At 32.5% G+C, this 72,089-nt stretch overlaps 5 protein-coding genes across 8 annotated transcripts in view; 4 read left to right on the plus strand and 1 right to left on the minus strand.

Annotated features, from left to right (window-relative positions):
* The first annotated feature begins 2,028 nt into the window (after positions 1–2,028).
* LOC136976920 (polycystin-1-like protein 2) lies at positions 2,029–21,227 on the plus strand. Its single transcript, XM_067272294.1, has 40 exons — positions 2,029–2,075; positions 7,948–7,972; positions 8,464–8,649; positions 8,712–9,022; positions 9,094–9,289; positions 9,374–9,546; positions 9,834–10,509; positions 10,595–10,774; positions 10,868–11,088; positions 11,349–11,496; positions 11,675–11,766; positions 11,829–12,540; positions 12,669–12,853; positions 12,927–13,113; positions 13,174–13,342; positions 13,431–13,618; positions 13,694–13,963; positions 14,044–14,195; positions 14,275–14,449; positions 14,528–14,568; positions 14,653–14,781; positions 14,846–14,968; positions 15,044–15,152; positions 15,235–15,308; positions 15,384–15,514; positions 15,596–15,719; positions 15,809–15,985; positions 16,145–16,364; positions 16,438–16,676; positions 16,742–16,966; positions 17,049–17,150; positions 17,221–17,336; positions 17,415–17,580; positions 17,665–17,943; positions 18,014–18,140; positions 18,208–18,527; positions 18,601–18,721; positions 18,852–19,105; positions 19,173–19,344; positions 19,437–21,227. The coding sequence occupies exons 1-40, from the start codon at positions 2,043–2,045 to the stop codon at positions 20,903–20,905; spliced, it is 8,997 nt and encodes a 2,998-aa protein (XP_067128395.1). The 5' UTR covers positions 2,029–2,042; the 3' UTR covers positions 20,906–21,227.
* Positions 21,228–21,888: 661 nt separating this feature from the next.
* Positions 21,889–23,672, plus strand: LOC136976977 (myophilin-like). Its single transcript, XM_067272377.1, has 4 exons — positions 21,889–22,031; positions 22,485–22,594; positions 23,142–23,349; positions 23,428–23,672. The coding sequence occupies exons 1-4, from the start codon at positions 21,984–21,986 to the stop codon at positions 23,599–23,601; spliced, it is 540 nt and encodes a 179-aa protein (XP_067128478.1). The 5' UTR covers positions 21,889–21,983; the 3' UTR covers positions 23,602–23,672.
* Positions 23,673–26,230: 2,558 nt separating this feature from the next.
* LOC136976922 (extracellular serine/threonine protein CG31145-like) lies at positions 26,231–42,455 on the plus strand. 2 transcript variants are annotated; one of them, XM_067272295.1, is made up of 9 exons: positions 26,231–26,347; positions 32,811–33,329; positions 34,948–35,069; positions 35,156–35,234; positions 38,194–38,286; positions 38,356–38,468; positions 38,539–38,829; positions 41,808–41,889; positions 42,028–42,455. In XM_067272295.1, the coding sequence occupies exons 2-9, from the start codon at positions 32,989–32,991 to the stop codon at positions 42,308–42,310; spliced, it is 1,404 nt and encodes a 467-aa protein (XP_067128396.1). In that variant the 5' UTR covers positions 26,231–26,347; positions 32,811–32,988; the 3' UTR covers positions 42,311–42,455. The 2 variants fall into 2 exon arrangements, with proteins under 2 accessions (XP_067128396.1, XP_067128397.1); XM_067272296.1 differs by having other exon boundaries at positions 32,815–33,329.
* Positions 42,456–47,901: 5,446 nt separating this feature from the next.
* Positions 47,902–60,145, plus strand: LOC136976936 (amiloride-sensitive sodium channel subunit gamma-like). Of its 3 annotated transcripts, XM_067272328.1 has the most exons (12): positions 47,903–48,393; positions 50,266–50,425; positions 51,456–51,643; positions 53,223–53,329; positions 54,571–54,734; positions 54,824–54,910; positions 55,070–55,184; positions 56,153–56,225; positions 58,200–58,257; positions 58,963–58,985; positions 59,785–59,869; positions 59,932–60,145. In XM_067272328.1, exons 1-12 carry the CDS (start codon positions 48,032–48,034, stop codon positions 60,085–60,087), a joined length of 1,578 nt encoding a protein of 525 aa, XP_067128429.1. In that variant the 5' UTR covers positions 47,903–48,031; the 3' UTR covers positions 60,088–60,145. The 3 variants fall into 3 exon arrangements, 2 of the variants coding, with proteins under 2 accessions (XP_067128429.1, XP_067128430.1); XR_010881003.1 differs by lacking the exon at positions 58,963–58,985 and having other exon boundaries at positions 47,902–48,393; positions 59,932–60,069; XM_067272329.1 differs by lacking the exons at positions 58,963–58,985; positions 59,785–59,869 and having other exon boundaries at positions 47,905–48,393.
* Positions 60,146–62,628: 2,483 nt separating this feature from the next.
* Positions 62,629–72,089, minus strand: part of mre11 (double strand break repair nuclease mre11) — a 12,041-nt gene continuing 2,580 nt past the window's right edge. The window contains 4 exon segments of the mRNA XM_067272369.1: positions 62,629–63,503; positions 65,593–66,426; positions 66,429–66,545; positions 70,854–70,970. Of these exon segments, the coding sequence (XP_067128470.1) occupies positions 62,629–63,503; positions 65,593–66,426; positions 66,429–66,545; positions 70,854–70,956 (1,929 nt within the window). The 5' untranslated portion in view covers positions 70,957–70,970.

Consider the following 72,089-nt stretch of genomic DNA (forward strand, 5'->3'; position numbering starts at 1 on the left):
TCATTTAAGTTGAATGACCTCATTAGCCTATATGTCGGGTTCACCCGTGACCAAGAATTGTTCTTTATTCATTATTCCAAAGACGTTATTTATTTATAAAGTTACCCTGTCTTCAATTTCCTTGTTTCTGTATTCAGAATCATACCAGAACTTAACAGTTGATACTTATAAACATTTAACTTTATAACTGGGTCGTTCCCGAGGGGTTGTTTCTGTGTATAAACGCATTTTTAAATAAAAAAATTATTTCTTAATATTAATATTTTATTTTTATATATTGTTAAAGCCAACACTACTAAATGTGTTAGAAATTATTGTGCATATTTTAATAACAAACAGAAAAGAATAGAAAAATATTACAATTTTCCTCGGGCTTTTTTATAACAAGTGCGTGATACAAATGCTAATTAGTTCTTATATAAATGTTCCTACCCTCGAAATTATTGATTTACCACTAAACTAAGTTTTAAATATTTTTATTAATTAATTATCTTTAATTAAGAATTGAGCCCAAAAGATAAGGATTAATTAAAATGATGCTGTATCATCGCAGCATCCAAAAGATAAGGAGGATGAAGTCGCTTAGGTTTTAAAATATTAATGTAGAAATAATATAATTCTTAGAAAATTTGGTTTAAGTTAAATGTGGAATAATTTAAAAGTTATTTTCAAATTTTATATAAAAACTCTAGCCCAGTTTTACATAAAATTTCACAAATATAATTCTAATTAAGATACATAAAGAAAATCGTGCCTTAATTACAATTAAAGTACAGTTTTATACGAATGGCAAATAAAATCTAATTAAAGCGAATTAATTAAGCACTTAATGAATGAAACTTAACGTAGTTGAAGGGCAGACAGCGTGGAATGCATTTGTTTTACTGAATTCTCCTTTAAAATAAAGAATTTTATAAATAAAAAAGAATTAAAATAAATGATAATATTCTATTCTAAACCAGTTACAAGGTGTTGCAGTCGTTATTAATTATAGTAGATAAGCCCTAATAAATCAATAGATAACATCTACTTCATTAATCTTTTTGTACAGTGATAAAAAAATAATAAGGTAAAAAAAATATTAAATAAAAAATAAACACAAAGATATTATTTATTTAAACAATAAGCAGACAGCAGAAGCACGAATCTGATTAAACTTACCACACTTCTATATCCAAATTAAGTGTTTTTTTTATTACATAAATTTGCTTAGCAAATGCAACACTTTGTTAATAATAAATACATAAAAGGAAGTAACGAAAGTCTAATTAATAACGTTTAAAATGTAATAAATAAAATTGTAATTAATTATTTTTTAAAAATAAAAATCGGCCATTTTGTAAAGTTACACTTGAATTTTTAAAGCGATTTATCTAGCTGTCAACGTGGGCATTTTTTATTCTTATACCGATTAGGGCCTGATTTAGGCAACGTTGTAGCTTCGGGCTGCGATATATAAAGATGTTTTCTACTCTCACAGGATGATAATAAGTTTAAAAGCACCAGGCCTTAAGCTGTAGCCTCGCAAAGTGAGGCCCTAAAGTGGAAATTTGTGCCAAGGTTTGTACAGTACCTTTCATAGTTATAACAGGATCAGATTTATACTATTCGTGACCCTAATTTGCCATATATAAGGACCCTTTTCTCTGTTAAATACTAAGTTTAAAAGCACGAGACCCTAACTGTAATTTGCTTAGTTTATATATAAATTCGGCCTTGTAAGATGTCGATAAATTTGTAGAATTTATATATCAATAATATTTTATTATTTTATATATATTAAAGGGTGACATTGAAAGTTCTTCGATGCATATAAAACTATTATTTATTCATAAATTCGATACCAAAATTAGCTAAAAGAACTGAAGCAAAGCGAGCGAATCTAATACCTTTATCTAGAAATTACCTTAATTGTACACAATAAGTTACCATAGTAACTAAAGTGATTTAAGTACTTGTCACATTTCGGGAAAGGCCCACACCCTCAACAATCATACCACAGTTAGAACCATGCAGAATAAGTACTTTCAAAATTTGGAAGTATGGACATAAAAAGTATAAGCCACATCTTGTTGGTGAGTTTTCTTAATTAAAAAAGATTATTTTATTTATTATTTTAATTAAATTTTAACTCAAACAATCGGATTTTTCTGGTTAAAGAGAGAAGGTGTTTGTTTCGAGATAATGCTTTTGTATCTTGATTTTCGTCTAAAAAATTCACTGTTCTGTCGGTGAAAAATCTAATTATTTGACCTTTTTTCTCGGTTATAAAACGTGAAAATTTGTAATTTTTTCAGTGTTTAAGCCGTGTTATACGCTGCTAACAATGCGTTTATGTGTGATGCACATCCAAAAAAAATTCACTGTTCTGCTTGAAATTGCTTTATTAGATCTACACCCGTTTAATGGAAACGTATTGTAACAATTGAGATCATAGATATTCAGTTCTGCTAACAATATGTATTATTTTTTCTTAGTATTTGTTAGCAAATACAAGTTAATTTCTTAGAATTGTATGTCCCTATTGTTAAATAAAAGAACCCTCCCTCTAAAAAAAGTAAATGCGTGTCCTATTGGTTATTTTAACTAAAAAATTGGAAATACAATTGGTTCTTCAATAAAGGACACAATTTCTAAAGTAGATTAGGCGAATTTTCGTGCAAGAATTATACTCCCACTTCCGACTTTTGCCTTGTTATCATATCATTTTACTTGACACTAATTTAACTAAAGGGGGAGGGAATATAACAGATGATAAAGGGGGAGAAATTATGTTGAATCAATTTTTTAATATTATACAGGGCTTTTTGAATACCTCCTTTGATTTTTTTAGGCGATTCTTTCTACAGTTCTCTAATTACGGGTTTGTAAGAGGATTTTGAAGTTTTTGCAAGTAAAATTTCAATTTTTTAGAAGGAATTTTCGTTTCATTTAAACATAAATTTGCCTTAAGATATACCATTCTATCTCAAGGAAAGTGAATTTAAATGTAGTTTTATTCAAAATACAACGTTAAATGTAATTAATTTTTAGATTTTATGAGTTTTAAAGTCATTAAATATTCTAAAAATGACCGAGAATTAGAATTTTATTTAATAAATTCACCTTAAATACTGACTACAAGCACGTGTTAAAGTATAAAAATACGAATAAATAAAAAAAATTAAGTTAAAAAAAAACTATGAAAAATATATAATTTAACGTAAAAATAATATATTTATTTAAAATTATGTTGAAAAACTTGAAAAAATCGAATACAGTTCGAATGCATTTATAATACTTTTCAATGTAAAAATATGCTTTCATGGATTTAGATTTAGACCGAAATTTAAAAAATATATATTTAATTTCTAAAAAATTCTGATTAAAGTAATGTTTTGGGTTTAAATTTTAAGATTTAGACAGGATAAATATTTAATTCGAATAAAAATTCGAAAAACTTAAAGAAAAAGAAACCCCTGAACTTGGCGTGTATGAATACAAATTTTACAGTGAAGAAATTCTCAATATATCATTAAAAACATTGAATATGTATATAACATCCATGCATAAATCTTTTTTGTTATTTATTTCTCAATAGGACATCAAAGACACTTTGATAGACAGTGTCTTAGCCAATTACGTAGATTACACGTTGACTACACTTCCTGTCTTTATCGTAAGCAACCAATGATTTTGAATGACAGACTTATTATCCTCTTCATCCTTTCGTGTCAGCATCTCGTCCTTATCTGATTACACATCCCTTCTTCTATTCGTATTTATTTAACCTCTTCTTTTCCCCCTTTCGTTTAATACAGTTGCAATTGCCTAATTCGATAATTTACTAAATTAAGTTATTATTTTGATAGACGAATATATATATATATATATATGTATTTTTTAAAGGTCTGTGAGGTGTGTGTGTGTGTGTGTTCTTGATATTTTTATTATAAACTTGTACTGGTCTATTATTGAAGGGGAAACATTGTTTGACCATCGTCTGAGATCTTAGATTTCGGTCTGTTAGAAAAGAAACAGAAAAAAATTACTACTGACGTCTTATTTCCCTCCTCCCAGCTTGAAGATTACAGAGGAAGTGTGCAGCTTCTATGTAGTGTTTATGTCTACCTTAGTATTGTTTCCCTCTCAAACACCTGACAGTTTGCTTCATTAATGGCTCTAGATAATATCGAGTAATGAGGGAAAAAAACCGTGATTTTCTGTTGGAAAAACAAGCAGTGGCTACACATGCGTGATGCACCCCCAACTAGTAGATCGCGATCTACTAGTTGGTTGTTCGGGATACTTTTAATGCGTTTAAAATAAACTAAAAACGTGTATTTAATACTCTGTGGTCTACTTTAATGGAGCGCAATCGATCGGTTGAAGAATTCTATAGTGTGAGCGAGTTAATTTATATAGATAATTCGTTAAAATTTAATAAATTTATTACAGCGTATCCCTCTGATTTGCGCATAGCATGACAGAGCGCATGAACGAACCACGCTATAAAACTAGGAGCACCGTAATTGGTTTTTATTTATGAACCTTCGGGCATTTCTTTTTCCTCGTCTCTTCAAATGATTAGGTGTCCTATTCGCTGGTTTTTCAGTGCGAAATTTTGTATGTTCACGTGTCAATTTGCCACGCCATCTCAATTATATCCTGCTATCTCTAGCCGCGAGATAAGTGTGCAAATGTGGCGGTTCCTCTACGTTTTGTAATGATGTCGGGCATCTTCGAGCCATGCCCTCACGTTCTACCATTAAATAATGCCTAATAGATTCACCGTTAGGTAATGCCACTTTAATTAATGCCCAATAGATCCACCGTTAGGTAATGCCAAGTGGCATTTGCAATAATTAATGCCCGATGGTACTACCTTTAAGTGGTACCTCCTCTGCCGATGCCCGGGTTCTGACGCGTCAGAACTCAACAGAAATAAGGAATTTATACTAATTTTAAATTAGATCATTTAAAAAATAAGACTACTGTTCGAAAAAAAACAGGGAAAAACTAGTGTCACGGCTAGCATCCATATTCAATAAGCCAGCCCTTGGCGTAAGGATAACAGACGAAGCAGCTGATATAATTTATTATTAAGTAAGTCGTTTTAATTGATACAATAGCTTCAATTATATAAATGAAGTTAAACAATAGTTCATTGTTTTTGCGTTAATTAAGCTGGAAAATGATTTTCGCCCCTCTTTAATGTGGCCATCTGCTGGATTATTTAATAAACTCTTTGTAAGTAATTAGTCGAAATTCATTTGAAAATTTACTTTCTTCTTCGATTGAATTCCTTGGCTTTTCACGTCCATTCGTTGTTTTTTACACAGAATCTTTATGAAAAATTTGAATTTCAATTTTATATATTTTAATAATAAAATTTTCGAAATTTTAGGTATTTCAAGAGCAATTGTTCGTTCGAATTTCAGAGCAAATGTCTTTATATAGATATCGATTCACTTTTAGAGAACATTCTGTATTGCCTCTTACAGTATAATGACTACAGACTACTTTTTATAGGTTATAAAGCAGATATTAAGAGCAAGGAGTGATATCGCATATAAACCAATTAATAGGCTATAAAATAAATCTTACATCAAATAAACTATGCATTATAACTTAACCTTTGCAAGAAACTCATTTGTATGGGTGTACTCTTTCTAAAATATACCCACACCTATATCATTTTTTATACGTACAAATTATTTTATTAGTTACAATCAGATTGTGTGTAAGGAGAAAAAACTTATAAATTTTGTAACAGCCGAGAGAAAATGATAAATGAGAAACAATTTAGATGAATTAATTGAGACTAATTAGCAAAATTCTCTCTCCATTGTTACTACAGTAGCTACAGGGCAGTTTCGTATAGTACCTAGAGGTTTAGAAAACTAAATTAATAGAAGAGTTTCGAGCGTAGTGACTAGCGTAACGTCTTAATATATAAACCAGAGACGTTTCTCGAAGAAATTTAAGAAATTAGCTTAAAAAAAAGGTCATAAATGAGATGAGAAGAGAAAATGATCCCAAGCTTACGCCCCATTATGGGTGTGGATAGAAATACCAGAAGTGGGGTGTTCCGGGATAGAAATCTCCCTACGTTCTCTGTTACCTTGTTGTAACGGGTGGGAACCATGACAATTTGGGAAATTCCCTTGTCTCCTCCGCCCTTCCAATCTTATGGGTTGTCAACCTCTGTAAGATATCTTCTCTCACTCTAGATAATCTACAAACAATAGCAAAACTATTGTGGATATGTTTAATTCATGACCATCCTCGAATCAATCTGCAACGCGATAAAAGAGCATTGTCTGTGTTTTTAGTGACGTAAAAAAACAACCCCTTCTAGAATATCTGAAACCAATTAATGAACCATATTCTCGAGGTATTTAGATCTATGGTAAGGGGGTAGATCCGTATCTATACCAACTCGATACTAACTTTTACTCGATAAATACATTAAAGTAACTTTAACGACGACAGTTATAATTCATCTCGTATCTGGAATTTATAAATAGAAATAGCAGACGAGTTAAAGATAAGAATATAAAAACTGGTGAAAGTCGAGCATGACAGAAGCTATGGAAACAAAACTTACGTTGACAGTATTGTTTAATTCATAAGTTGTCGCCATGTTTTTTCCCTTATTTTTCCTCCTGGTACTGCTAAAGAAAGAGTACCGTGGTATGAATGTTAAATTTGCGGATGCGGATGCATTAGTAGTCAGGTGATGCCACACTGTTACATTTAAATTATTACTATTTTATCTTCAATACTTACAATAAACTGATTGCTACTAACAGATTTCGTGCTATAAAAGTAACAAAAACCCGTCTTCGAGACCTACTTTTGTGTTATAGTATTTAATTAATTAATAATATCGTATTCATTTAATCTCTACACAAATTTCTTATGGATTGATTTTTTCCCCTTCAAAAATACCCCTCCCAAAAAGGCAAATATATTAAGTTTTTTACGTTTTTTAATAGAAATATAAAATATAATAGTCGATAAAATGTATTTTATACACTTTAAATGTAAATTTTTCAAAGAAAACAAGGTTATTTCCGTGTAAAAAATCCTATTTTGAACTTATTGAATAAATACCTAAATAAAAAATTCAAGGTTTTCTTCCAAACATACTGTTGTTGCTTACATAATCACGTTTATTGCAAATGAATATTAATTTTTTTTCGGTATTATTTACGATAAATTTATGGATAATGTTTAAATTATTTTTTATAATCAGTAAAACGTCTTTAGGAAATGATAAGATAAAGACAAGGATATTAAAAGATAATGAATAAAGATGTGTTAAGGATTATAAACTTTTATCGTAAATTATATTTTTTAAGACAAAATAAATTGAAAATTTAGTTTATTGATGCAAATATTATAAAATTATACAGTAATTTGAACAATTTATATAAAATAATTTATAAATTTTTAGAGGGAGAAGATGCCGAAGTACTTACTAAAGTGATGATGATGCTGTACCCCGGCATCCTCTCTCCAAAACTAACTCTATAGAAAATTAATTAATTATTCAACAAAATATTTTAAATAATAACCGTTAATCGTCTTAATTTATAATTAAATTAGTTTTAAATTAATTAATATAAAATCCCATCCTCGATACAAGTATATACGCTCGTTTTACGGCTTTGTTTTACGCTTTGTTACGCTTAATATTAATTTTTATATATAAAATTAACGTATAATTTATTCGTTTTGCATTTTTATATTAGAATTCATTTAATTTTATAGTTCAATAAAAAATTAATTTACTTATAATTTATACTTATTTAACATACCGATTCAGTAACACGCTTTATAATCAAAATTATATAATTACGCGATAAAATTAATTAAATATATTAAATTTATAATAATAATAAGTTAATTAAGTATTTATTTTTACAAAAATAAAATGAATCTTTTTTATATTTAATATAGGCTATAATCTGCTTACAAAGAGCAGGTAAGTGATAGAACACGATTAACAAATATCACCACGTCTTAGACGACGATTTTATTATTAATTTAAGGAGCTTAATAACAATTTTATAAATTAATCAAACTTTTATTTATATTATTTATATTATTAATTATTTTATTATATAATTTCTGCAACAGTTTTTTCTGAGATAAGTTTAAAAGTTGATCCGAATTAAGACATTAAAATAGGCCTAATTATGTCATTTTCTAAAGTCGCTTTCTCTAGTTTTATACTTTTTTTTAAGCCCATTTATTTTTTTATAGTTTAGAGAATTGCGTGTCGAATTCAATAAGATTTAAATCTATTAGAAATGTCTAGTTTTTTTGAAATATTTTTTTGGTGGAAATCTTTCGAGCGATGTCCTCTGTGATAATTTCCCAGCTTAAGGCACTTTAACATCTAAATGGCCGTATTTTTTAAGGAAGAATTCTTACAAATCTATTTAAAAAATGATTTTATAAAATCATTTACAGAATCTTTAAACGAAGGCGATTGTTTGAACGAAGCATCGTTGGAACTTTTCCATTCTTCACCTGGAGGATACGATCCCAATAAAAAACTCGATCCTTGGAATTGCAAAACAAGATGCGGAGATTTATGGCTTCCTTATACGGGAATTTTACGGGAAAAATACTGTTTATGCTCGAAAAATAAAGAAGGTAAGATCAATTTTTACGTACATTCTCATTAAAATTCTGGTTAATTTCTGTTTATTTATTAGTGGAATCGATGGAAACACTGGACGAAGAAGATTGTAAGAAATCGGATTTGGCAATTTCCTATTATAAGTCGATTGTCATCGTTCCTGTAACCGGGCTTACCGTCGAAGCATCGGAAAAAAGAATTAAAAGTTCTTTACCCGTCGATTTTACTGTCAATATAGAAACCGGCGAGAACGTCGAGTATACCGCAACATTCGGCGATGGAAATTTTATGAGTTTTACGGACGATACGAGTACTTTCACCCATTACTTTTATCATCCCGGAATTTTTAAGGTTACGGTATCGGCAAAACCACGCGGTGCACCCGAGGTATCTCGATCCTTTCGTGTATAATTACCTAATAACTTTCGCTATTATATTAATGCCCGTAATTGTTATAGACGTATCGTGTGGCAGCTAGCACCGTTGTGACAGTGATCTCTGATATATCGGAAAATGGAGTTACGTTTCTATGTCCTACTGTTGTCAAACCTAAAGAGATATTTGCGTGCAATCTGACTGTTACGACCGGTGTTAAGATGTCTTTAAAACAGGAATATGGAGATAAAACTAAACCCTTGGCATCCGGTTTGCCAGGTAAGTCTAGTCCCGATACTCGCCAGAAGGATATTTACGATTATTCGACGGAAAAATGAATAATTGCCTCTTATTCTTTTGCAGATACTAAGACTCAGAAAATAGGAATTGATATACCTAGAAACGTAACACCGGATATGGTAACGAAGAAAAGTAATGAGAAATTAATTATAATACCCGATTCTCAGATATATTTGGACGGTTTGGTCCATTCTTTACAATTATTTGGCACGGAAGAAGGTCCTATTTCACTTCTGGTAAGGAAAAATATAACGATCGGTTATCTTCCACAAGGGTACTTAAAGATTAAAGTTTTAGTTTAAAAAATTGATGGCAAATTGCTCATTTCTTGACGTATTTGCATAAATTACAAGCCAAGTCTTCTTTGTGTGGTCTTGTTTAACTTGGGGAAATCAACAATTTACTTAAGGAAAAAATATTTTTAAAAGATGAATGAGGACGAATAAACCATTTTTCAATATGCTGGCAACCTATAATTTTCTTATAAATTGCTCCTTCAATGATATACCTGTATTTCTTTTAGGTACTTAGAAGAAAATGCCAAAACAAAGAATGTTCATCAGCATATATCGAATGCCAAAAGGAAAATGTATATTGCCCGCATCGACACACGTGTCTGTCACCCGTTAAAGATACTTCTTGCCCTCAACTAAGATCGCTTTTTGAGTTCCCTTTTTCCATCGTCCATAAAATACCCATTAACATCAAAGCCGGACATAATTATCTTCCTATCGAGGGTGAATATAAAGTCGAAACCGGCGACATCTTAGGGGTTTACTTAAGAAGGGGTCAGGTTGCCTATCGTCGCACTTTAGGCAACGAACAAGACGATTTCGGGGGTTCAAAACTGTCGAAATCGTCCGGAATTAAAGACACCAACGTCAAATCCACCGGGTTAAAGTATTACTTGCAAGCAGCCATCAGCGTGCCTCTACAATTGTCCTTACAACATCGTTACAGACAGACTAATGTTTTTGAATATTCTATCGAAGTTAATAACGAATTTACGTCTACTCCTATAACTAGAAAATGTACCGTTAACGTACAGAGAGCAATTTTGGGTATTAAACTCACCGTCACACCACCAGATACCGCCACAGGACAAATGGTCAAGTTTGAATTAGTCGTTAACGGAGGCACCAACGTCAACGTCATCTGGGACTTCGGAGACGAAAAAATCAGAAAGGAATACGTCGACGGTGAGGATTTTCGCCAAATAAACACGTAATTATAAAGTAATAACGGTAACAAATACTAAAAATATATGTATTTTTTAAAATGTAGACACGGCTACGAAAGGTAAACTCACCAAAGAGCACGTGTATCGAGAACCGGGGGTGTACAAAATTAAAGTTCGTGCCTTCAACTTGCACGGAGAATTTAACGATTCTCACAGACTTATCGCACAGAATCCCGTCTTACCTGTTTGGGAAATAAGTACAAATTCTCCTCAACTCTTACCTGGTAAATTTTTGCATTTCCCATTCCGATTTGCACGATTAATTCGTAAAATCCAATAAATAAAGCACTCAAAATACACTCTCGATGCTTTCTCAGCTACGATATCCATTTATCTCGATTATCCGAAAACGGAGAAGCTACCGACCAATTCCAGCGCCGTATTTAAATTCGGAGATAAAGGCACTTTAAAGTGGGATATACCGAAGGAAGGAGAGGGAATTTCCGAAATCTTTCAACACGCCTACAAAAAACCCGGCATATACAAAGTATCCGTCAAAATATTTAATTTGGTCACTTCGAAAGTCTTGACCACTGAGGTATGTTTCCATTTTTTGAATACTTAGTGAATTAATTACTCTTATACTAAAACTTCTGCGGCAATGCTCCCGTTTCAATACTTCACCATAAAAGTAACACTTTTCTAGTGTTTCTTACTATCACCTCGGCACCCTTTTTTGGCTTACTAACGATATCTGGCACCCTTTTATTGAACTTTTCTAACGTCCTCTTAGAAGCGATAGAAGAGGTTTCCTTTCCTTCACACCAATTCATTACTCTTCCAACACGTGTATTGTAGGTAGAAGTGGCAGACTACATCACGGGTCTATCAGTTAAAGCATTTCATATTCCACACGGTGGTAAAAGATTCCTGCCAGGCTTTGGACTTAAACAAGATAAATTTCCAGTCGATCGTAATGTTACGTTATTCATGGGAGTTAAAACGGGTAATTATTCTTTTGTATATCTTTGAAACCTTGTAATTTTCTCAGCACGACCGAGTTGGTGTTATCGTGCTTCTACTACACCTATATCGTTCTCGGGCCTGCCCGTTATAGTGTCTCCATCTAGCGTGACAAATCACAAACTATTGTAATCGAATTCAACTTGATAATATTAATACAGGTGACGTTGAATTATATATTATCGAACTCTTGGAGGATGGGACTATCTTGAAAAACGATTCGGAGAGCTCTTTTACTTACGACTTCCAACAGGTTAGTCGATTTATTTCTTAAATTTATACATAGAAGCGTTATTAATAAATTCTTTTCCGCAGCCCGGACATTACAACCTGTCGATTTTTGCTTACAATCACGTGCACAAAAATGCCCCTCCTATTAAAATCCATTTGCACATGATGGAACCCGTCTTGGGTTTGGACATCACGGATCATTACAACCTGACAGACGAAGAGGAAGATAAGTTTTTTGAGATCAATTTCGAACAATTGGGTACAGACACCTGCCTGGTTATCGATTACGGTGACGGGAGCATCTTACACGCTTTCGGAGCCCCCGTTACTTGTTTTATTAATTATACTCGTAACGATATTTTATGGGAAGAGGGAAAATTAAGTACACCTCACTTCGTCAAGCATCACTATCGTACCAGGGGAGAATATTACGTATTGTTGAAAGCGTTCAACGACGTTTCGGAGACGAATGCCACCTTGGTGTTTACTATAGTGGATTTGTCTTGCAAACCTCCAATTTTGGACATCCGCAATAGGGCCAGTAAAGCTAATCTTGCCCTCGAAAATTATCGTTCGATCCCTGTCGTTCTGTACTCGTATACAACCGTCAGGTGCAACGTTACGACAGAGGCATTCAGAATGTGGAGGGTTTGGAGAGTCAACGAAACAACCGGAATGGAGATAGAACAAATAGACATTTCTATGCTGGATTCGTGTAGAAAGTCCATGCTCTTTATCAAGCCCTTCTTCCTGGAATCTGGATATTATAGATTCGTTTTTCAGGTTAATATGACAGGTAAGATGCGTGCTTATACTATAGTTACCAGTAATTAGTTTACGTGATATTTCGTATAATAATACGTCAAAAAGAAATTCTGACAACGTTTAATTAACGTCAACGAACGAAATAATTATGATCTTCAGGACCGAGTGACTATCCTATGATGCCATTTCGTCGATCCATAGACACGTACGTCAACGTCGTACCCTCTCCCGTAATAGTTCAAATGTCGGACGGGGCACAGACCAGGGTCACCAGAGGTTGGGGTCAGAAACTTCGCCTCGATCCAGGAAATTATTCCGTCGACCCAGACGACGTTGACAATAAGGTAGGGAGGTTAATAACTGTCATTCGTTCGTCCCAAGTTATTTACAGTTAAAACTGACGACCGACTTTTATAGAATTTTACTATAACGTGGTACTGTAGAAGAGTGCCACACGAGGTATTGAACCGAAGCATGGCGGACGAATTTAACATATCTAATCCCATATACGATCGAAATTCGTTGTATATCGTGCCACCAACCGACGACGGAAAGCCGGGAATCGAAGAGGAAGATCAAGGGGGATGCTTCGGAAAAGGCCCAGGTCGGTTAAGATAATTACGCGTTTATAAATTAGGTTCATGCTATAAATATCCTATTTCAGGTAGGATTAACGTAACGGATAGTTACTTGGAATGGGACACCACAGTATTTCGTAAAACCAACATTACTTACGAGATCGTAGTTAAAGTCGAGTTACCGGATAGAGACGCATCCTGGGGAGGAATACAAATAGTTCTCTTAGAACACGTGCCACCCGCGATTGCCGTCAGGTATGGAGATTTTATGATACGAGTCTAGACAACTTCACCTTTTCCTATGCAATTACACGTCATTTTTTTCCGGTAAATTTTTCTGAAGATGTCAAACGGAAAAATTATGCTATCCGCACGATCCAATCGGGCAGAAGATTAATCCCGTTCGAGTAGGATTAATAGGATTATGCACAGAAAATTGTGAAGGACAATTGACTTATCAATGGGAGTTATACGGGGTTGAGGACGAAGGAAACGAAACGTATTTAGAAGATGCGGCTAGATTTTTAGTCGGTGAGTAGAATATTTTGGTGGTACTTAAGATAATTTTTAGCGTAGAAAACGGCGTAAAATTTGGATTATTTTTAGGCGCCAACGAACAGAAAATGGCTCTGTCCGAAGAATTTTTTAAAGAATATTACCCGGCTTTTGGAGATTTCATAGCAAAGTTAGCGGTAGAGAACGAAGCCAACCAGAAAGGAGAATCTGATTTGTTTCTACATATCAATAAACCGCCCGAAAACGGAAATTGTACCTTATATCCAGAAGAAGGCAAAGCACTTTTAGATACATTTACTGCTATATGTTTGGGCTGGATCGATCCAGAAGGCTCAGAAGTAGATTATTACGCCTACTGGAGTAAGTCTATTGATAATTTACCGTATTAGATACTGTATATATACCCAAATTTATATAATTTTCACCAAATAATCTTTCAGCGATGGATCTTCAATCTGGGGTGGTTTTATATTTAAGCTACGGGCCCGACGAAGCTGCAGAATTGGTGTTACCTTACGGATCATTTCAACTAGGTGTTGATATTAAAGATAAAGAAGGGGCCCTCACTAAACTTAACATAACCACACTCGCTGTATGTTCACCCATTGTGTTTTTACGAGAAATCGTAGTTATAATTCGAATATTTTATTAATTACTCGCACTTTTTATAGTTGTCACCACCAACAAAACAAGAATACGAGCAATTTATGGCGACTAAACAATTAGAATACGTAGAAGCATCGGGCGATCAAGCTAAAATGAATCAAGTTTCTCAAGCCGTATCGTCTTTGATGAACATTCGATTGCCTAGCGATCAACCCGATAGTTCTGAGAACGAAATACCAGGTGAGAATTCTAAAAAACATGGCCCAAATTCTTTAAAAAACAATTTAAACACCCATATCTAAATTACTTTCTGTGTAGACGAGCCAGATGGCGACAAGGAACTGGAAGAAAAGACTCAGGTAAGTTGAAAATCTTGGAAAAAAAACACTTCCTAATTACGAATTGAAGTGGTAAAATGTGAACCTCGTATCAATTTTAAACAGGCTCGACTTAAAATGGTACGATCCGTAGACTCTGTGATGAATATGGATACGTTAAGTGGGTTAGAACAGGTAGGAAGTGCACTCACAGCCATAGCGGGTAACGGTGATGCGCTGGACAACGACGGAAAAGTAAGTTTAATTTATGGAAAATTTGAACGTTTGACGTGTCTATAACCGAGGAAACTTTTTCTAGAATGCAATTATAAGATTGTTAAACAGGACGGTCGAATTGGCATCCGATCTGAAAGTGGAAGCTCCTCAACAACTATTAGACTTCTGTATGTACGCTGTCGGGACTATGGGTGGAATTGTAGCAGTAAGTATTCCATATCTTCCTTTAAAATTTAAAAAAGTATCTTAAAATATACATAAAACATGACTTTTCTATCAGAGAATGTCACAGCAGTTAGTCGAAGGAGTGGTGATGCCGAGTGATCGTACCAAAGCATTAGATATAGAGTATGACATACAAGCACCATTATACGGAGAGGAAGAAAAAGGTAACTTAATAACGTTTTATCTTTAAGAAATTCAGTAAATATCAATAATATAAATCTAAGAAATGTTAAATAAATCTTTTAGAAAGCTTATTTGATGGCAAAATACCATTCCAAGAGGCTCTAGCCAAAGTGATCATCGAGCAAGAAAGAGTGGCCGTGAGTCTCGATAAGATAAAACGATAAAATATCTACAGATATTTAGAAAATACTTTAAAATAATTCCCTTTATAGGCTGAAGGGCAGATAAAGCAGATAGTCGATTTAACGATCCAATTGGTTCTGACAATATTAAGAAACATAGTGGTTGGTGAAGAACCGTTAGAATTTATCGCTCCTAGTGGATTAGGATTGACAATATCTATGTAAATATTTAACGAATTGTCTAAGTAACTATGCCATCAATTGTTTTGGATGTATTTAATATAAGGTACTATTTTTAATAGGTTTAAGGGCGGAACTCTCTCAAATATGTCCATTCAACACGGAGATGCTACTTATATTTTCCCTGAAGTTTGTGATATTTTGAGCCAATACGAATGTTCGGGAAACGAAACACTGGGTGTTATGGCACGTATTACGTAATTTATCTTCTTATTTCCGAGCTTAAATTGTATGAAAATAAATATTATTACTAATGACTAATTCGAATACTTTAGGCTGTTTCTTGGCCAGCCATTCTTCAATCGTTCGGCGATAGTGTCGATTTATTATCCAAAGATACTCAAACCCTGCAGTTACTGATGCTAAACGAAACTTTACACCTCATGTCCATCAAAAATACTACAGGATTGTTCGGAATAATTATTCCTAGAAAATCTGGAAAGGACGATAACGTAAGTTCTACAGCTTCTCAACTGGTGGGTCACGACCTTCAGAGAGGTCGAGAACCGATTTCCCGGAGATTAACACGTAAAACGAGTCGAGAAACAATGTTTCCAGTCACAAAACGTGTGATTTTATATATACATTTCCCGTCTTTTGTCATTCTTTAGCCCCTACCGGAGCCTACGTACGTGTTACCAACGATGAAATGGTACGAGCAGATGGTCTATCATCAGTTTTTTGTAGAGAAGGCCGATTCTGCGGTAAATATCGAAATTCATCCAACAGAACCCGACTCGTCACTTACGGTATTCATTAAACACCGAGAAAAACCGCTTTTAAATTATTACGACTTGATGATACCTTTGGAAACTGTGAGAAACGTCAACGGTAAGATGGAGAAAGTAGCGAAATTTGTTAACATTTTAAAACGAAATACGTTTAAAAGTAAATGGAATTTCAGGTACTTACGATATATTTCTACCGAACGACGTTATTCAAAACAAGACAGGGTTCTTCTACGTTGGGGTCGTTGAAGGAAATGACAGTCTTTCTGGAGATATGCTCTTCGACAGCGAACACAACTTCACCAAAGGAGACGTATCGCACACATTTTCAACTAATTACACGTTGAGAATATATACTTCGGGATGTTATTTCTTTAATCCTGAAACTAAAATTTGGTCCGGAGAAGGATGCTTTGTAAGTCGAGATCTTCTCGCTTAAATTTCGAGTGAAGGAATTATGTAAATAATCGATCTTTTCAGGTAGAAAACTCTAACAAAGCCATGACTTACTGCAAATGTAATCACTTGACTTCATTCGGAGGTGGATTTTTCGTAACCCCCAACACGGTCGATTTTGCTTACGTTTTTGCAAATGCGGGATTTGCCGATAACGTTACCATATACATGACAATTATTGTTACTTTACTGCTTTATATTATTCTACTTATATGGGCCAGGCGTCAAGATAAGAAGGATAGAGAAAAGGTTACAATATCGCTTTTAATTTTTATTGGTTGTTAAGTTCGATATCTGACGTTCTGCTTAACCGAATGTGTGTAATTTATAGCTAGGAGCAACTCCCTTACCGGATAACGATCCTCAAGATAGGTATTTGTACGAGATGACCGTTTTCACAGGTGATAAAGATGCCGCTGCTACGGATTCTCAGGTAGAGTTTGGTGGATTTACTAGCAATATCTACCCCCCTCTATTTTGTTTTACGACTTTATAAATTGCAGGTTCATTTTATCCTTTCTGGGGAAGATGACGAAACCTCTGTTCGAACTTTTGGTGATTCTAAGAGAAAGATATTTCGCAGAGGTGCTATGGATGCTTTCGTAATGAGTGTGGCAAGGTTCGTCTTAATATCCTCTTTCTGCGCTCTAAATTTCCGCATTTTTCGTCACTTTTATACGTTATTTTAAATGTTTAGACCCTTAGGAAAGTTAAATTACATTAGAATTTGGCACGATAATAAAGGAAAAGGCAAATTTAGGTCGTGGTTCTTAAGCTTCATAGTAGTGAGAGACGTTCAGACTGGTGCTAAATTTGAATTTGTAGTTAATAAATGGCTAGCAGTGGAAAAAGATGATGGTTTGGTAAGAAAATATGCAAATTAAATCATAATAATAATAAAAGATTCATCATTAAATTCAAATGAAATGTCAATATTTTATTTGAAGATCGATCGATTGGTCCCAGTGGCCGGGAAAGGGGAAGCTACCGAATTTTCGCACCTCTTCAACGTAACTACTCAAAAAAATTTATCGGACGGGCACTTATGGTTCTCGATATTTCTTCGTCCACCCAGAAGCAGGTTTACCAGAGTTCAAAGAGTATCTTCTTGCATAGCAATGCTGTATCTATCCATGTTGGTTAATGCCATGTGGTATGGAAGAGTGCCCAGCAAACCTTCTGGTTCTGCCATCAATATAGGACCATTCTCCATGAGTCCCGAACAAGTAAAACCACTAATTCTCGCTTTCTAACTCGAAAATTCTAGACTTTTTACGTAATAAAATGAATTTTTAGATAGGAGTCGGTGTTATGGCAAACCTCATCGTCTTTCCTCCTACATTTCTCATGATTACTTTATTCAGAAAATCCAAATTGCGTAAACTTCGACCTTCGAGAATCACGGAAGCTCTAAAAAAACAGAGTAAATACGATTTAAAAAATGAATTCGACGCTTTTTAACCAAAATATAATTGTAAAATTATTTATAGATGAAAAATATAAGCCAGCAATATCGTCGAAGAGGCCGGGTTCTGGAGAATCCACCATGAAATTGGTGGACGACGATGCTTCTATCAAAGAAGTGCACGATTTTAGGAAGAAGAGCGACAAGAAGAAGAAGAAGAAGAAGTTTCTGTTCCCTTGGTGGTGCAGATACGTTGCTTGGTTAATTTGCTTGGCTTCGATTTTTGTTTCCGTCTTCTTCCTGTGGGCATACGGGGTGCAATTCGGTGACGAAAAAACTAAAAAGTGGGTGACGTCCCTCTTAATATCTTTCTTCACTTCCATACTTATCACTCAACCGATTAAGGTAATTTTACTTCAATTAACCCCTTCGAATGTTAAATTAGGTATATTTATATCAAATTTATTTGTATTTTTAGGTATTTTTAGTGGCTATGATCCTCTCCAGCTTGTTTAAGTCTGTGGATTCTGATGAAGATGATTCGGAACAGGACGAGGAAGCTCCGAATTTAGCCGACGACGAAGAATGGCTTCATACAGGTAACGTGGGATTTTCTCCAGGAAGTTTATACATTAATGGCATAAATTCAATACACCGAAGCCAGAGAAAGAATATTCTTCATTCGTTAATAGATTGTTCTACTAGTAAACTTTTATATAAATTTTATAGATGCCATTATACCAATTAAGAAGAAAATATCGTACCAACCGCCAAATTCCGCCAGAATCGAGAAAGCACGAAGAGAAAGAGAAAAGGAATTAAAAATGGCCGCCATTATTAAAGAAATCTTTTCTTACGTATTTTTCCTGTGGATTCTCATAATACTTAGTTACGGAAATCGAGATCCCAATGCATTTTTCTTGAAAACAAACCTGGAAAATGCCTTTATCAAAAAGGGAGATCCAAATATTGATTTTACGGCTGTAATTATCTTCCTTCTTTGACAATATATTTGCCAAAACAAGGTTAAATTTATTGAAAAAATTGCAGATTGGGAGCACCGCATCTTTCTGGAAGTGGGCTAGAGACGGTTTAATTCCCGAACTACTGGTTGGGAAGTGGTATAACGGCGATCAACCGTTCGGTCTAAGAGGATTCGTCGACGATAGAGTGAACAGATTGATGGGTTACGGAGTTTTAAGGCAAGTTCGCATAAAACCGAGTAAGTAAATTTGACGATATTCGGTTGAAATTATTTAAAAAATGTCTAGAAATAGTTGTAAAAGCGCGGGTATTTTTAAATATAAATTTCAGATTCTTGTAAAGTGGAAGAAATTATGAAGAACGTATCGAAAACGTGTCGTGGATACTCTCGGATGGTGGACGAAGATAAACGTAGTTACCACAAAGGATGGAAGAAATTATCGGAAGACGACGGTGTCGTGGACGAATACCATTACAGATCCGCATCCGAGTTAGACGGTCTGCCATTCTTCGGTAAATTAGACGTGTACGGAGGAGGAGGATACGTCGTGCCTCTTCGCGGTAGCAGAGAGCAGCTTAAAGAGGAATTCTATCGTCTAGAAAAAGAAGATTGGACCGACGCGGGAACGAGAGCCGTCTTTGCAGAATTCTCCGTGTACAATGCCCAAGTAAATTTATTCGGGGTGGTCGAATTAGTAGCAGAATTTCAACCGGGCGGAGGGGTTGTACCGTTCCACAGAATAGATGCGATTCGTTTGATGCGCTACCATCAGGGTTTCGGGCTATTCGTCATGATTTGCGAACTGACCTACGTAATTTATACCATTTATTTTACCGTCAGGGAAGCCAAGAAGATTCGCAAAGATCGTAAACAGTACTTTCAGAGTTACTGGAACCTGATGGAGGTTGCCGTCGTATCTCTTTCGTACGCTTCTATAATAATATACATTTACAGGATGATCGTAACTAAAAGAATTTTGAAAGTTTTCGAAAAAACCGAAGGTAACGGTTACGTTAAACTTCAGTTTGTAGCTTCGGTCGACGAAGTATTTGGTTATTTAATGGCATTCCTTATTTTTATCTCCATCTTAAAATTTATTAAGCTTTTACGTTTCAATAAACGTATGGGTGTGCTTTACAGCACTCTACAGCAATGTTCTAAGGATCTTAAATCGTTTTTTATAGTTTTCGGTGTGATTTACTTCGCTTTCGTTCAGATGTTTTACATCGTTTTCGGGGTTACGTTGCAGGGATTTAAAGACTTTGTAACGTCCACCGAAACGGCATTTTCTATAATGAGAGGAGTGTTCGATTTCGAAGAAATATGTTTAGCATCGCCGCTACTGGGACCGATCATGTTCTTTGTCTACGCTCTGGTGACCAGTGTCATCCTCCTTAATATATTCGTCACCCTCATCATAAGCGCATTCCAAAGCGTCAAAGAAGACATCGAAAAACAGAACAACGAATACGAAATCGTGTCCTTCATGTGTAAGAAGTTCAAAGGTATGTTCGGCTTCGGCGATAACGATCCCGACGACGACACGCCCGACGATGCCAATCCGGTCAACACTTTGGGAGACAAGATTCACCAATTTCCGGGTAAAGTCGATAAATTGTTACATTATATGAATAATTTTTATTTCGACGGTCAATTGGACGTGACCAGTAAGAAGGTTCTACACAAGATTTGTAACAAGGGCTCGGAAATTAAGTCTGCCACCGCCAAGAAATTCAACAAGAACAATCGCGACAACCCCAATTTTCTCGATTGGCAGGAAATCGACGACGAATTATAAATTATTTGCCCGTTTATCGTCCAAATTTCTAAATTTCGACAGTTTTATGGCAATTTTGATGCTTAGAAACGTCACCAGATTTTCTTCTCTAGTCGCTGTACGGCCAACTTTATCACCCGACAAATCAAATTTACGTTGTTATAATTATTAAAAAAACGTAGTAAAATGTGATCAATTCGTATCCGAGTTTATTATAATTAATTTAAGCATCGATTTTAATCGTTTAACCCGCGCACCGTTACTATTTACATAATAGAGAGTCGATATAAAATTGATGTTAACCAATAAAAAATATATATTTAATCGTTTAAAAAAATGTATTTTTAAATAAATTGTGCTTAAATATAAAGTAAAAGTGTTTAATTTTTAAAAAAATTAATTAACATTTATATAAGACGTTAAAATTCTCGTAAAATCCAGGAAGAATGGCGATTTTTTTCCCTTAAAATATTATAAAAAATAAATAAATAAAACACTGGTAACAGATAAATTATCGGATGTAACATTATCGATAAACACTTCTACTGGTTCGACATTGATTGACTGCTACGTGGTTAGAAATAGAAGTTTGTTGACCTCTTCTGCATTACATTACTGCTATACGGAGCTGCAACCTTTAAAGGGGCGCTTCCAACTAAACGTAATTAAGGTATCAAAATTCTCGTCAAAATATCTAACTCTAAATTAATATATATAAACCGTAACAAATTAAATATAACTTAAACTAATTACTTAAACATACGGTTAATTGCGCGAGAGTTTGGCAGGATGACTAAACTTAAAAATCTTGAATTCGGTTCAACAACCCTACTTATTTTTTTAAATATTTATTGGCTATTTATTTTAAGATAATTAAAATACAAGTATTTTAGTAAATATTACGAGTTTTTATTACTTTATACCGACGTTTTCCAGCCCGTTTAAGTACTTAAAGTTTTAAGTTTACTGCTTCTATTTTTGCAAAGACCAAAATTAGAGAATTATCAGCAGATGTCCATCACGTGACATTTCGACTCCTCTTACTGCAAAGTCAGCTAAGTGCGGTTGTTTACAAGTAGAATCGCATTTAGTAGACACAATGCCCAAGAAAGAAGAGCCGCAAGAAACCGAGTTACAACCTCATCAGGTAAGATCGATTCCTCCGGATGCGACAGATCATCCATCGTTTCGTAATTATTTTAAATAATAATTAATAAAATTTACTTTTAATATTGAATTTTTAATATAAATTTAAAGAAAATACTTTAAAATTTTAAAATATGTAATTAAATCTGCATTAAAATTAACGTAAACTTTCAATTTTTTTATCTTCATCTTCCCGCATCTTCCCTCATCTTCCTGCGTTAATAAAATTTATTTTTAAGGTCGGATTTTTAATATAAACTTAAAAAATACTTTAAAATTTCGAAATATATAATTAAATCTGTATTAAAATTTAAAAAATTTTAAAAAAATCGTAATTTAAATAAATAATAAACTTTAATTATTTAATTTTCTTTTAATATTTTACATTATTTTATTTTTGATAATTTATAAAAACAAAGAAATTATTCATTTAATTATTATTATTTTTTATTAGAGGGACGGAGTTAAAGAAGGTCAAATATTAGTCTGGATATGGAATTTATTAGAGGAAGCAGCGAATAAAGAATACGACCAGTTTCTTAGAGATGGAACCGTTCTTTGCAGGTAGTCATTAAAATAATAATAAGAATAATAATAAATTCTATACTTTATAACTTTTCCAACCTGTCAAAATTGAATTTATTCCGTAGAATATACTGTAAATTTTTCCAGCGAGACACAGCCAAATAATCGACTTGGCAAAGTACAGAATTCTTCGTTCCCCCGTCGACTAAACAATACGAATCCTACTTTTGACAGTTGGTATTTTGTGCCAATTGTCGTTTAAAATAGAAAAAAGTTACGAATAACAAGAAATAAACATTTTTTAATAGTAAAAAATAAATCTAATGGTTCCGAAAATAGCGAAAAACACGTTTTAAAGAGGTTTAAAATAGTAAAAAACAAGTTAAAATAATTTATTGGTGAAAAGTAAACTTAAAATAGCTTAAAACAATAAAAAAAAAGGGTCTCGAGTAGCTTAAAATTCTAAAATCGCGCTTTATGGTAAAGTAAATTTAAAACGCGAATAGGTTTAAAAGTAGCTTAAAAGTATTTTTTAAGAGGAAAAAGTCTGTTTTAATTAGGAATATTTAAATATATTTACGAATAGGTTAATGAATGCCATCAAACCGAACTGCATCCCGGGCGAAATAACAGCGGGAGATAACATCAAGCACAAAAAGAAGAATATCGAGAGATTCTTGAAAGCTTGTAGCGATTACGGAGTGCCAAAAGACACGCTCTTCGAACCGGACGATCTTCTTTTTATGAGGCATTTGCCTAAGGTTACCAGATGCCTTTTTGCTCTAGGCAGAGTCGTGAGTATGGCGCCTAACTCGTACGCACAAATAACAAATAACAAAAGTAACGGATGGAAATAATAAATACATTTCCAGGCGGAAGACGATCCGAATTTCGACGGTCATAAATTAGGCGACGAACCTTTCGAGGCCGTCAAGAAAACCGGACGTAGAAGATCGGGTATGCCTTTCGGTGACGACATCAACGTGGCCCACGTGGACGTCAAAAATATTTTGCACCGGCTCCCCAGCATCGATCAAAATCAATAGATATTTTCTTTCGTTTGTTTTATTACGAAATTATATTTAAAGAGATAAATAAAGACGTGTTCGATTTTAAATTTCTTGTGTAATTTACGCGGAGAGATAGAACAGCATCCCCATCTTCATCATCGTCCCAATCTGTATTCACCGATAACGTAGGGAGATTTATATTATTCCGCTCGATGTATCCGTTTATTCTACCACTTCAAAATACATAAAATATATTATTTAACCCGTTTTTAAACCAATAAACACAAATAAAAACCCATTTTACTTATCATTTTTTAAAAATAGTAATTTAAAAATTTATCTGTAAAAATGACAAAAGCCGATACTTGTATCCGAGAGATGGCCCTATTATATAATCGGAAAACACAGACCGGAGTGTCGAGTTTTTAAGGGGTGGAAAATTACATCTACTGCCATCTGGTATTTAAAATATTAAAAAATTTTAAATTATTCCCCGTTTTTTAATCAAATTTTAAAAAATAAAATACTGTTACCGAGTCGTTAATATATATATCACATTTTATACATAAAATCATTTAATATTTTATTAAATAGCTTTGTTTAGCCGCGTATACTTAAACCCGCGTATAAGAGTAATGGTATAAGAGGATGAATAATTAAACATATAATTTTCAAAATGACGAATTTATTCTCGGTATTTTTATAGTAATTTCCTATTTTTTTTATTATTTTTTATAGTAAAAATTACAGAGCGTGCAATAATCGAACCACGCCTTAACTCTACAAAACGTATTAATGAATTACTTAAGAGATTTAAAGAGTTAAAATTTCCGTTAATAAAAATAAATAAATAACAAATAATATTTTGCTTAATTGTAATTAAAAATAAGGATAATCACGTTTATATCATTAAAACTCTTTTTTAAAATGTAATTTAACACGACACAACCGCCAATTTTTATACACTTAATTAAGTTAATTAAGAAGGTAATTTATATAAAAAGAAAGAAATAAAGAAAAAATATTTTAAATTATAATAAACAATTCAACAAATTAAAGTAATGAATAATTTAACAAGATATTTAAGAACATTAATTACTGGCGGGTAAACATTTACCGATTCGATTCAACGTGGCAATAAATCACACGTCTCTGGAGATTCCTCCTTCCACAAAGAAAGAAAAAAAAGAGGGAAATAAATAAAATAAACTGCAAATTCTAGAAGAAAGCCGAGTTAAATTTCGTTCATTTATAATTACGTAAAGTTTAAATATTAAGGCGGATAAGGTATTAAAACGGACGATTTAAGATAAAATGCCGTAAATGTTGTTATTTTCGGATAGGCCACCGTCACAAATACGGAGTAAAGCGCTCGACTCGACCACCCGCGGATATTTAATGACCACGGCTCTAGTTACGGGTTAAAGAGAAGAAAGATTCCCAAAATATTTGCCAAAAACCACCTGTTTATATTTTTTAATTCGTGTATTTACCTATAGAATTAATTCGAATTTCGATACTTACATTTATTATATTTCATTTAAGATAATTTTTCGAAATTTTCTCCTCTTTTTAAAGCTTTTAATTAATCGAGTCTGCCATTGTTTATAAGTTTTATCGCTTCTCCAGTGGTAAAACGTATTATACCTCGGTTTTAGACGTTTTAGAGTTGTTTTTTAACATTTCTAAACTCGTTTTAATACGTAAAAACACAAAAATATAAAATAAAATCGATATTTTAAAGGGTAAAATACAGAAACGAAGTCTAAAAACACTTAAATTTGGGTGAACTTTTAATCCATTCGAGTTAAAAAAAGAAATACGAATTTAAAAATATTTTAAATGAAAGACGAAATTTCACACGTACGTAACTTTATAACGCGAAGAAAAGAGGGAAAAAGACAAAGAATACCGTTTGAAGTGTCTCGATACGTGTCTAAAGCGATAATGATGTGCCATTTTGCTTTATTTCTTTATTTAAGTAATTGCATTCGGGCGTATTTAGACGCTCGAAACGTATTGTTCGCTTCCCTTCTCGAATGGTACAGGTAGTCTCCTTTATTACCAATAATACCATTTCGTTTGAAGTTTCTAAAAAAAGGAAAGAAGACGTAATGCGAAAGGAGGCCACAATTATTATTTATGCAGATTTCTTTCGGGTTCCTTTCTTTTCTAGTGTTTTAAATCAATGCGGAGTGAGAAAAAGTATTGCTGTGTATAAACAGAATTAGAAAATCGCAGATGTTCTATTATCGATTTCTTACCCTGGCAAACGAAAAGGGGGGAGAATTGGAGTGACTAATCGTTCGTTCGTTTCTACTTCCGCCAAAGATTTCTGTCTAAGAAATTAGAAAAAAAAATTATTTACTTTCTCCGCTTTTTTAAACCCTTGGCATTAACATCCACACCTAATTAAGCGTATCGAATCTATAAGAGAAATCACCAAATTTATGTAATTATTTTTAAAACTATAATGCCTTTAAATTTACAATTAAAAACGTGCTAATTAGGTCTATTAATTTTGTATAAACGGCTACGGCCGATGTAAACGCGGCCGGTCTTTCGCGCGTGTTTCGACGTCGACGTATTACACTACGTAACAGATAAAAGTGGAATAAATATTTATGTCGGATAACGCGAAAAATATCCACTAGGTGGCGCGTCGAGAGATGCAGTATGGCGAAATTACAGAGTAGAGATGAACAGGACAAGATGGTAAGAGGATCGATCTAAACGAATCCCCACTTCTTAGTGTTGGATCCGTCGGGTTATTATAAAACAGGTGAGACACATTTCTCTTCCGACATCTGTCTTTATCGATTCTTTGTTTGTCGCAGTTTCCACCTGTAGAACCGTCCATACATTGTGTCCAACTAGCACGTTTCCTTCGTATCGTACGGGTTGATATTTCTTTTTTTAAAAAAATTAAATTTAAACTAAATTTAAAAAATAAAAAAAAATTATATAAAATTTTAATTTAGATTTTGCTCTTTTTTTTCTTAATTTCCCCCACTTTTCTGTGTTTAAAAATTACATCGGTGTGGGTCGTACGCGTGTTTATTACGTATTTTAACGTGGTCGTAAATTAGATAAGGTGGAAAACGTTAAATTATATATAAATTTCCCTACAGTTTTCTCTTTTATTTCCGTCGATATCAACGAACTCTGCATCGAAATGATGTCTTTTACCTTACGAGATATCGATATTTGGTCTTAAAATGATGACTCCAGTCCAAGTCAAGAAAAATAATTCATTTCTTTTGTTCTTCTTCTTTCCAATAATTCTCTTCTTCCCGACTTTATCGGTTATTTTTCACAAAAAGGGGGCAAATCGTAGATATAAATTCAAACGTTCTTCTTCGTGGAGCACCGGTTCTTAAACTTTTCCAAGAGGAGCAATAAAAAGAAATTCCTATTTTACAATTTTTAAAACACTTTTATTTACGTAAAAATCAATGAATTGATAAGGAAAATCGTGTTAGAATTTCATTATAATAATTTAAATATCGAGAAATTTATCCCAGAAGAAAAGACGAGGAAGATGAGTGAGATGATGAAGAAGATGAGGAAGATGCTTAAGTAATTACACTTAAGAGATGATAAATTTTAAATGATTCTTTACCACAATATCTGGAATAATTCTGTATTTATTAAAATTTAGATTATTTAATAACGAATTTTTCAATTATTATTATTATTTTTTCTCCTACAATGGTAACGTTTTAACGAATTTTATTAAATGGGAAAGTCGATTAGATTATTAAAGCAATTAAAATTTATATAAAGAACCGTTTAGAATTTCTAAAAAAGTAAAAAAAAAACATTATTTTTATGCATCGGAAAATGTTTAAAAATAGTAAATTCATCAAATATTAAAATATCCATTTCGACTAGGAATTATATTTCTTGTATTTATTAGAATTTTACATATTTATCGATGGTAAATTTTTAATTCGGCACGATAAAAAACATTATGGATTATTCTTTTTTAATGTAAAAACAACCTTTAAATAATAATAAATGTAATTTTTTTTGGTTAATTTTTACATTAAAAAATATATTTTACGAGTAATAATGTATCATTTATTGGTTGTCGTCTTTTCGGAAGTTTATTGGAAGATCGAAAAGGTATGGTTGTACTTTCGGTACCTGGAGCATTTCCGTCCAATCGATGTGATTGTTTCTTTTATAATTTTCCCAAGAGTCACGTGATCGATAATCCATTCCATTCGCGTTCAATTTCCCTTCTTTATCCTCACCCCATTTCTACTCATTTACTAAACATGAAAGGAAAAAATCGTTTTACCTCAGTCCTTACCCCCCTTTTTTATTTTTCCCTACAAATAAGATATATTTGCCGTAGAAAACCCTAAAAAATACCTTTTAAAACCATTTTAGGGAGCGAAAATTGTTTATACCCTTTTTTAAATTAATAGAGGCTGGTATTAAACACACCAGAAGAAGAATTTGTGTGTTTTATCGAGTGGGAATTAAGGATGTGTCGTGTCTTAAATGGAAATTTGAATTTGCAGCTGCGGTGTTACGTCTTCGATCACGAAACATCCAAAATTAGAACAAATTCTCCATAGCCTAAGACTTTCATGTAAATTAATTTATTCTTAACGTTTTAATCAATAATATAAGCCAAACTATAATTACTACATTATCGCATCGTCGTTTTATGGTAATTTCCGTCAATATACCTGCCGTCTATGCTAAGTTAATGATACTTTAATGGGTGTTAATTGTAATTAAAGTTGTGTTCGATTTAATGCAGTTTATATTTCTATGGTAAATATGGTAAATATAACCCGAATAGAATGTATTGTAGATATATATATATATGACAAATTTAATGGGAAAAAAGTCAATTTATGGCAAGTTAAATAGGAATTACCATAATAAATTTAACACAAGAAACAATGTAATGGTGATAAATGTAATCCTAATACGGCATTTACCATTTACTAAAATATAAGTGTAGCGTAGAGTAAATAACGCGTAACGACGTTACGGTGATGGTAACTTCTTACTATAAAAACAAGAAAAGAACATCTTTAAATAGATTTAATAAGGATGATTAAAATGGAAGATTTAAAATTACTTTTCGAAAACCAATTTAATGGTAATAAATGTTAGAAAAACAAAATGAATAACTGTCCGAGTGCCATTGTTAATAGAAGATTGGACACGCTTAACCATTGTTTTTATCGCTCATCCATCTCTTCTCGTGTCACTCTCTATTGATTAGCTGATGTAAGACGATCAACAACTATCGCAATTTGCTAACCTCCTTCTTAAATTCCGGCGATTATCCTAAAGATCCCGCATCCCCCTCCCCGACCTTCTTCATTTTAAATCAAAGAAAAAAAGCAAATTGAAGAAATGTCATTTTGCAAATATATATTTAATAATAAAATACAATTTTCTTCATTTTTTAAAAACATTTTTAAGAAAAAGTGAAGGAAGTTTAGTGCTAAGATTTTTGATTTTAATGCTATTTTTATGTGTAATTCTCAACTAAATGGAAGTTTAATAATATAAAATTTTATCTGTACGACCGTTAAAAAATTCCTCAAACTATGTAAGTATGCACCGTTTAAGTGCATTTATCTACAAATATCTTCAATTTTTTTTGTTGTTTACATATTTAAATAATTATTTGTAGTGTTTTCTGCCATTTTGCTATTTAATTTCTTGATTTTTAAGTGTCCCGATCGCGCATTCGACCAGTTATTTCGATGATGGCACTCGTTTTCTGGACAAAATCCTATAGGGTGTTCCGCCGAAAACGTTAATTTTTCCGTTCTCGTTTTAAGAAAGAGTTAATATTCCACTGGTAAAATCGATAATACAGACAGACAGACAAACACACGCGCACATACGACGATGCAATGAACCCTTTCGGAGTTATTTTTATTCTTAAATGAAACGTCCGTAAAGTGTACTTCTGTGGCAACGTCCTGGTTCGACCTCCGAAAACTCTCTATCAATACGTGATTATTTCTGCTTTTTGGGGGACGAAGTAATTAAATTCTTAGATTATTGTGTATTACGTAGTTAAATATAGGATTTTAATTGTATTCCGTCGGGTACGTAGCTTAAGACGTTGCGAGTGATGCGACTAATGGTAAGTGGAGGCCATCTTCAATCACTATAACCCGTTTAATTGAGATTTTAACGCCACTAAACTGTAAATATCGGGAACATGCGGCAGTAGGACTTTCTTAATTATCATTAAAGTTAATATAAATGAAAATAATCGCATCGAAAGGCGCTAAAAATATGCAAATTTACACCCGATTAATCCGCCTTTCTTAGAAGATAAACAAGAAAAGCTGGCTGTTTTATATTTAAAAATCTACTTTTTTAGTATTTTCGGATTAAAAATTACATTATTTAATTGTCTTTTGTGTTCTTCTTTTCTATTATAAATATTTAATAAATCCCCGTTAAGTAGAAAAATTCGAATGCCGTATCAAATCCTATTTATGGCATTATTCTGAACAAACTTAAGCTGTTTAATCAGCGATTTGAGAGTATTTACTCGATTGAAATGCGAGTTTTAATTTATTTTAAACTAAATAATTGAGTTTTGCCAAACTTTAATGCAAAATTTGTTATTTTTGACGCCATTAAACACGTCCGAATTAATCTTTTTAAAGTGTTTTATTAATACGATAAGCTGTGGCTTAAAATTTATTTAACTCGGACTTATTTGATTATTATACACGTGGAAATAATATAAAAAGCTATTTAAAAAATAACGTATGTATATCTGTAATATTTTAAATTAATAAACCCTATAGAATTAAAATTATTTAAAGATTTTTGATGGTTGCGTACGTGCATCTGTCTGTACTTCGAAAGCATTTAGTAACGTCGTTGTCGAGTTAATAATTGGATAATTTACTTAGATAATTGCAAGACATGTGCTCTACAACGTAATACCGTGTATCGACTGGATTTTTATTACATTTTTATCGCCCACTCTACGAGATGTAACGAGATAAATCCTTTCGATCCTAGAGTAAAACGATTCCTTCCATTTTCTATAATCCTCGACAGCATCCCCTATATATTATATCGATTAAAAATCTAACTGTAATTAGATGATATTGCAATTAATTGAGATGTAATCTAATTAAATCCAAGTAAATGTCCTTAATAATAATAATTATTATTATTATTATTAAGTTCGATCACAAATTCCATCCCCGGAGACTTATAACTTTGTTATCTCGTCCCTCGTTTGTACTTCTATATTATGACGATTTCAATTAGTTAAATTATAACTAATTAAACCTTTAATGAATTCATAACGTCATTATCGGTAATTGTTAACACGTCATCAATTATAATAGCAATAAATAAACAAATAAGGTAATTAATTTTGACGGAGGGGGTTAATACGTAAAAAACTTGGGGGAGGAAACGATGGAAAATTACGAAATTATCAAAATTTCCAATAAATGACAGATAAATTTATATGTTGAAGGTGAACTGATAACAAATTAATCTCTTATAGAGACGTAAACACGGGACTTTGTACGTTTACAGATAGTTTGTGTGTTTCTTATCACTTAATTTTTATGAACAGATGAAACAGCATTCTTAGTCATTTTGCTGGCTTTATGGTCTAAACGTTTCGTAAATTAGCTATTTTCTGTCAAAACATTCATCAATTGATGCTGCTCCTCCTCCTCCTCACTAATTGATGCCGATCTGACACTCAGACACGGTGTTAAAAGTAAGCAAAACGTCAATTTATTTTTAAATTCTGTACACATTTTATCACTTAATTCATCAGTAATTAGGTTTAAAACGTCAGCAAATTTTATTTAAATTTCCCCTCCCCCATTTTTAACCGTTTATAAACATGATTTATTGTAAATATATAATTAATCGATACTTTCGTTAATATATTTGTTTATATAAACAATAAGTAAAAAGTAATTATAATTAAATATTATGCAATTAAGATACGTTATTAAGTTTAAATTTAATAATTTCTTATTTAAAGCTTCAAAATTTGATATGATTTCTAAATAGTTTGTACGCCATTTATACACACGCGTATTTATTCAGCCGTTTGGAAAATTCGAATAGAAATATTACCCGATGTGTTTCTGAACAAACGTCGAACAGGAAACGTTTTAAAGTAATCTATATGCAGCTTTTTTAAAAAAAACAAAATAATAATAATAAAATCCCATTATTTGATGAGACTAAGGAATGCTCTCTTGACCCTTCTTAGGTGGTTTCAAAATGGTGAAAAAAATGCAACGGTGTGGTCCGACAATAGAAATTTCTCCTCCCTTCCACATATATCACTCCATGCAACTTGTGTGGGAAATTTGGGAGGGTTGCTAACCTATTCACCGCTCTGATTAAGCTGTCCACGAGAGGTTATTCGAGAATGGATTAGCCAATCGGGTTTACGACTTTTCGTGACATCACAGCTGGATTTCGTATAAAACCCCCGATGGACACGTTTAGAGGATACCAAACTTCATCTCCGATTCCCTTTTTTCGTATTGTTTGCGACGGTAAGTCGATATTATTTCCTATGCAAATGCCGTCTTGATGGATAGCGGCGGCATCTCCCTATTATTATAATTTACTTTCTAATCGATATTTTTTTCTTTCTTTTTCTACATTTATGCCAATAAATTACCGAATTTCTAGCGTTTTGTGGGTAATTTTATAGTTTCCGAGCATTCGAAATGAATTATTTCTGGTTTTTTTTTGAGGTGGAGACTTGTATGGTGTGTACTTCCGAGATGCTAACCTGGAGCGATTGTGTTTTTGGAAAGTAAAACCAAAGCCTGTTTAGGGTTTTATATCCCGCCTCTGGTTATTTTATTGTCGATTCTAGTAAAGAAATCGGTTATTTTATTTTACGTTTGTAAAGAATCGTTCCTTCTAAAAAAAGGGGGTCTTTAATTGACGATTAACGTTGTTTTCGATTAGCATTTTCAATTAGCTCACCGTTAACATTTTGTATTTTTTTAAAAAAATACAGTGCAATTTTATAAAACTTTTACTTTAAAAAGTTATAAAATTGCGTTTTTTATGACGAAATATAATTTTTGTATTACTAAATTTTAAAAAGTATTTGTAAAATCATTGTTTTTTTTTAAAGTTGTGTTACAAAATCTATTTATTATTATTATTATTATTATTATTAAGATAAGATAATTTAAAGGTGATTTTTTTGTTACAAGAATTGCATTTTTTTAAAGGAAGGCTGTAAGACGATTTGTGTTCGGAGTGGACAGAAGATGCGATGCGATTCCAGTAGAGGGTGTTGAAGTGCAAAGTCGATACCTCGGTTGCCATGGAGACGTAAGTGGTACCATTGCGAGCAACAGTTCTCACGACACGTGGACTCTATGTATACACCAGCGACATCCCTGAGAGATGAAGTTAAAGCAACGAATTTCGGCCGTTCTCCTCGGTTCCTGCTGTCTGGTCTGCACCGTTCTATTGTTGGTGGACCTGTACCTGAGCAGTCAAACGTCAGAAAACGTCATACTAGAAGTACCCTTACACCAGAGACGTTTTTTAGATCATAGGAAAATTGAAGTGAACTCGGAGGTCAATCCGGCCGCGGCGCTAAAAATCACACCCGCCGAAAGTTCGGAGGTCGAAGACTTCGTCGACCTCTTACGTTACGTCACACCGCAGCACGTTAGAGGCATTGAATCTAGAAGAAAGCCTTTCAATCCCTCCATCGGAGAACTTTTAGGAATTGCCAAAAGGTAGGTACCATTTTCCACACCCGTAAACGTGATGAGACTGTAGACAAGTAAGAGATAATAATATGGGAGAGTGAGAGTATGTCTAGACTTCTTACGATGAATTAGATGGGTGAGAGAATGTTTTTTTGCCCTCCCCCGAAAAAAATGCCGTCCGGATAATCATATCTTGTAGAATTATAGGTTGGGTTGGGTTGTACTAACACATATAAAACGATTTGCCGTATAAATGGATTGTGCCATTCATTTCTGTAAAGCACTCGATTCCCTTTTCGACCGCGACGATTACTCTTAACCGCGGACCTAAAGACGTACACAATGGCCAAATTATCATCATAAACCACAAGATTTGTGGATACGACGCTGTAAAAACCATAAATGCTCGGTAAATTCTGGTATTTTAACAAGTAAAATTAGTATAATTTATTATTTCTCGCCGATTTCGCTTCCATTCCGTATCGCAAAGCCGAAGATCCCTTCGGAACGTAGAGGCACCGGATTAGAAATGTGGCAAAACGAAGACCCCATAAAATTACAAAATTGCCACGGTAAATATTAAATATACGTTACAAATCGAAGCTCGGGCGAATTAATACTTTGCCAAGCTTCGGTATCGAAAAATCGGTCAGTAACGAGGGAAGGAAATAGAACGGAAATTAGCGACACCGATAAGTAACAAGGTCAAAGTATAGAAATGGTCACGAAAATTACGCTCGGGTTCTAATTAGGTTCTCGATATCAAGGTTTAGGTTCGGCTCCCGAGTCTTAATTACCGATCGTTACGGAACGGTCCTATTATTAAATATAAGTAAAAAAAAGGTACGATTCTTGACCGTCACGGCAAATGATACCGTATTAATGGAGTGGGGGAGGCGGGAGATTTCGTTTTGGCTCGCTACTCTTTCGTCACGTAACGGTGATCGTAGTGGTTACTTCTACAAATTACATAAATGAAACGAATTTCCGATTGATTCCAGCTTCCTTTTTTCCTCTTTTTTTCGGAAAATGCTCAAAAAACAGGGCGAATTTATGCAATTTCTTTTAGAGTTTTAAGGGGTGAAGTTACGAATTATCTTACCGGTGTTATATTTGATAACGGCTGCTTTTTAAGAGAGAATATCGAGGAATTTTCAGAAGATTTTAGGGAATTTTACGAGAAAACTTTTAGATATGGAATTAAAATTCACCCTTCGAACATTATCAAGAAAAGCATCTTAATTGCTGTAGAGTCGAACTTCCTTTTTAGAAAACGGAAAGATTAAAATTCAAAAAAACACCGAATTAGAATGAAATGAAATTAGTAATAAATTTGAACACGTTTTTCCATCGAATTTAAATAATGGCGTTGGTTTATCGAATTCCCGAGGGAATACGAATAATGAAAGATTAACCGAAATCGTGTTTGGTGATATTCCCCGATAAAAGTTCCGTCCACTCATTCGATATTCGTTTCGAAAGGAAAACTTTTTACATTTTTTTAAAATTCATTTTTCCATACGCTTCCAGAATTTCAATTTTAATCCGTCTGTACGTCTGTCTGTCAACGTATTATTCTAAGGTTAAAAATAAGAGTTTTTTATTTAGAAAAATGTTTAATTAATTTGTGTTTTTTTAATTGCAGACAGAACTTAACTAATTGGGAACGTTTTCATTTAGACATCACGCAGAACGAATTGTATAGAGACGATGCTCTTATCGATAATTTAATTCGTGATATGATCGACATGCAAATCGTACACGTCGGTGAGTGTTTTTTATTTTTAATTGTTTATTTTCCACGATTTATCCCGAATTATTTGTTTAATATTCCTTTTTCGAACGCTCACTAGAGCAGAAGGAGGGAGGAACACAATTAAAATTAATCATCGACTACGAAAATGGGGGTAAAGCTTTGTTTAAACCTATGAGGTAAGTTGACGATTTCTAAATTTAAAAAAAAAACTATATTAACCGATATAAAAATAGAATAAATACACCAGTTTTAGAAATGTTTTCGGTGTCGATCCGCGTGTCTGTCCGTCTCGGTCTACATCTTACGAATTGTATATCGTTAATATAATTGCCGATAAACAAAACACGTTAATTTAAAAAATAAAGAAAGCGCGTTCCGTATGTCTGTACTGTACATCTCCGCAGAACTTTTTTTGTTTTGGTAGGATTAAAAAAAGTTTCTTTTCGTTTTTATAAGGAAAACCTTAGAGAATTTTTCTCGATTTTATTCCTTTTTTCCACTCGAATTTTAATTTTTTAGGGGTTTTATACATAGGCCGAGGCATTTATTTATTTATGTTTTTATTAATTCCTTCCTCTAAGATCCGTATCGGTTGTATTTTTTCCAATGTGTATTATTAGGAATTCGTTTCCTTTCGAGATAATGAGCGTGGGGTGACCCAAATTTTCCTTACTTTCAATGTTTTCTTATTATAACTTTTGTATGGGATTGGGAGAGTGAAAAGACACACCAGTTCGTTTATAAACGAGGAAACGACGATTTTATTACATTATTATGCGTAAAAAATCCACCCCAAATTATAAAAGAAGTAATAAATGGCATGATTCCGTACGGAAAACGATCCGCTTTAAATGAGATTTATTATTAAAAATAGGAGACAGATCTTCCAATAATTACGTATTCGGGTAGACTTTATTTAGATTCATTTTCCACGCTCTACTTAATATAGTTTAACAACGAATTTGTATGCCTTATAAATAGTATATAGACTATACATATACGCAGTGTATGTATATATAATATCAAATATAATTCTCGGACTTGTTTAGTTTAATAAAATTTCTAAAAATTCTCTTTGTTAATACGTTACATTAATCATTTTAGTCAAAGAGTAGGCTCGACTTTACGATCAATAAAAACAGTTTTCTTCTCGTGTTATAACCTTGAAGTGTTTAACTACTGCATACCGTAGTTCATTAGGAAGTTCTGTGACGTCAGTGCGGAAGAGAAAATCCTAAAAAATGGATGTGTCTCGGGTGCGTATCTGGCCTTTTAAGGATTTAATACGAAGATGGAGGACGAGGAATTCTTTTAAGGTATTTTCTAAAAAGGCACGAAAAATGACAATACACGCAACTTATCCGATACGAAATAATCAATTTAGTAGTATCGCGCGTTAGGTCGTAACGAGAAGCGGGTCGTTACGCCCTTTATAAGGTCATAGGTCACCTAGAAGACGAGCGAATTAACTCGCACCTATCGAAGAATCTTAATTCGGAATGGCTTAGAGGACGGATTTTTATTTATTTATTTATTTATTGGGAAAAAAGAGAAAGTGTATAGAATATCGAAGAATTGTTCTTGATTTCTTCCACTCGAAACATTTTTAGAAATCACGTTCCTTCTCGAAATATTATCGACGGAGACAAACATCAATTGAAAAAACCCTTCAGTGAAGAAAGAAAAATCGGGTATCATATAATAAGCTTAGGGGGTTATTTTTTTAAAGAAAAATAAGATATTTTCCTCAAAAAAACGGTTATAACTTTTACAGTAATATCGTTAAAACTCGTTTACCAAGCTTAATGATGCTTCTTTTAAATTGTGGTATTTATTACATAGATATGTGGACTATTACATCAATGTTTATTCACCTGCAGGTATTATTTTTTATTGTTAGCATTATTATTAAATTTCCGGGTAACTTCAAGGTCATTAACCTTTATAATTTGGAAGGGGATATATATATATTAATTTAGAGTAAACACGAATTCGATGCTCTATAAATAAATGTAACCCGAACAAATAAAGGTCACGTTTCATTGAATTATTATTGTTTTTTTAGAGATATTTTCAAGTTTTTTTTCGTTTGTAAATTCAATTTTTTTCTTCTGTTAAGTAGCTTAACTTATTCACTTTCGTTATAATTAATTGCCTTTATTTTATGTTTTTATAATTAATGGATATTAAATGTATTTTCCACTCGCGGAATATCAAATTAGTTGCTTTATACCAATGCATTTGGCAATTAACTTTGACGAAGAATTGTTTAGTACGTTTGAAGCTAACGTTTTTTACGTGTATAATAATTCTTCTGTAAAGTTATAAGAATTAGTTAATTAATACTATAAAGTAACTTTAACGTGAAAATATCGACCCAATACTACGCTTTACAGCGTATTTGTATAGTAAAGTAACGTTTTACCGTAGTAAATACAAATGCAGAAGCAGAAAAACACTTTAAGATTCGTATTTTACGGTATATTTGCTTGTTTTTTACGGTTGTTTTACAGTAAATTTGTAGCGTGAAGTATTACTGTATCTACATTGTCAGTTATATGAGCGCTAACACTGTAAATACATAATTATACATAATGAATTGTAAATTATAACGTATTAATATATTAGCTTATAATTTTACTTAATTTTGCATAACATTTATAATAATTGCGCCGTATTTTACTGTAAGATACAATAAAACTGCGAATATAACAATACTTTCTGCCGTATACTGTATATGTTATGGAGAATACACACTATAACACTAAGAATACCGTAATGTAGAGCTTTACGGTATTACAATATTTTATCACCTATAACATTGCCGAAAAAACAATAAAACCTCGTCTCGATGATAAAAAAATCAAATCAATTAGAAAATTAACCGTTTGATTATTTATATTATAATTACGCGCGGTTAATTATATAAAAATGAAGGAAGAATATTTATAAAAAATGAATTAAATTAATTGTTAATAAGCACTCGTATAGATTATAATTAATATTTATCAGCCTTAATGCGATACGGAAGGGGGACTCGTACACCCTTTTATATATGAATAATGCAATTAGCCATGTGTAAAAATCGGGTAATTCCGAATAATTTCGACTTTATTTTAAACGAGTTCTTTTCAGGTTTCCGAGAGAAAAAGAAACCGATCCCAATCATTTTTACTTCGTGGATTTCGAACGACACAACAGCGAGATCGCGGCCTATCATTTGGACAGGTAACTTTTTAGATTTCGGGAGAATTTCCGCCTATAAAATTCACATTTCCTCCCCCTTTTAACCCGCAGGTTGTTAGGATTTCGAAGGGCACCACCCGTGGTCGGAAGGGTTCTCAACATGACGTCCGAAATTTACGCGCTCAGCGAATACGAATTGATAAAAACATTTTTTATATCGCCAGGTTTCTAAGGAATTCTTTTTATTTTATACATAAATAATTGATTTATTTATTTACTTTTCGTTAATTTCAGCTAACAATCTATGCTTTCACGGTCGTTGCGGTTACTACTGCGATACGGGTCACGCCGTTTGCGGCCATCCCGACACGTTAGAAGGGAGTTTTGCCGCCTTTCTACCGCCGAAAACTTTAGCGGCGCGAAAAGTTTGGAGGCATCCTTGGAGAAGATCCTATCACAAACGTCGTAAAGCGAGTTGGGAGTTAAATAACGACTATTGTAAAAACGTCGTCAAATCTCCTCCCTACGACGAAGGCAGAAGAATGGCGGATCTGATGGACATGGCCGTTCTAGATTTTCTCATTGGTTTGTATACTTCGCTTTCTATTTTTATGTATGGTTGAAAGTTCCGCGATTATCATTAATAGGGTCAAATAATCCGATTTACTTTTGAATTGACGTTGCACAAAAGAAGAGGAAACGAAATACGACACTTCCGTCATCTAATGAAATATCTTTTATATACATCTTTTGGACTATTTTCTTTGAATGAATTAGAGAAATTTCGTGTGGACGTTATGGCGATTATATTAGTTTCAGGTCAGAATTATTGTGCTGTATCTCCTCTTTCGCTTGGAAATTTTAAAAAAAAATTTAATACATTTTGTTGTCGCCTTTTTTTCTAAAAAAAGGGGGGAGTCGATTTTACACGTCTGCAGTTGTTTGGAACTTTTAAAAGTTTGTTCAGTTTCGAAATAATTTGTTAATTCGGAAGACAAAATGGCTTTTCTATCCTTTACAAATGACTTAATTCTTTCATTTGTTGCTTGACTTTTGTACTTTCTCTACTCGGAAAAGGATATCGTTTGCGTAAATTGTTCGTTGTGTATTTTCTATAGCGAATTTTCAAATACTAAACACCAGAAATAAGCTATTGAATACAAATTTTGGTGTCTCCGTGTTTGATACGAGTCATTTTTTCACACCAGGTTGGTGTTTTTTATTGACATTTTTCTTCCAGGGTTACGCGTAATCGTCAAATTTTCGAATGTATTTAATTATTCCTCGAAATTATAATGATAATTAAAGAAAGTAAACATATAAACCATCAAATTGTAACATTCGAGTGAAGATCAGATGGCATTTTATTATAAATTATTGTTTACGGCTGGATTTTTAACTATCAGACACTTTTTGAAATATCTGTTATCGAGTCAGACTGAGAAAACATTGAACAATGGACTCAAATTATCAAAATTGAGATAACTAATGCTTTTGAAACTATCTTTCGTATATCGGCTCCTTAGTTACATCACTTTTACTATTATTGTATCCATTGTGAATTCGGTAATGCCATTCTCGAATGTGTCATATGGATCTGTGATTTCAAACTAGTGACCGCGATCCCCTTGCGATATTTTCTTGTGTTGTGCTTAAAATATCATTTTGAAACATAATTGTAGATTATACCAAGCCTGTATAGTGTAAAAAATAGTCTCTATTATTGAAAATTAGTTTTAAAGATTATACAATTTCTATAATCTTTATTAGTTTTTTGGGTTAGCAAAAAGGCCTTCGGTACCTCGTATATAAAAAGTTAAACGAATACAGACGTTTCCTGGCAAAATACCTCTTGTGAAGTCAGAATCGGGATGTGTATAAAGTATATTGTTATGAATATTGATATTATAATTGTAAATAAGTGGAAAATACGTTACTCCTCCCTTTCGAAGGGGTTATTTTTCTAGTAATCTTGGCACAAACACCGTATCAAAGGCCTTTTCCGAGGCAGATTACAAGTTAGCTTTGGGGCTGTCTGCATTTTTCTTGAAATTTTTATCCCCCCTTCCCTGTTGTTTCAGTTTGTGCAGGTTTCGTAACCCCCTCCGTCCAACAAAACTGATCCCCCCTTAAAACCCTCATCACTTTACGAATGATAGATACCGTAAGTAGAAACGAGACATACAAGAAATTTTGAAAGAAATATATGTCTAGAACCAGAAATAAATTATTTGTGGTTCTAGACATAAAATTAAATTGGGCTGCAATTTCAGATTGCAGCCCAATTTATTGTTCATTTCTTGACGGGGCCCCGCATAGGAGTGCAAAATTTAAAAAAACCGCCCCCTTAAAAGTCAATGAAATTAGGCTAATTAAAAAGTAAACAATCAATTCACGTATACCTAAGGTCGCACAAGACGCAAAAAAAAGCGGGTTCACACGAGGCAGTAAAGTTAAGGAGGTATTGAACGTCGACGACGGTTCAACCGATAACTCATTTTAATTGTGGGGGTCAAAAGAGGCCATTGGTGGAGGCAGTTCGATGACGTTCGACGTGGCCTTAATTTTACCGCTAGTCTGCATCAGCCATAACAAGATGACAATACCAGACGGCCGTGTGTCTGAATGAATACAGACAGGATAAAATTCGGGTTTTTTTTTTTCTGTACGTATTTGTTGTTAGTGTGTATTTGTGTGGCACGAATTTGTTCACCCTCTTTGAACCTCGATAACTCCCTTTCTTTTTGTCTAAAATTTCTGAAATTTTGCAAGGAGGTTTGTATATTAAGAGGATCGATGCCGTTAAATTTTGGTGGTTAAAGGTCGAGGAGGTGGCGAGATAAAGGGGATTGTGTGTCGTATCTCCAGTAGAGTCGGACTTAATGACGATTTTTTTAAATTAAATCTGTCCCTGCCCTCAAAATTAAGCTTTTTGCCATTTTATAATATTTAAGAGTATAAAAAGTTTTTATAAAATATCGTAACAGATGGCGCCACCAAAATTTTATACATTGCCGGGAAAAGTAAGCAACTCGCTGCTGGATTTTTTTAGTTCAAAATTCAAAAAAATGATATCAATTATCAAAATAATTTCTCAAAGTGATGTTTATTCAGTAAAATAACCTTGATAATTGTTGCTTCGTGCAGTATGTGATGTGTGTTTAGATTTGTACAGTAGATTAATTAATGTAAATTATTATTTTTCTTATACCAAAGATCATAATACAGATTATAATAATGTAAACAAGATTACATTACGCAGAGGCTGTAAATAATTAGTTTTAATATTTAATTAATTTCATTTTCGAATTACATTAAAGTAGTATCTTTATTTAGTAGTAATTCAGCTTTTAATTAAAATTTAAAAAATATATTTATTTATTTAAAGGATTTTACATTGTTTTTGCTTCATTTTAAATATTATTGTTAAAAGGAATTCAAAATTTTATTAATTTTTCGACAAATTTAAACAAAAAGTAGACTGGAAGTGATGGCGAATAATAATCGTTCTTAATTATAATAATAATAATTTTTGATTGAAACTTTTATACACTCTGTTAAAGGGAACATGGATCGACATCATTACGAAACATTCAAGATATTCGGGAATAACACTTTTACTCTTCATTTGGATCACGGACGGGGGTGAGTGTTACATTTTCCTACTCCTACAGGCTCTAAACACCGACATAAACAGTAAAAAGAGCCAAAAATTGGCAGGTGAAGGGTAATTTTATGCGATGAAGACGATGATACTTTACAATTAAAAACGTTTCGTTACAGGTTTGGTAAGCCACACCACGACGAAATGTCAATCTTAGCACCCATCTATCAATGTTGCATAATTCGTCAATCGACACTAAAACGGTTGTTAGATCTGTATTTAGGACCGCAAAAATTAAGTGATTTACTCAGGACGTCGCTGAAAAACGATCCCGTCGATCCTATATTAACCGAACCTCATCTTCGAGCCTTGGACAGGAGACTGAGAATTATTTTGGACATTGTCAGAGATTGCTTGGTAGACAAACGACCGGATGACGTAATTATATACGATATCGCTTGAATTTTACAGCGAAATACAGGCTGATATTCCATCGATCTCAGGAGTACCCACTGTTTAAGGGATTGTGGCAAGTGAAGTACGCACACACAAAGGTGGGATACGGGTTCGTGTACATTAAGAATTGTTGTATTAATTTATTCGAAAAGACATTCAGTTCCTATTTGTAAACAGTACTTGCGGATTATCCGAAGTTTCCATCGAATATGGCAAAATGTATTTTGCGAAAGAATTACTTCTCTAAAATCGATTTTTAATGAAAAATTATAATCGAAAAATCGTTAAAACCTGGTGTCGAGGGAGGGACCAATATTTGTAAACATCGATATATAAAGAATTTATTAGTGTTTTATGATAAAATACATCATAATTTAAACTATTTAAACTGTGATATGACGAAACACAACTATGTTTATTTTTAAGATTTTTTTATTTAAAATTTAAATATTGCGATTGTTTAATATTTTTAAATTAATAAATAATGTTTTTTTATTTAAAAATTAAAATATACGTTGGATACAATACAATTCTTTAAAAGCCGTATACAATATTTCATGGTTTTCATTTTTCGGTTGCAGCATTCTACAGTAGTTAAGTTACTTTAAAAATTATGAATTTTCTCGGCTCTGATTGGTTAGAATTTGAAAATCACTACGTCAACATGAAAATGCCGATTGCGATTGGTTAAAGATAGATCCAGTTAATTTCATCGGGGTGTTTCGAGTAATTGGGGCCACGCACCTTTGTAAGACTCCTGTACACTAAAACAGCGTTAGAAATTATATTGTATTTTTCAGATAATAAAATTTAACAAAAAGTAAACAATGTTCACTCGATACACTAGAAATGCGATGGGATAATTTGTAAGAAATATTTTTGACGCTCCCTTAAATGCGAGGCCCGGATCAAATGGCCTTATTGACCCCTCTTGAGAGGGCCTTGGATTCGTCTTTCGATAGGTATACTTACAATATCATCCAACTAAATGGACGTATATAATTTTTCAAAAACAGCCTTACTACTATTAGAATGCCACAACCGGAATTTGTCAGGATAATTCGTTATCCTATTATCATTCGTGGAATTATTTAGGGTTTTATTATCTACGAATTGCACATAAATCTTACATTCAGATCCTTATTTTAAAATTAACAAATGGTAGACGATGATGGATTTTTGGCGTTATGCTCAGTATGTCGTGCAGTTTTTACAATTTAAAAGATAAACTGTTGTTCGTGTGTTTTGTTTCATTAATTAATACACAATAAATATTTATTGTATAGATAAATATGCAACATTCCATTCAGAGTAAGAATAATAATGAAGAGTTATTGCGTTTAATAACACCACGATGCAACCTTTTTTATTGTAATTGTGATATACCAAGCACTAGAACACTACTTGGAACAAAAAAAAAAAAAAAAAAATTCCTTGTGTTAAGAAGTGGAAAATGACTAAACGGGAAAAAATTATACGGCTATAGTCCGTTCGCTGGAAAACAGTACACCGTTACGTAAAATTAACGTCATCCTTTCACTTTCGCAACGGACGAATGTAAAAATGACGTCAAATTGACGTAACAGCTTACGGAATCTTGCAGTCCTGGCGTAAACGGTCTTCTGGAGAATGTTTCGCCTCCTGGTGTCGAAAATGCAAATTAAATTATTTTTCTCTTAAAAAACAAATAAAACTGAATGATATACTGAACTTAACGAATATTATTATTTAAATTATTATTATTATTTTTTTAAAAATAAAATCGGATCTCCGTAATTTGTATACAAGATTTCAATACCGTACAGCAATTTATTATAGAAACGGACAGCGTGACAGACAGACAAAATTGTTATAACTTAATTTTCGTAACATAAATAATTAAAAATAAAAGAACGAAGTGATAAAATAAATAATTTTAATATGAAAAAAATGATATTTAGATCATTTATGTATATTGGATGACAAAAAGTTTATAAAATATACTTTAAAAGAGTTGAAATTAATATTTATTACTGTTAAATTGTAATTAAAATGATGTTTGATTTGATAAATAAAATAGCTTTTAAATATATAAATATATATATTCTTTTATTTCCAAGTTTTAAAGATTTTTAAAATTAAAAACCATGAAAATGGCCATTTAAATTATTAATTAATATAATAACACCGCTCTTAAAAAGTGAAATTGTAAGTGAAATTTAAAAATAATTAAAATTTATTGAATTTAAAAAATTCGAAAGATATTTTTAGGTTTTTGTGAAAAGTAAATTTTAAGATTTTCTAATTTAAATTTTAAAAACAATTTGAGGGATTTTTCTGGAAATTTTAAGGGATTTTTAAGAGCTTTTGGGGATATTTTTGAATTTGTAAGGAATTTTTAAGAGCCTTTGGGGAATATTTTTGAATTTTTAAGGTATTTTTAAGAGCTTGGGGGGAATATTTTTGAATTTTTAAGGAATTTTTAGAGCTTTTGGGGAATATTTTTGAATTTGTAAGGAATTTTTAAGAGCCTTTGGGGAATATTTTTGAATTTTTAAGGTATTTTTAAGAGCTTGGGGGGAATATTTTTGAATTTTTAAGGAATTTTTTGGGGAATATTTTTGAATTTGTAAGGAATTTTTAAGAGCTTTTTGGGAATATTTTTGAATTTGTAAGGTATTTTTAAAAGCTTTTGGGGAATATTTTTGAATTTTAAAGAACTGAAATTGTAAATTATTTATTTAAAAAGCATATTTAAATTGAGAAAATAAATTTAAAAAATACATATTTAATTATATTTATTGAATTAAATTAAATTCTTTGCTTAATTCCTTAAATATTAAGTGATTAATAACTTAAATAATTTCGAATGAGAACCGGAAAGTACTGAAAATTCAAAGTAATAAAATGAATAAAAATACAGAAAAATTTTGTCATTTTATTTTAAAATGTTAATTAATTTATATTTGTTAAAATAATATTCAATTAATTGTTACATATAATAAATATATCAAAAACCACATAAATTATTGTTAAATTAAAATTTAATTGTGTTCTTCAAAATTTAATAACTAAATTTATATTTAAAGTAGCAGAATTAATATTTTTAATAATTCCATTCAAATGATTTTGGCTTTTTAAATTATTTTTCTTTGATTTATTTTGGAAATATTTTTAATTTTATATAAATATAAAAATTAATGAAACCAATTGCTGAAACGAATGGCAAAATTAATAATTTTACAATATAAATTATTAACATTTATTGTAGGAAATTTTTTTAAATGAGAATTGTCTTTTTTGTTATAAGTTTTAATTTTTTTTTCTTTGATGTGAAGCGAGATTATACGCGAGGAATTTAAATTAAGTTTGTACACGAGACCAATATTATATTCTAGAGTAGATTGATCGATTGATTAACACGAGACACCCCATACTGTAGGTTAAATACTTGACTACAAATGTATTACGCCCATTAAGGGCGGGTCTGACCCTCAATGGGGTCGAATAACACCGATGAGGGATGCGAAAGATGCCCCGACCTTTACTGTCTGTGATAAATTATCAAGTCTGAATCGGGTTCGAATCCCCATTTTCCGTGGCTAATGCTTCGTCGCACGGTCGTGTGGTAGACATAATTTTAATTAATTTATATCATTTTTAAGTAAAGTAAGTGGTTTTATACGATCCATTCTCTGCCGACGTTAAATATCCCCGTGAAAAATCTCCTACTATCGGCCTCCGAATTTTGGATGATAAGTTATAAAACTCGAGTTCGGGAACCAAGATTTGCGTGAATGTTAGATGAGTTATACATGGGTAGGATGGAGTTTTCTGAATGAATTCTCGGGTAGAATTCCTTATAGAAAATGTTTTTGACGCCACGCCCCAGGAAAAAGGGTCTACGATTTAAAAATTATTCAAAATTTTTAATGAAATAACAATTAAATTATGTATCTGTTAGTGTGTAGAATACTCAGAATTCTACTATTTCTCGGCACGAGTTGTCAAGTTATATTAATAGATAAAGATTTTCTAATATAATTTGGCAAATTAAGCTAAGTAGTAACAGAAAACTACCGAATCTAATAGACGAATCGGAAAAATCGATTTGTATGGATTTGCACAGAACTTTAATATTGGCAAAAGGCATTTAGATTTTTTTCGTGTAGATTTAAAAAAAATAACCTTTAACGTTGTTTAAAAATAGGTCAAAAACTGCCCCGGGATCAATTGTTGCCTGGAATGGATTATGTGAGACGAACGTTCACGTGACTAGTAACGAAATGATCACTTTTAAGTGTCGAAGAGGATAATGAACGTATCAGAACGTACACTGATTATCTTCAATATTTTCATTAATTCGTGTCGAGAACACGTTCTTCAATTATTTAATTACTCTATGTACTTAATTAATAATCATTGAAATTCAAATATTATTTATCGAATAAATTTAGAACGACTTTACACCTACAAATTATATACTATGATAATATTATCGCCGAGGAAATAAATTAAATATAATTAAGGCACGGTCTTCAACACAATTAAACGATTTAGATTAGATTAAAATATAATTAACGTTTATATAAATGTGAAAAATGTTTCAAAATTACAAATTATTGATGTATTCAGTTGCTGGGGAGATGTTACACGTAATCGTGTCACGATATATAGATATGTTTAGTTGCATCACAGTTCGATCGAATTTGAAAATACAAACCACACCATCTCCTCTGTATAAAGCGAAAGAAAAATCAATGAAATGAAAAATAGATTTAATTCAATTCTTCAGCCAAAAAATAAACAATATCTTTAGTAAATTTATTTTCTAAATATCGAAAAAAATACAATTTAACACATACACTCTTGCATACCGATTTTTCTTGGAGGGACGTGATACAAAATACAAGTACAGTGTCAATATTTTGATAATTAATAATAAAATATAAAGAAAATAAAGTGCTTTTTATATTACGATAATATAATTTAATGACAAAACACTATCAATAATGATATATATATATATGTTTTAATTTCTGTACAAACAGAAGAATTAATTAAGTAAATGTTTATTGTAAATTCGTTATTTTATATTGTTGTACAGGAGTAAAAAATAATGGAGTTTTTGTATAATTTAATGGAATAAAAAATAGTTACGAATTTAGATTTATTAATCACGAAAAATAGAATGTAAATATTATCAGCTCAATAGAATTGATGTCATTTCCATTTATCAATAGACTATGCCCTATTTTCTTCTTCGTGGACTACATCCCATATTTTATTTTCGGGTTTTTCTTTCGTAGAAAATATTTTGTAAAAATTGAAATTTAAAAGTAAATTTGTCATTTAATTTTAAATTTAAATTTAAAAAAGTCTTTGTAAAGTCTTAATTTGTTACTAAAAAACACAGAAGAACCTGACATTTTATGAAATAAATTAAATTTCAAAATATATAATTAAAAAATATAATGTTACGTGACTTTTAATTATGTTCCTTTTGTAAAATTCTAAAAATAATTTTTTTCTCGCACACACAATCGACTTCAAAGTGTGCTTACTACTCCCGACTAAATACACCGATCTTCATTCAAAAACCAATAAATAATTTTTATTAAAAAAATATAAGTAAATTTAATTAATAATATTTATATTTTAAGTGATTTCCTGGAAAAATGACGTCACGTTATTATCCAATAAGAATTATCGATAGATAGCATCTTTCTCTTCACTACGCTTTCCAACATGGATAGGAAAGACAGCCTTTGCTTGGAGCTCTTCAGCACTATGATGAAAAACTCCGAAAATCAATTTTCGGAAGAGAATATAAATTCGGAGAGATCTTGGTCCAAACACGCCTGGCCAACAATGTCGTGCCAATTGGAACATATAGAAAATGGCACGAAACACCAGAGGAAACCTTCGAGAAATGGCATCGTCAATCGCACGGTATGGTTTACGTTGATATTGATATGCATGGGATTTTGTTTGTTTCACAGCATAGCTTATTTAAGAGAATACTTTCAATACCCCACTGTACTAAATCTTCAAGTTAATACCGAAAGCAAATTGGATTTTCCTGCAGTAACCGTTTGTAATTACAATAGGTAAGTCAACGTTATCTTTGTTTAGTAATAGATGAAACTAACAGGAGCGAAATTAATTGTCAATTGGGAAATTAACTAACTCCCGCCGAAGGCCCGGGGGGAACCTTTGGGGAAATATCGGGGGTCCTGCCCTGGAATACCGCGGCTAGCTAAATCTGTCACTATTAAGATTCAAAATAAGTGCAATGTGTTTATCTATACAGTAAGGCCCCAATATACGACGGACGAAATTAGTATAATAAAAATCCTGTACACCTAAACAATGTCGTATCTACCATAACAAATGATTTACTTAGATTTTACATAAGCAAATCCTTTCACGTGTTTGTTCTCTTCATAAATCGTCGAATACCCTATTTTTAACAATACAATATTCTATTCGTTTCTGTAAGAACTTTTCAGGGGTGCGAGAAGATATAAAATGTCTCTAAGAATATCTTTAAATTGTATAATTAAAATTTAATTACTGTATACATATTTTGGCCTTGGGTGTCGGGGCTACGGCTCCGGCTTTCCCCTAAAAATAAATCATTCAAACGGAAGAGTTTACAATAGAGAATTGATATAAATTTGGTATTGCTCGTGTTAGACGTGGTATTCACACTGATCTTTATTAAATCCTGTTATTGTGCAGGTAACTTCCACGATATATTTTTTTCAAACAATACGCAATCACGGCCGGCGCTAATTACGTGAGAACTTTGGGAAAGATGACAAAGCAGCGCCTCTTGATATGTAAAAACAAACAGATTTCAAAATGTCGTGCTTTGTTTTAATTTAGTTAAATAAAAAAGCACAACTTATTGACTATATGAATTTATTTTTATTCAAAAAACAAACCGGAAAGAAATATTTAGTTTCGATACACGTGTTGTACGTATATGAAGCTTTTTTTTAACTCTTTCCGCCCTGTGGGCACTAAGAGGGCCTCTTTTAGTAGGCCCATTATGGGTTCGGCCAGGCCCACAATGGGCCGACCGGGTGGTGAGGGACGGGGCTCGACATATCCGGACGGACCACCCCCGAAGAATTCCTGGGGATTTCTCGACCCGTTCGGATTCGAACCCGGGTCCTCCAGAGCGGTAAGCTGCCACCTTGACCGCTCGGCAATCCGGCCTCCCGTATATGAAGCTAAAAGAATATTGAACTGAAGTACAAAATTAAGTAGTAAACACGGCTTAATTTTGTATCCAGTTTCCGAAATGAGGCGTTTTATCGGCCATGAATTTGAAGTGTGCGTGTTGTTTGAACATCTTCGACCGCCGGGCACGCCTGTACAACACAGTCAAATACATTACACACAGTTGACGGAGAAGTTAGAGAAAGGCTTCATCATCAGGCTGAGGGAAATAAAATGGCCGCTTCATCGAATTGTACGCCTTCTAGACCATTCTGACAACTGTGACGAGGTGATAGGTAGCGGATGCACGTGGCAGACTCTGGATGCCCCAACAAGAAACGTGATCGTTTGATCGCGAGACAGACTGGTGAACTCTTCAATTCCATTTGTATTGTTGAGCAGCACACTGCTCCAATCCAAAATGCTAGTTTGGGAACGAGTCTCGAATGCCGGTTGATCACTCCTAGTAGTGATGCAAGGGACAGATTGCACAGCGGTCGGTAGGTTCGGGAAATCCTGCTCCCTCGCGCGTTGCCTTTTATGACAGAGCTACAAACAGCCATTTTCTAGCAAGATAATCCTTAGTTGTACACGGCTACGGTTTGCTGGGATGTCTGTCATGTTGCCACACTTCTTGACCTACACAGTCTTCAGATTTCATAGGTTTTGGAAGCTTCCGATCATCGATAATTTTTAAATAATTTTATTTTTAATCGACGACATTAATTTTGTTTTCTAAAAATCCTTTTTAGAATAAGAAGTAATGCTCTAGATTCGTTTTGTTGTACATCCGGATTACTCTTGAAAGCAAGCAGTTTATGCCACGTGTTAAATGTTACCTGTTCTCAAACTAATAACGAAGAGGCTTCCTCCAAAAGACTGAAAACTCTTATTGGCTCTCCTCCTTTATCTGTAAGTATTTATTATTATTATTATTATTTAACTTATATATTTTCAAAAAAGTACTCTAAATTCCAAGAATAAGCAAAAACTTCTATAATTTAATAGTAAAAATGTAGCAACGAGTTGCTTAACTTTCCCGGCGACATTTAAAATTTTGGTGGCACCATCTGATATTTTATTTTAAAGATAGAATATGATCTACCTAAACAAGATTTACTTATAAATGAATAATTTAAACAATTAAACGTCTATAATTGTTATATTTATTGCTCTTTATGAATTCGAGTGTTGCGTAACTTTCCTGGCTGTTATGAGGTTTTATTAAAAAAAAACTTTTATATTATTAAGCAAAAAATAAAATTGCGTGTGGCACCATCTGTTATCACTTTTTGTTATAAAAACTTTTTATATTTTTAATTATTATAAAATAACAAAAAGCTTAATTTTGAGGGTAGGGACGGTTTTATAAAAATTGTAAGTGATAATAACGAGTAAAATCGTCATTAAGTCCGACCCTACTCGAGATACGACAAGAGACCCCCCTCGACCTTTAACCACCAAAATTTAGTAGCATCGACCCCTGCAAAATTTCAGAAATTTTTGACTAAGGGCACGGGAGTTATCAAGCTTCGAACGGGGTGAATAAAATCGTTTCCCCCACAAACACTAACACCCATACATACAAAAAAAAGCCGAATTTATTTGCATTTCTCGACGTTTCAAGGTCCTCCGAGTCCAAAATTGTAAAAATCTTCGGTCTTTATTTTTTAACCATCGCTATACTTTCCCTTTTACATATGACAGAGCATAGAATGTAAAAATAAAATAAAAATAGAATAATTTTCACGAGAAGCTTCGTTCCTAAAATTCTAATTCTTCCTAATTTCGAATTTAGTGGTGCAGGCTCTTTATTACTGGTGTTTGTTAAGTTTTTTTTTAAATGTTTAGTATAATTTACATAAATAATAATTGTTAATGTTAATTATGTCATAAGATTCAACGAATTTTCAAAAATTAACGTGAAAACGTATTTAATCAGGCATCGACTGCATTTGCAACATGTCCTCGTAACAGAACCAATAATACAGTTTTATACGAAGGATCCACAATGAAATATTTTTCTAACGCTTACGTATCACTTCCTCTGTCCAAAAAAATCGAAATGGGACATCAGATACAAAAATTCGTACACCAATGCCGATTCATGGGCCAACCGTGTGACCACTTGTAAGTTAACCGATGAATTTTTGAATTATTATTTTAAATATTTTATATTATTTTAATTTAATATTACTATATAAGGATTCTAACAACATAAAATTTCGTTAAAAGCATTCGCAAATTATTCCAAATTAAGCCAAAACAATCTTTTGGTCCTCTCTCGTTAATTAATTTTGGTGTATACTCGTATACTTTTAATTGTAATTCACTACTAGATGATCCAATTATCTGTGGTTATAATCCAATAAATGGCTCAAAACCATGTTATCTCTAGGAGTTAACGTGGTTTTGAGACATTTGAGAAACAAAAAAGGCTTGTGATCTAGATAAAATTATAAATGGAGTGGTAAAAATCCTTCTAGACACATTTTGTCGTACTTATGTTCGACGATTTCAAGCTAAGCTGCAGATTTCCTATTTGGAAGTATGTTTAAATATGTTATACGGGAAAGATCTCGGGTCTATGCCAGCAAATTATAGATCGATATCTCCAATCAATGCGTTTAGAAAGATTTTTTCTTCCATATTGGCGAATCCTTTGAATCTCCGGATAGAAAAATTTGGTATCATATCCACTAGTGGGGGGACGATTTTGAAAAATACAGGTGTTGATTATTATCTTATTTTACGTAAAATTTTTCAGTCGGTGTTGTCTAAAAGCGCCACAAGTTATATATAGCGTTTAGTGATCCGAGGAAAGCATTTGCCTCTATGGACTAACGATATCTTATGGTGGAAACTCAGTAAGTTTGATATTTCCAACTCCCTTATTAACTTACTTAAACAGCTATTTTCCAACAGTAGATACGTCATAGACGATTTAATCAAAACAGATTATTGGGCCTCAAACAAAGGATTACCTCGGGGCGAGCCTCAGATTCTTGGGCCTGAAAAAAAGAGGACATTCTGAACAGGATGTTCGGAATCCTGTATGAACAATTAGAAAATCTGTTCATAAACGATCTTCCGACTTTTATACGAGAAAATAAAATTATGGGTGTAGAGGTGGATTTTCTGTTTGCGGACAATATTATTGGGCTGAAATTTGAAAAAATTGTAGACCTATAAATTCTCGCTATCGTCTGTCTGTCTTTCCTTGATCTCGAGAAGGTGTTAGATAAATGAAATTCAAGACCAGATATAGAAAACTTAGAACAAGTGATTAATTAACTATATACGAACTTGCGGTATAGAACGGAAGTCACACGATTACGATTCAAAAATTCCCCCTCCCGAAAGGAGTTAGATAGATGACCGGCACGACTCTCTTGTTATAGGAAAAGTATGATGTACAGGGGCAATCCACTACTAACTTGAGGTGGAGAGCATATATTTTAAATTAAATAAATTAAAAATATGATTTAAAATTAAAGCCCGGCATTGGCGGTAAAGGCGAAAGGTAAATTAATAAAGTTTACACTTATAATTACATTCTGCAACCATATTCGGTTATGCAATAAATCGATGACACTTCGTAGAGTAGACACAGATCTTCAGTGTGTTTTAATTTACATTCGGACATTATCAGTAAATTAAATTATTTTATTTTCGCGTAATTCTTAATCTCGTAAACCGTATATTTCAGAAATTTCACGACATTTCATACCTTTCTTTATGGAAATTGTTTCACTTTTAACTCTGGTCAAAACGGTAAAGATATTCTTCGAGCAACTACCGATGGAAGTATGAGCGGTGAGTTCAATACTTTTTTTTATTCATTTTGAAGAAATATCATCCAATTCTTAAAAGTATTTATTTTAAGAAGCAAAAATGTAATATTCAAATTTCCCAGCTTGTATTTTTATACAAATTTTTGTATTTGAAGATCTTTTCAGATACTTTCAATGTAATGCTTCTGTGTAAATATTTATTCGAAAAATTAGCATGAGAAATTTTATTTATTTCCCCAAATAAAATAGATACACTTTTTTCTACATTTTTATCCGAAGAAACTTCGTTAACATTTCATAAAAGAGAATTTCGACCTCATTAAATGTATACAGTAAAACCCGTGTAAAGCGAAATTGTACGGTACCGAATATTTTTTAGGTTTCCGTTTTGAACAGGTTTCTTTTCTTAACAGAAAATAGCTCCTTTTTTTAAAAAAGAATTTTTACCGTTTAGCCAGGTTTCCGTATTAGATAGGTTTTGCACGTACTGTACAGTACATCACGCATTTTCCTAATCTTCGTATTTTCATCAAGTACACGTAAATGGAAGGATTCACGCGATTTTGACTATTACCGTGGAAAAAACGGATTAAAGTACTTTAGAGAATAAATGAACATATAAGTTAACTGTTTTACTCGTAAATGATCAGCACGTTTTACGAATTATTTGGAATCCGTTCTCGTCATCACCCAGGATTAACCACGTGGACGTGACTCGTGTTTCCTCGCTTTTCCCTTTCAGGCTATTTACGTTAAAGTACGAACGATAATAAATAATCTATGGTTCATTATCTCCTCGTTTTGGAAATTCCGTCATTGGTGCAGTTGCAAAAATGGAATCCGATCAAAAGACTAATGAGCATTCGGCTCGTTGGTCTTTCGATCGGGCCTAGTAAACTATAATGTATTTCATTTACGACCAAATTCACTCAACCCACTTTTCAATAAGACATAAAGGATCCCCGCACCCAGGAAGAGTGCGGATAAATTTATACGGCTGAATATCGACATGTTTTGCGATTTTACTCCCGAAAGACGATCGATTCGTACAAAGGACTCCTTATAAATTGTTTTTAAGAATTGAAAAAAAACGCACGTTTTGCAGGATATTTACAAAAATAAATGAAATTTTTTTTATGTAAAACGAGAGTGCAAAATTTGCTATAAAATTCACAGTTCGTAGAGTTTTGGTCTCGAGATGGCAAGTAAACTTTCCGAATGAATTTTCCACAGAAAGTTCAAAAAGATATAATTAATTTTCAGGTCTTCACCTAGAATTAAATCTGGAGACCGACGAATATATATTTGATCTTACAAATAACATCGGAGCAAGATTAATTATTCATCCTTCAAATGTTAAACCGCTGCCAGAAAACGAAGGAATTGCCATCACGTCCGAATTAGAAACCTCGATATCTATCGAACAGGTTCGAAATATTTAACGTTTCTTTATATATATATATATATATATATATATATATATATATATATATAAAACTTTAAAAATCTTTATTAGGTAAATATTCATCGTTCGAAACCCCCTTATCCCGATAATTGTATCGATTATCCAAATGATAGCGAAGGATTTTTATACACTAGGAACGTAAGTATTAAATATATATATATATTTAGAAGTATTGAACACAATCTTGTGTTCAATAGTTCTAAGACAATACAACACGGTTTCACAACAAATCATATATATATATATAATAAAACAACCATTTTTTATAAGCTTAAAAGTATTAAATTTTATTTCTAGACTTGTCTTCGAGATTGTTTTCAACAATTAAGTCAAAACAAATGCAGCTGCGCGGATCCAACATGGCCGCTTCCTCGTAACAGCACGTCTTGCGATTTGCGCGACGTAACACAAGGTAGAGTATTATATACAGAAGGCCGGATGGCGGAAACAATAGCTAAGATAATGGATAATCTATCAAACACAAAGGAATCTTTATAAGCTTTTAAAATTAACAGTGGCGTGTCGTGACATTTGATGATGGGGAAGCTGTGTTTCCATAAAAATTTTAAACAAATACCGGAAGTGATAAACAGTTTATTTATTTTAATCCTAAAATAGATAATTGACACGAAACATTCGGATATTTTGGCCGTGGAAGCTGTCCAGTATTCGACAATACGGCGCTTCCATTGGGAATAGAAAATACAAGGGAAGCGGCGCTACCACAGCTTCCATGGACGGCACGCCACTGAAAATTAACGAGAAAAATATAATGTACGGTAGACTCCCGGTAATCTATACCAGACTTTACGTCTGGTATAGATTTTATATTATGATTGTACTAAATGTTGTATATATTTTAATAGCCATTTCTTTTTAGTATTAAACAATGAAATCTGCTAATATGACCACTGAAGGTACCAGTTGAAAGTGGTCACATTAGTGGTCATTTTACACAGGTGGTCACCTTATGCAAAAAGAGAATGTAAGTGTTCTTGAATGAAGAGACCGGCTCAAAGTGTAGGTATTCATATTAGCAGGTTTCACTGTATATTCCAGGAACGTTAACTTAATTTACGACAAGTACGACGTCTCCCTTATAACGGTTTTCAGGAATCAATTAGGTCGTAAAAGCGGAGGATGCATTCACAACTTTTAAATTTGTATGTAAATGCATACAAATTTACTGAAAAAATTTACTTTAGTGTTGACGTCGAAACTTCATACAGAGTGCACAGAACTACGTATTAATATATCTATTAGGTGTTATTTATTTACAATCGAGACAATGATTGAACCATATCGAAACTTCTTTCGTCGATATTAGTAACGTATTTGGCATATTATATTAACATAAGTATGTATGTATATATATTATAGTTTGCTGTTTAGACGACGTCAGACAACTCTTAAGAAATGACGAAAATATTTGCGTATGTCCGTTGCCTTGTTTGTAAGTATTAAGAGATAAATTTCCTTTAAAGAAAGTTTATAAATGTTATTTAACTTTTATGTTGTTATTTTATGTTCAGATGAAATTAATATTAAGTTATATATATATATATATATATAAAAATATATACACAGCGTGGCCAAAAGTTTAGGACAGCTAAGCAATTTTTCTTACAAATGCCTTTAACTGAAAAATTAATTTAACAAATATGATGCTGCTGTTAAATGTAAAGAAAGACTTTTATAAACTATGTATATGTCAAGTATCAATAGGTAAATATTTATTTTTTAATGAAAATTATCTCTGTTCAAACTACCTACATTTTTACTCTGGACAAAAAAGTACAGGATCGGAACAAATTCGAATTCAAATGCCTCAGTATTTTGAGGAGTAACCAAAATTTTTAATGGCGGCTTTGCATCTTCTTGGCATAGAATCGACTAAACGTTGACAAAATTCCTTTGGGAATGGAGGACCAAGCTTTTTGGACAGCCTTAAACAATTCGTTTTTATTTTTGAATTCTTGTTTATGAATTCGTTTTCACAACACTCCGTGGGATTTAAGTCCGGCAATTGTGAGGGCCATTCGAGTAATTTAATTTAATCCTTTTGAAACCATCTTTTAACCAATTTACTTGCGTGTTTCGGGTAATTATAATATTGGAATTTCCAGGTTAAAGGTAAATTATCGTCAGCATAGAGAAACATTACGTTTTCTAGTATAGATTTGTACTGTTGTTGTGCTGCAATTTGAAAAAAAATGTAGACACTAATTAAGGACAACAGTCTCGAGCACGGAGTTAGATGTCCGGCACTACTCTATTGCTAATAGGAAAAGTATGATGTACAGGGGCAAGCGAGTACTAATTTGAGGTGGAAAACATATTTTAAATTAAATAAATTTTAAAAAATAATTAAAAATTTCAGCCCGGCATTGTGAAGATGTCACAATAAATAATTGAATAGTTGATGGATAGGGCCAGTTTCTTGTCACGAGAAGCATCCCCACAACCTGATGCTGCCACTTCTATTTTTATACAGATAAATGGCTTCTTCCTGGAAATTCTTTCCAATTATTGGAATTGGAAGAAGCCATTAAATTCTTAGTATTAAACTATTATACTATGTCTAATAGCCTAATATTAACTATTTAAAATTTTATTGTTGGTCCTAAATTTTTGGCCAACATTGTATATTAGCCTATATATATATATATATATATATATATATATATACAGTAGAGCATCGATTATCCGACCCCCGATTAACCGACCGCGTTCTAGTCGGCAAATTCAAATGTCCGCTAGTGATGTGGCGCTACAATATTTGGTTACGTCTTGGCTACTTTAATATTATTTTTGTTAAATTTTTGCATGTTTTAGCTGGCAGCACTGGCTCGACCACGAAAGGGAAGGCTAGTATTTAAACCTGGCCTAATACACTATACTAATAATGTATTTTTTCATACCTTTCGGTTATCCGACCAACCCCAGTCCCCAATTAAGTCGGATAAACGATGTTCTACTGTATAGGCTATATGAAGAGGAGGAAAAATAATGCAACTGTACAGGCTACAAGTAATCAAATCTGGATGTAGCGCTAGCATTTCTTCCCCTCTGAAACTGACACTAAATCGAGTATGGTGCTAAACCAAAGAATCTTATACAAACGAGTTTGAGTTTGAAAGTTACGCGTTTAAGTGATGATGCCATTTACAATGCAAAATTGTAAATTCAGATAATTAACGGTTCTGTATTTAATAATGGGGAAGATCCGTTTACCAGTATACGTTGGCTCTATTGAGGCGCTATATCGAGGTTTGACTGTGTATATAAGCATTGTGTATACGTGAAAATGTCATTTTGTTTAATTGCTATTTAAAAATAACCATCGAGTGAGGTCAAAACGCTTTTGTATTTATTTATTTTCAAAATTTAAAACGTTATCTTAAATTTTGTGTATTCGTTTAAACAGTGAAATCCAATACAAGCTGTCAGTTTCTTCAACCAAATGGAATCCTCTAAAATCTACAGTAAGTAAATTAAATATAACAAACGTATATGTAAATAGCATTATAAATTGTTTAATAATCATAGAATAATTTGGGTAACAATTCACATTTTACTTTCCTAGCTGTTGTAACATTAACATTTAATACTGCAATTGTACCACACGTGACCCTTCGGGTTTTTGGAATCGCGACGTTTTGAGACCCGCCGAACCCAAAATGTCAAAAAATTGATACTTGCCGTGTGTTTGATTTAATATTTCGGAGTGAGATAAAGATTAAGAAACGAAATTGGGCATGATAATTTGTATATAAGAGGCATTGATGCTGTTAAATTTTGGTGATTAAAGGTCGAACGGTTGGGGAGATAGAGGGGGATTCGCGTGTGGTATCTCGAGTCGAGCCGCCATGTTTAAACGAACTTTGGCAATTTTGTTCGTGTTTTCTTTCTTGTCTCTTAGGAATTTCTATTAGGTTGGTGAGGGATTCGGACCCGGTCCGGAGCTTCCATTTAGCATAAAATTTTAATTAGAAAAGTTTGAAATTCTATTTAGATGTTTCGAACAATCGTTCTTTTATTTTTACATTCTCACTTTGAAATTTAAAAAAAATATATGATCTTAATCAATTTTAAAATCGTCAATCTTTTAAATAATCATTTTAATTATATTTTAAATTTTAAAAAGATACTTTTATCATTTCGATTAATTTCGAAAATTCTAAATTTAGGTTAACAAGGAGATGTATTCCAGGTAAGAAATTCATTACAGTATTATGTAATGTAAGTTAGGTAATATTTCACGATTAATTGTATTTTGCCAGGAATATTACCTCTTATTCTATAGTTTACTAAACTGTTATTGTCTAATTATCATATTTTCAAAGATTTTTAATGAGATATTTCAATAATCAACATTGACGTTAAGAAACACAGCATCATTATTCCACAAACAACACGCGAATATAATTTGAAATGTGGAATATTTATATCAAACCATACACATATATATATACTACGTTATAAAAAGTATTCGGGCACCCTACGTTGTTAGAGGATCCCTGTTGTTCCTGTGAGCAGACCTTTAGGACGCTTTCACACGATCCGAATCGTGGAAAAAGGCCTTAGTGTTACGCTCTTACAACTCGTGGTATTCACGAGTTCTAAGAGGGTACGTATTTCATTTTACAGTCTAACCAATCCAGGAAGGCAACTCCCTTTAGGCGTTGGACTACTTTACTAATCATTCGGAGTGAGGTATATTATGAGTCAGCTGGCTTTTGGTTAACATACCTTAGGGATAGAGGGGTTAAACCGCGCCGACTAATCGCGTGATGTACCTTTACCCCTGGTCAGTAAACTAGTCCATCACCTAAGGGGAGTTCCTTCCTGGGTTGGTCAGACTGTACGCGGTATCTGCTGACACGCCACTCCCACGTAAAACAAGACCATATGTTTATAATGTCCTGTATAAAAAATATTATAATTAATTAATGATTCGATAAAACTCTAATACAGATATTTCGACTCAATTGTTATTTTCCTTTTTACAGCATCCTTCCTTCCGATATTGCTAAAGTTCGTATTTATTTTCAAACGTTAGATCATGTCGTATTAAAAAGTCATCCCAAATATCAGGTTAATGTTATTTTATTAACATATTACTCGATAAATTTTCTTCTAAAATGACCTCTTTCTAGGTTCAAGATATATTCAGCAATCTAGGAGGACAAATGGGCATGTGGTTAGGTATATCTTTAATGACGTTGCTACATTATTTCGAAACTATCTTGGGTTCTATGTTCTGTAAACAAAAGAAAACCATTCATCAAAGTCCAATTGGAATTAATCCTTAATCCTTAGAAAAATTTCACGAAATATGAAAAATTCTTTTATGTAAATTTAAAATTAAATAAATTTTCAAAACTATTCTGTTTTCAGTTGTCAAAAAATAACTGCATTTTTCTTAAATTTAGGAATTAAATCGTATCAACTTGTCACGGAGATGCTTCGATCAATAGTAGCGAAGAACCAGAACAATTCAAATTTGAGATTCAGAAACTCGTACCAGTAAAATGTACACACAAATATCTAGTGCTAGAACACGGAGAAAAACACAATAACCAACGGAATACAAGCACGTTCAAGTTTTTTAAAGAGATTCCTCATTGAAATAATGCAGCGTATTTATGTTCGTACAGTACAGCATTAAATTTTAGACAATGAAAAGATGTGGGTATGTCCCATTACTTCTGTACGGGTGCTAGTTATACGGGTTACGCAAAACTCTGGAAAACGTTTCTAAAGTGCGAATCATTTTACAGGCATCACCGTCTATCTCATTGCACACGCTGCAATAATTCGTGTTATAGCAATTCCTTCACCTTGCTTTTGCGTAATCTGTGTATCTATCCTCGCTACAAAATAAACGGAACATACATCTTTTCGCTGTCTAAAATTTAATGCATCTAACTAGGCTACACGAAAGCATAAAGTTAACTTCTATCTATATTCAAACTTCTTCTAATCGAATATTTTAAGATTATTTACTCCAACTTTATACATTGACGTAGCCTGTACATAAATCATTATTTATAATTGTTTTAAAATAATTTTTAACGACAAATTTTACAAAGTAAGAAAATTTACATTTGATTTCTTCCATTGTACTATACGAAACGAACTTCCTTCTCACGTTTAGTGTTAAAAACGATACCGAAATGACCTTACGTTTTTCATATTAAGCATAAAATTTCGAAATTAATTTTTAAAATTCTATTATTAATAATGTAATACTTAACCAGCAATTATTTATTGTGACATCGTCACGATGCCCGGCTGCAACTTTTAATCATATTTTAAATTTATTTCATTTAAAATATATGCTTTCTACCTCAAATTAGTAGTGTCTTGCCCCCGTACAAGACACTTTCCTGCTAACGATAAAGTCGTGCCGGTCATCTAACTCCTTTCGGGGGGAAATTTTTGAATTGAAACATCGTGTATAGTTAATCCAGGGACCTGTTGCCCCTAAGGTTTCCATACCTGGTTTCGTCTTTCATCTATCTAACTCCGTTCTCGCGATTAAGGAAGGACAGACAGAAAAAGGAATGACTGAGAATTTGTCTATCATTTTTTTTCAAATTGCGGTCTAACAACTACTTAAATGCAATTTAATCACTGTATTTTTAACACGCCAATTCATTGTATTTTTAACAGAATGGCATGTCCAATCTTCCAAAAATTAATATTTGTACAGTACAGTACAATAAACATGGTTTAACCAGATTAATAAGGATTTTATGTGATATTTTTAACAATGGGAGAATAAATTTTGAGTGCAATTTATGTCTTTAATTTTAAATTGAAAATAATCCAAATAAGTTTCTTAGGGTACAATTTAAAATTTTTATCCTTTCACAAATTTAAAAAAAAAATTATAAGAAACAAAATTGATGATGGGCTATCCACTACAGTATTCTAAATCTACTCAGTAATTCATAAAACTTTTATTTAACAATTAAGTATTCGATACAGAAATACATCTATAAAGTAGAAAATGATACTACTTTGATGATATTAAATGAACAAACTACATTTTCTTTTTTAAAACTGTCAAATAAACAAAAATATTAATTTCCTTTATAAATTCATCTTTTATAAATCAGTTTATTAACAAGTTTTGTAAATAATTGAATTCTAAACACTTTTAAAATACTAAAATTTCATTTGTAGAAACACATTTAGTATTGATGAATGAAATGCCAACTATTATTTCAACAACAACAATTTCCTCGAATTTCACAGTTGCGTACGTACGGTCCGTATGCATCGTATATTTTGATGGTATTTAATTATGCACCGTGTAGAATATATTTTTAACTTATGGCAGCGAAGTACATAAAATATATTATATAATACAAGATAGCCAAAAAAATCGGTTAGGCACCGTAGACTAAATAGCTGTCTTAGTTGCTTACGAACTTTACAAAATTGTTCGACTTGTACAGTACCTTAAAAAGTTAGTTTTAATTTTGTTAATGTTCTTTGACAGCTTGTTCGAGTGACTTATGTAATTAACTGACTTTTGGACAATCCTGTATTTTAACTTATGTAATTTGTATGTACAAATTCAAATATTTCTATGTACAATAACGGTGCAAAGTGAGACGACTTCGCATTAATGTAATATTTTCATTAGCTTACCTTATTTTTACCCGAATTAATGTTTATTCTTGCGGGTCGAGCTTATATAAATTTAAATTATAACCTGTTCCAAAAACACTCGAAATCTATTTTTATTTTTTTAGATGTTGCTTTAAGTAAAACTGAAACTACCATTGACTAAATATTAATTAAAATTTAAAATTATAAATCCAGCTCATTCTAAATCGAAATTAATCGGAATTATCGGAACTGTAAACGTATTTTCTTTTCGAAGACGCAATTCTTCTCGTTTTGCTATTAAGTTGCCGAATTAGGTCGTCTCTCGAATCGTTATTCGGAAATTTCTTAACCGTTGCAAGATCTTTGAATCTGTTTCTGTTGGAGTTTGTTATAGATCTGCTTCCTCTTCCTCTCGCCCTTCCCGGACTTCCGGGAGACTGCTTGGTCCCTCTGGCACGTAAACTTTCGCCCCTTCCTCTTCCTCTTCCTCTTCCGCGCGTCGAAGAAACGGATGCATTTTGGTCTTCTTCCATTTCGTCGTCGGAAATATCGACGTGGCTGATCGAACCGGACTTCTTGCGTGATTCTTCTAGGGTTTTTGAGATTTCTGTCGACTCGTCTTGAGATTTTAATCTTTCGGCTTTATATTTTTGGATTTCGCTATCGATATCTATGTCATTTACGTCATTTATAACTAAAGACTTTAAAAATGTCTGTGTTTTGTTCATTTGATGAGCAACTATATCCTGAATTGCTTCCTTGACTTCTTTTTCGACAAACTCGTGTACGGCAAAACTCATACCGTATTCCGACAGCAACGATAACTGATCTTTTTCTTCTACTTGTTGAAAATATTCTTTAACTAAATCTTCGACCCGAGATTTATCTAACAACTCGGGCTTTAATACTTCCTGCAAGACATCCATGTTGAAATCCACCTTTTTCGAGACACTTCCTTTCTTACGATGAAACAGTATGATGTCTTTAGGATTGGCTACTTTTTCTACGTACTGTTGACCAAAACGCTGAACGTTAAAAGTATCAAAATTATCCGAATACTCGATTCTTAATCTTATCAATGGTTTTTTTGGCTGTTTACTATTTCCTGTATAAATCAAAATAATTAAATTCAAAACTAATAATAAACAAAACGAAAATTAAATTTATTATTACAGATATTATATTTAGTTATAAGATTTAAAATAAATTAACCAGAGACCTAAAAACTTAATTATTTATACAAAGTTTACTATTAAATAGCTTGTGACTAATCTACTTTTCAGATATGATTAATTCAATATCAGGTTACGGTTTATGTTTGTATATATTAAAATATTAGATATGATCAAAAAGTCTTTGTGCCTAATGTTTTATTTGAAAATTACAATGCAAAGAAACAGCTTAAAATGTGGACCTGATGCATTGGACTGTCCTCTAATGTCCCACATAATCTCCCATGTTACTTCAGCATTTATACCATCACACAACAAATTTTGGATCCCAGTACTATGGCTGCATTTGGATCCATTGTTGCAAAGCGGCTGTGATGTCTTTGTTGTTGAAAAATGTTGTCACTAAGAAATTTCTGTGAAGAACTAAACAGATGGTATTCCAATTTTCTTGCACTTCTTCCATTATGGCAATTTTTGCATCAGTGAACGATGTATATTGACATCCTGACAATCTTCATCTGCAATATTGGTCTGCCTATTTTGAAATTCTTTATGCCATCAATGCACAGGTATTGCCCACCATATACTGGAACAATATCACTATAAATTTGAAAGGAATTCCAATTTTTTCCCCCCAAAAATTGAATGATACTACATTACTCGTATGCAGTTGACAATTGCAATGCAGCAGCCATTTTAAGACATCTAGGAGCTTGGCCCCCTAAAATAATATCAATCGGCATATTTAAATTTTAAAGCATTTTGCAACTTTAAAAATGCTGTATTAGTTAGAATAAACTATATACTTGAATCTCTAATAATTATAATCTAACATCAATAAAATTTGTTTTAGAAATATTTCTTTCCAAACCCCTCACCATTATCCTTCATATCCTAGTCTAAAGGCATATCGGCATATCTAGTCTATTTTTAGATTAGTTAATTAACACTTAATGAATTAATCTAAAAATTAAAACAAAAGCAGTGGGGCATTATCCTACGGGCAAAAAGAGTAATCGCTTGGGGCTCCAAACCAATCTTTTACAAACTCGTTACAGTACTAAAAATATCAAAATTTAAATTTGGACCATATCTGGAGATTAGATTGACAGCGTGGTGCAGGTACAGAGTGCACTGGCACGGCGCAGAGGTCGTGTTAAAAAAAATAAACGAGAATAGCGGGGAATTCCCCCAAACAAAAGTTTGACGTCGACGCCGTACGCGGGGCCTCCTGATTCAAGTTTACCCGGGGCCCCAGGAATCCATAACATGTCACCTGAACAAAGTGCAAAAAATAGCAACAAATAAACCCAATTTAAACTGTATCGTTCATTATTTTCAATTTTTGTTTTAATGAACTAAAGTGGTTTAGATAATATTTTAAATTAAAATACACAATTCTATATTTCTGCACAATATAATGCATTGTGCATAACTCTAAATATCTTAACATAAAACTTTCATTTTATTTCAGTTTGTTGAAATATTTATTTTGGTATTCAAACTATCTAAACTTTCATAATATATTTATACTAATGAAATATTCATTTGCTTTTCATATTCATCCATTATGTATCTTATTTTATAATAAATAAATAAATGAAAAACTATTGAGGCAGATGGTAAGCTACTAAAGAAAGGTTGACTCCATGTAAGACTTATTTCCTGAGGTGTGAGGTGTCTTCATCTTTTCCTTTTCAGACAAGACACTTTTAATGTAATGTCTTGTTTGAAAAATATTTTATATAAATTTTCTACATACAAACTTAATGTCCTGGACATTTTATCAAATATATTATATAAACTATCTTAACTTTATTTATTTTTTCTTTTAAATTTAAAATTTCCAGATTAAAGAAGAAAATATTACTTTTCATGATGTAATAACTACAAAACATTGAGCTTGACACTTAAACAATTTTTAATTTTTGTAGTTATAACACAATTAAAAGCAATATTTTCTTCTTTAAATTCTACTGGAGTTGCATTTTAGTTTTAGTAATTGCCACACATTACACTTACCTGTGTGTTCAATTATGGCTCTGTCTAAAAAGCTATCTACTTTTTCCTTACAATATGTAATAACTTTATTAGTTATATCTGAATCTTCAAGATCGAGTCCGGTTTCATTCAACGAAATATATTCGATATAAAATTGACGAACTGTTTGCAATGGTATTTTAGTCATTTTAAAACTCCTTTTATGTATCTGAAGAAGACCAACATGTTTTTTTGCAGCTTCTCCGGGAGTAAGTGAGGTAGCTATGGAACTTCCTGGTTGACTAACAAAAAAGTTTTGTTCGGTATTCCACTCTGGTTTGATTAAACATTCGTGTTCGTGACCCCAAATAACCAAGTCTAAAAAGTCGTCTAAAAATTGTTCGGGAATATAATTAGTAACGCCGTGTTTCACTCGATTCTGATGAAGAACGAACAAATTAAACCAATTTTCGGAATTCTCCCTCGGACGTAACATCGTCACCTTTCCTTCGCGAAATAATCTGTGTAGACGTTCGTCACGAATCGAACCCAAACCGTAAAGAGCCAATTGATTTTCTCCTTTCCTCATGAGTAATGGCGATATTTGTATTTGTTCGAGATCCGTACATTTTCCAAAATAATTTATAAATCCGGATACGCTCAGTAAATCGGCGGTACAGAGACTACCTTGCCCCGCGGGATCGTCGTGATTTCCGTGAATAGAAAAAACCGGTATCGATATATTGATGTTAGGATCTTCATAATTTACTACTGGGAAGCTGCTATGTTTAAAATTCTCTGATTGGTCACTCAAAAATTCTATCTGGACAGGATTATCACCTAAACAATATTGCCTAAGTAACTGTAGACATAATGAAGAGATTTTCTGGATGGTTTATTTTCATGAAAAAGATCACCTCCTAATAATATAAAGTCAACTTTATTCTCTTTTGCAATAGACAATATTTCTTCAAATGTTTGAAAAGAGTCATTTCCTGCAATAAAAAAATTTAATTAACAACTGAAAGAATTTCAAACTTTGAATTTAAAAATATTTGAACTGATAATTAATATTTTTATTCATTTTTCAAGATTTAGCATAGTTGTTGTTATTAATTTTAAATTACTAATTAAAATGGATGATGAAAACTACCATCAATTAATTGTAACTATATTAAAAACAATCTTTTAATTTCTGTATGTTTTCGTTTATCTCATAAGATGCAAGATGTCCAAAACAATAAAGATAAAGGTTTTAGTGTGATGATCTAAGACGAAAGATTTGAATCCAATCCAAAATCTCTAGAATTTTCATGAGGGTTTACCCAAATATATCTCTCATCACTCGGTTGTCCCACCAGACTGTAATGGGCTTAAAAAGGTCCTCTCGGTCCTACAAAATTGAGAGTAAAAAAAGAAAAAGAAAAATTCATCTTATAAAATTTTACTACATAAAAGCAGTGGTAGATTGGCCCACAGGGAAATCAGAAATTTTCCAGTGGGCCATTTGATGTATTGAACTTATCTGCCTCATTATCAGGTTGGCAGGCAATTTACATATATGGGCCTATATTTGATATATATACTAAGGCCAAAACTTGTTGCCAGTCAGACATTACATAAAAGAGAAAATACAAAATATATCAAAAGAATTATTTAAAAAAGAAAGATATAAAAATTTCAATTTCCTGCAAATCAAACAAAAGTTGATTCGAAAGCTTATAATTTCTCAGCATCACTTATGATTAAAAAATACTAAATTTAATGAGCAATTATCTTATTGTGACATCATCACAATGCTGAGATGCAATTTTTAATTACTTTAATTTAAAATATATGCTCTCTACCTCAAATTAGTAACGGCCGTACGTCATACTTTTCCTTTAACAACAGAGCCGTGCCAGTCATCTATTAACTGCTTTCGGGGGAAAAGTTTTGAACGTGACTTCTGGTTTGCATCAGACGTTCACATCTAGTTAATTGAGGCTTCCTAACCTAAGGTTTCTATATCTGTTCTTGTCTTTAATCTATAACCGTCTTCTTCAGGTAATATGTCAGATAGAACATTAGAACTGTAGAGATAGAACACACAATCTTCTATCCACCATATCACCCGAAGAAAGTTATAAGCTATCAAAAGTACAAGTCAATTAATTGTCATATTTATCCACAATGCCATTAGACAGTTTCTTAGATTTATCTTTTATTATTAATAAGTGGTGTCTCTTCTTGTTTTTATCTCATCACTATAACTTTAATCTTATTGAGATAAAATTGGATGCTTAAAACTGAAACACAATAATTAACTTCTAGAAGTTCATTTAATAACTACTACACTTTACTGTATATAAGATGCACCCCTATTTTGATGCAGGATATTCAGTAAGAAAGTAATTAATATATAGTTCCTCGCCAAATTATTAGGCCCATTGACTAAAATCATACATTTCGTACTATTTTCTTCTCTTTTTTTATAATATTGTTTAAGGAGTATTTTTTAATGTTATTCTTACTCTCTATTATGTCACAAACACTTCCAATAAACTTTTTTATATGGCAACACCGTAAATGTAAAAAACTCAACTTTTACTAGAAAAGGGGAATGACTGATAGAGGTTCTTATTAAGGTATGGCACATAGCCCATTGATGAGAACAGAAATAAAATGGATAAAGAGTATTCCTTGTCATATAGAATCACTACTGGCTGTTAACTGTGGTCATACAAAATACTAATTTTTATTTCAAAAGACAGAATTATTTAAAATATATATCAACAATTGCATTATTATTGATTTATTACATCAAAAACTAAGAAATTATCAATTTTTTTCATGGATCTAATAATCTGGTAAGGTTTAATTTAAGCTATCGTTCACCTTTTCACAACTGGCATTTTTGAATCTTTTTTTTTTTTTTTTGGACAAAAATTGTATTTTATATACTGTAAAATATAACTAATGTTCTTGATTGATTTTAGCAGACATTAATTGCATATGTTTATAAATTTAAACAATTCAAACAAATTGTTAAAAACCTTAATTCTAATCATTCCAACTTTTTATAAGTATTGTAGATAAATAAAAAATAAAAACAACAAATTCCTCTTCAATGTTAATGTAATATATTTGTATAACAAACACCCATTTACTTAACTACATTATATAGGCCTTCTAGGTATTTGATAGGCAATGTGCATTTCCTATCAATTTGTACTCTCCCTTCTGTCTTTCTTTGTATATTCCTAAAATTTCATATAACCCACTAGTTTTTGATTTCTCACTTTTTAAATAATTCTAGTTTCCTTCCATATGTCTTGTTGGGTTGCAAGGGATGCAAGAACTGTTGAATAAGTGTATTGATTACTTACACCTTACTGTATTGATGTTCCTTCAGCCTACATTGTCTGGATGATCCAAACCCTTGCAATCCCTATAATTGAAAGCAATGAAAAACTGAAGAAAATACCATATTTCCTTGCTTAAGCCCAGGGATTCAAATAAACCCTGAGTTGTAAAACGGAAAATTTGTTGAAGTACTTCACTGTATAGAGTAATGTGTATTTATATTAAATGTTTATTTCAGATAGCCAACTGTTTAAATTTATCATAAAGGAATGTTTTTGCCCTGTATTAAGTAGGACAGCTTCAGAATCCTAATGAATATAAGTCACTGTTCAAACTAAATTTGAACTGTTTTTGAAGATCAGACAGATTTGATCCTCAAAAGCTCTCTCTTTTTGAAAGAGATGGTAAGTTTGAACCAGAAGATGGTAGTCAAGAACTTGATTCCTACAATAATATAAAAACAGACACAAATGACAATGTAATAAACAAATTAGAAGACATTGAAGACAGTAATTATTTCAAATATTACTATCATTGTAGCTGTAACCTATAAGTACAGTCAATAAATGATTTTGATAGTTTTTGAAAATGTACAATTAATTAATTGGGCTAATTTTGAAAAAATTGTAGATCTATAAATTCCCACTGTCATCCATCTGTTCTGTCCTTCCTTAATCTCGAGAACAGTGTTAGATAGATGAATGTCAAGACCAGATATGAAAAGCTTAGGCGCTGATATATGAGATTTTGGTCTAGACTCATATATCTTGGCAGTGTCTCTTGGCATTCCTTGCACACAAACAGTTGCCATTTTGAATCATGTGAATAGTGTGTGCTTTTCATGTTGTGTGATGGAAATGTTTAAGAAGATTGAGCAGCCAACCACCTGTGAAATAAGGTCCATTATTCACTTCCTGGCTGTAAGAAATCTGAAATCGGCAGAGATTCATCTCCACATCTGTAAAGTTTATGGTCCGAATGCTACGAGTGATAGCAAAGTGCATAAGTGGGTAAGACTGTTTAAGGAAAGTCGAGAGAATGTGCACGGCGAACCACACTCGGATTGACCGTCTGTCATTGTTGACGATCTTGTCCACGAAGTAGACACCTGCCGTGGAAACAGACGATTCACCATTTCCACCCTATCAGTTAATTTCCCACAAGTTTCACGATCAGATTTTTACAAAATAGTGTCAAAAAACTCTAACCATAGGAAATTGTGCTCTCGATCCAGGAATGGTTATCCTATCGGGCGGCACACTTCTAAGACACGAGTCTACAGAAACTGGTCTCATGCTACAACAAATGTTTCAACAACAAAGGAAACTATGTGGAAAAGTAGCCAAAAGTGTGTACAAACTGAGAAAAAATAAATTACTCATAATGTTTAGAAGTTTATTTTTTACTATAAAACAGTCCTTACTTTAAAAATATCCCTTGTATATTTTAAATTAAATAGATTAAAAATATGATTAAAAATTTCAGTCTGACATTGTGATGATGTCACAATAATTTTTGCTCATTACACTATTTCTTTTCATTTTTACCCACTTGTCTTTTGTAGCAAAGTTTCGTGAGTCTTCAAACCAGATCGGTAGATCAATGTTTTTCATGCCCTTGGCAATGTAATAACTTTTTTGTTAGCATATAAATGTTTGCAATATGTGAGTCCCAAGGAATATGTATGTTTTAAAGGATTCCTCCAGGGATTAATCAAGAAAATATGGTATTCATATTTCTTATATTTTCATATATTCTGCTTAAACTTTTCCTATAAATTAATCAGTTATAGAAAATAGAATGAGATAAAAATGTAACTCTGTTTTAAAAGTAGCAATTTTATCCAAATAAGACTACTATTAATAGAATGATTACTATTTGTTCAGGAACAATTAGCATATACTGTATTTCATAAAATGTTCAAAACTTAATATAATATATTGTGTATGAATACTTACCTCTAATGGCATCTTTCTCAGCATATCCAAGATGACAATCGGTAGCTACCAAAATATTTAAAGTATCTGTGTGCGATAGTGCATCTGACTCATTTAGGGACATTGCAAATTTATAACCTTAAAAGAATAAAATAAAGGAAAATGAGATCAAACATATATTCAATATTCAATATAAGAAAAAAATGACTGTATAATACAGAAGTCAAATGAAGCAAAGGGCTAGTCAAATAGATGTATATCAGACACGAGCCATATTCGATGTTCGGTAAACCAAACATACTGTAATTTAAAAAAAAAAAAAAACCCCTTTTGTTGCAGGCCTTTATGACTTAATAAATAGACATTTGAATTTTTTTTCTTTTTTAATTCCCACGGGATGTTAGAAACAGGGCCGGATTATCGAATAGGCAAAGTAGGCAAATGTCTAGGGCCCGTAATTCGGAGGGGCCCGGCTTCAGTGCAGAAGATTTCTCTGTTTCAAAACGAGTTAAAAATTATGTAAGAAATTCGATAAGACAGAAAAGGCTGTATTTAACAATTCCTACTAAGCTCCGCTCGACTAGCCATTGCCTAAAAAAAAACAGGTCAACAGCCAACCGTGCGTCAGAAGTAATGTACGCCACGAGATCTCTCACCATCTAGAAATATTCCTAGGACTGCCTCTCGTGGTAGTACTAATGTTATGGTTATGATTTATTTTTTAAATCTAAACTGATACGTCGCGACTTCGCATATTCGATATAGCGTTCAAGTTGCTCGAGTGAGAAGATATTACAATTCAATAGTGTTTTATAAAAGAGTTAAAAAGGGTGACACTACGGTGTGACTTGGGGTGACACCACGATATCCGCACCGGGTGTCACCCATGCTAGCTACGCTAATGTCACATTATATAAGATTTGTTTAGAAGCAACTTATTTAAATGGGGCCCCAATTTAAATTTTGTCTAGGGCCCGCTAGAGGCTTAATCCGGCGCTGGTTAGAAACATTGATTTTTTAGAAATCATTAAAGCCGTGTGCCGGATACGAAGCCTTAACAAGCCATATCCGGCCCGCAGGCCGCAAGTCGACCCCCCCGGTATAGTATTTATTGTGTACAAAACAAATATTTTTCTATATCTGAAACTTTAAATAAATTAGATATAAAAAAACTGAACTTAAGAATTTAATTTACAAATTGTCTACTTATCACAAAAAATCTTGATTCCATAATTTGAATAATCCAAATTCGACCAA

This window comes from Centruroides vittatus, unplaced genomic scaffold (assembly GCF_030686945.1).
Source record: "Centruroides vittatus isolate TY-2023 unplaced genomic scaffold, ASM3068694v2 contig_436, whole genome shotgun sequence".
NCBI classification, from domain to species: Eukaryota; Metazoa; Arthropoda; class Arachnida; order Scorpiones; family Buthidae; genus Centruroides; species Centruroides vittatus.

Bases quoted from the DNA above. Each gene is read 5' to 3' on its own strand.
- LOC136976920 (XM_067272294.1), top strand. From the start codon at position 2,043: ATGGACATAAAAAGTATAAGCCACATCTTGTTG. The intron at 14,569-14,652 runs GTAAGTTGAAAA...AATTTTAAACAG, and splicing joins AACTGGAAGAAAAGACTCAG to GCTCGACTTAAAATGGTACG. The intron at 14,969-15,043 runs GTAAGTATTCCA...CTTTTCTATCAG, and splicing joins CTATGGGTGGAATTGTAGCA to AGAATGTCACAGCAGTTAGT.
- LOC136976977 (XM_067272377.1), top strand. From the start codon at position 21,984: ATGCCCAAGAAAGAAGAGCCGCAAGAAACCGAGTTACAACCTCATCAG. The intron at 22,032-22,484 runs GTAAGATCGATT...ATTTTTTATTAG, and splicing joins CCGAGTTACAACCTCATCAG to AGGGACGGAGTTAAAGAAGG. The intron at 22,595-23,141 runs GTAGTCATTAAA...ATTTACGAATAG, and splicing joins GATGGAACCGTTCTTTGCAG to GTTAATGAATGCCATCAAAC.
- LOC136976922 (XM_067272295.1), top strand. From the start codon at position 32,989: ATGAAGTTAAAGCAACGAATTTCGGCCGTTCTCCTCGGTTCCTGCTGT. The intron at 33,330-34,947 runs GTAGGTACCATT...TTTTAATTGCAG, and splicing joins CTTTTAGGAATTGCCAAAAG to ACAGAACTTAACTAATTGGG. The intron at 38,830-41,807 runs GTTTGTATACTT...ACTCTGTTAAAG, and splicing joins CGTTCTAGATTTTCTCATTG to GGAACATGGATCGACATCAT.
- LOC136976936 (XM_067272328.1), top strand. From the start codon at position 48,032: ATGGATAGGAAAGACAGCCTTTGCTTGGAGCTCTTCAGCACTATGATG. The intron at 58,258-58,962 runs GTAAGTAAATTA...TTCTAAATTTAG, and splicing joins GGAATCCTCTAAAATCTACA to GTTAACAAGGAGATGTATTC. The intron at 58,986-59,784 runs GTAAGAAATTCA...TCCTTTTTACAG, and splicing joins AACAAGGAGATGTATTCCAG to CATCCTTCCTTCCGATATTG.